Source organism: Triticum urartu, chromosome 2 (assembly GCF_003073215.2).
Source record: "Triticum urartu cultivar G1812 chromosome 2, Tu2.1, whole genome shotgun sequence".
Classification (NCBI taxonomy): domain Eukaryota; kingdom Viridiplantae; phylum Streptophyta; class Magnoliopsida; order Poales; family Poaceae; genus Triticum; species Triticum urartu.
In genome coordinates this window covers 90251923-90324011 of record NC_053023.1, presented here as the reverse complement: position 1 = coordinate 90324011, position 72089 = coordinate 90251923, and the positions used below count along the sequence as shown (strand labels likewise).

Sequence of the window (72089 nt, the reverse complement as noted above, 5' to 3'; positions counted from 1 at the left end):
CCATGGGTTCAGAAACCCATGCCTTTTCCTCCTAAACCATCCAAGAAAAAGGATGATGAGGATTTTGAGCGCTTTGCTGAAATGATTAGACCTATCTTTTTGCGTATGCGTTTTACCGATATGCTTAAAATGAATCCTTATGCTAAGTATATGAAGGATATTATTACAAATAAAAGAAAGATATCGGAAGCTAAAATTTCCACCATGCTTGCTAATTACACTTTTAAGGGTGGAATACCAAAGAAACTTGGAGATCCAGGAGTACCAACTATACCATGCTCCATTAAAAGAAACTATGTTAGAGTTGCTTTATGTGATCTTGGAGCCGGTGTTAGTGTTATGCCTCTCTCTCTTTATATCACAGACTTGATTTGAGTAAGTTGACACGTACTGAAATATCTTTGCAAATGGTCGATAAATCAACTGCTATACCTGCTGGTATTTGTGAGGATGTGCCTGTTGTGGTTGCAAACATTACTATTTTAATGGACTTTGTTATTCTTGATATTCCAGAGGACGATAGTATGTCTATTATTCTTGGTAGACCCTTTCTAAATACTGCAGGGGTTGTTATTGATTGCAACAAAGGCAATGTCACTTTTCATGTTAATGGTAATGAGCATACGGTACACTTTCCGAGGAATCAACCTCAAGTCCACAGTATCAACTCTATTGGAAAAATTCCATCGATTATTATTGGAGGTTTTGAATTTCCTCTTCCTACTATCAAAAAGAAATATGATATACTTATTATTGGGGATGTGCATATCCCCGTTGAGGTAACTTAGTGCTATTCAAAAATTCTCCGGTTTCATGCAATTCGGAATGAGTTTGTTAACAAGACTTGATCAACCTTGTTAGTGGATTCCTTTTGATGAGCATGAGATGGATGAAGTTAGAAAGCACACTCTATACCCTCCTTTTACTATGTGTTATTTAGATTAAATAAAGCAAGAATAGTATTTTCTGTTAGCTTTCTGAATTATCCGTGCAGTAAAAAATACCCCGCAAATAAAAGTTCTCCAAATGCCCTGAAATTGAAATATGATTCTTTTCTGGAATACTTAAGAATATTTGGCACTGAGAACACATCAGGGGGAGCAAGCACCTGGCCACGAGGGTCCAGGGCGCGCCCACCCCCTGGGCACGCCCCCCTGCCTCATGGGCCCTGGTGGCCCCCCTCCACTTATTCCTGCACCCACACACTTCTTCTTCCTCCCAAACAATCACCAACGAGCTCAAGCACGAGTTCTAGCTCATCTTGCTGCCATTTTCGATCTCCTTGCTCAAAGCTCCACTCACAAAACTGCTTTGGGGGATTGTTCTTCGGTATGTGACTCCTCCAATGGTCCAATTAGTTTTTGTTCTAGTGCTTTATTTATTGCAAATTTTTGCTTCTTAGGTGACCCTGTTCTTGAGCTTGCATGTCAAATTTATTTGGTCCCAAGTAGTTATAATGCATGATATAGTCTCTAGGCACTTGTGGGAGTAGTTGCTATCAATTTTGTTGAGTTTGGTTCACTTTTATTTGAAGTTACTAAAAATTTCAGAAATTTTTAGAAAATGATGAAGAGATTTTTGAGGGGCTCTTCGAGCCGAAGCTCGAAGGATAAACAAAGTGAAGAAGACAAGAGGCCCAAATATAATCTCCCTCGCACCACGGAGGTTCGGCCGTGTGAATGGCCTTATGATGATTTCTTGAGAGCAGCCGGGATTTATGATGATTTTTATGAGTTGGCTGAGAATGCAGGCCTCACCGACTTCCTCCACGACCAACGCGAATAGTATCTCCTACTCAAAAATATCTTTGTGCAAAATATTCATTTCCATGCTAGGAGGTCACCACCTTCGGTGGATTTTTATTTATATGATGAGTATAAGGAGATGCCCCTTCATGAATTTTGTAAGGCTTGCAAATTACCTTTGTGGGCAACATAGGGGAACCACATCGTAATGATGTGGAAGGGTTTATTGATACAATTGTTGTAGGGGAAACGAGGAAGGTTTCCAATGCAAGAATTACTAGCATACATTTTGCTATTCTACGTTATTTTGCAATATTTGCTAGTAGATGCTTAATTGGTCGCGGAAACTGTGGCAACCTTAGTGCCCCTGATATTATCATTTTGTGCCATGCCTTGTTCCGTGATAACACTTTTAGTATGGGCGCTATTGTTGCCAAGCGGTTAAATCTGAACCGTACTAAAGCTCCCATCCTGGGAGGTATCTTCGCCTCGCGCCTCGCTGCACACTTTAACATACCAATTAGGCATTTTGAGGAAGAAGAAAAGTTACTGCCTTTTGTTTTTCTAGACTATAAGAGTATGGTAGCACATGATTTTATTGTTAAGAATAAGAAAAAGGAGCTTAACTACAGACTATTATTTGATAAAAATCACCCTGAGACTATTACTTTGCCTGCTCCTTCTTTGTTTAACTAATCTTCAGGCAAGTATCTTGTTCAGCCGGAGGCATTACATGCCGACCAGAACCCCACACCAACTACAGTGCCAGAGCCGGAACCGCAATTTGATCCTTCACGACAGTCTGTTTACCAATGGGTCCGGAGGAGATTTCCAACCAGTGGCAACCCAAGGCTCCATCTCAGTACGACCCCAACTATAACTTTGGATATCCGCCAGGCTAGCCGTGGCCATAGACCAACTTAGGCCAAAAGCCTAAGCTTGGGGGAGCACGTATTTCTCACTGACATTACATTCATGTTCACACATTGATTCTAGTTGTCCGTGCTCATACTTATTCATTTCACTATCCATGCTAGTTTATTTTCCCTTTTTATGCTTTCTTCTTGTGTGTTTGAAAAACCTTAAGAAAAAACAAAAAAATTAGTTGTAGCTTTTAGCTAGTTTACTTTCCATGCTTATAGTATTAATAATTAAAAGATAACCCAAAAAGATTTCTTGTTCTTCTTTTGCTTGTTGGGAGCTTTCTCGTGTAAATAGTTTTATTTCATTTTCTTTTCTTTGGGGGTCTATAGGAGAAGACCATGATGAAATTGTTAAAGTGGCTCTTATATGCATTATTGTTGTTTTAACCAAGAGCCCATATTGCCTTGTCTTCTCCTGCTTATTGAATGCTTACAGATTCCAGCTTAGTCCAATGCACGTGCACTATTATTATTATCCATGCCATTCGGTCGTGCAAGTGAAAGGCAATTATGACGATATATGATGGACTGATTGGGATGAGAGAAGCTGGTATGAACTCGACCTCTCTTGTTTTTGTACATATGATTAGTTCATCATTCCTGATTCAGCCTATTATGAATGAACATGTTTGCAATGAAAATTCGAGATTATAGTTGCTTATGCCATGCTTAATTAGCTAGGAGTTTATAATGGTTTACCTTGCGTGCCAACATGCTATTAAAATGATTGTGATGTGGTATGATAGGGTGCTATCCTCCTTTGAATGATTGAGTGGCTTGACTTGGCACATGTTCATGCATGTAGTTGAAACAAAATCAACATAGCCTCCACGATATTTATGTTTATGGTGGATTATATCCTACTCATGCTTGAACTCAATGTTTATTAATTTTAATGCATGTTCATGACTGTTGTCGCTCTCTAGTTGGTCGCTTCCCAGTCTTTTTCTAGCTTTCACTTGTACTAAGCGGGAATACTGCTTGTGCATCCAGTCCCATAAACCCCAAAGTTATTCCATATGAGTCCACCATACCTTCCTATATGTGGTATCTACCCGCCGTTCCAAGTAAATTTGTATGTGCCAAACTCTAAACCTTCAAATGAAATCCTGTTTTGTATGCTCAAATAGCTCATGTATCAACTAGGGTTGTCTGTATCTTCCACGTTAGGCGGGTTATTCTCAAGAGGAGTGGACTCCGCTCCTCACTCACGAGAAAATGGCTGGTCACCGGGATGCCCAGTCCCATGCTTTAAGCAAATCAAATCGAAATAATTGCAAACAAAACTCCCCCAGGGCTGTTGCTAGTTGGAGGCACTCGTTGTTTCGAGCAAGCCATGGATTGATGCTTGTTGGTGGAGGGGGTATAAACTTTAATATTCTGCTTGGGAACCGCCTATAATGTGTGTAGCATGGAAGATATCGAGATCTCTCAGTTGTTATGTTGACAATGAAAGTATGCTGCTCAAAATATTATTTATCTCTATTTCAAAAACCAAGCTCTGGCACCTCTACAAATCCCTACTTCCCTCTGCGAAGGGCCTATTGTTGGTGTCAAAATCGGCAGATCTCGGGTAGGGGGTCCCGAACTGTGCGTCTAGGCGGATGGTAACAGGAGACAAGGGACACAATGTTTTACCCAGGTTCGGGCCCTCTTGATGGAGGTAAAACCCTACATCCTTCTTGATTAATATTGATGATATGGGTAGTACAAGAGTAGATCTACCACGAGATCAAGGAGGCTAAACCCTAGAAGCTAGCCTATGGCATGATTGTTGTATGTTGGAGTTGTTGTCCTACGGACTAAAACCCTCCGGTTTATATAGACACCGGATAGGGTTAGGGTTACACAAAGTCGGTTACAATGGTAGGAGATCTAGATATCCGCATCGCCAAGCTTGCCTTCCACGCCAAGGAAAGTCCCATCCGGACACGGGACGAAGTCTTCAATCTTGTATCTTCATAGTCCTGGAGTCCGGCTGAAGGTATAGTTCGGATGGCCGGACACCCCCTAATCCCGGACTCCCTCAGTAGCCCCCGAAACAGGCTTCAGTGACGACGAGTCTGGCGCGCAGATTGTCTTCGGCATTGCAAGGCGGGTTCTTCTCCAAATTCTGTGTACCTGTTGAATAATGTCCGGTTTTTGTAATGTAGCGCTCCTCGGCTCCTTCGCCCAATAATGGCGGCCTTCCACGTGTCGAACGAATACGAAAAGTCTGGGTGTTTTTACATTCACACCCCTGGTCGCGTAAATGAGCCTCCTATTTAAAGAGATGGGGATTTAGATCCAAACCACACCTTCTCCCTCTCGCGAGTAATCATCAGAGCGCATCTAGCAAAGGTCCATTCCAACATGGCCAACCATCGCAACTCCTCCTCTCGCCCTTCCAGCCCTAGGCCTGGAGACTGGGAGAGGTGCTCCATCCCGCATAGCGAGCTAGTGTCGCTTCAGACCAAGGGATTCCTCCCTCCGGCCTATATGGTTCCGGTTCGAGCCGGACTCGCCACCTATAATGGCGGAGAGCAAGCGGAGAGCGCCCCCAATCCCTCCAAAGGAGAGCGGGTATGCCTCGTCCCTTATTTAATAAGAGGACTTGGATTTCCAATTCATCTGTTTCTCCGGGGGCTTCTGAAGTTCTACAGCCTCCAGCTGCACAATCTCACGCCCGCCTCTATACTGCATATCGCGGGCTTCGTTGCCCTTTGCGAGCTGTTCTTGGGAGTTGAGGCTCATTTCGCGCTGTGGAAGAGGCTATTCTGCCTGGTGCCCCGTTCTTAGGAGGGGGCAATATATCAAGTGGGCGGAGCCGAAGTATGGCGCATCGCCGGGACCGGATACCTATCCGGAACCCCGAAGAAGGCGTCCGAGGACTGGCCTTCAGAATGGTTTTATATGGAGGATTTCCCACTGCCGGATCTTATCTGGATCGGCCTCCTCGAATTCAACAATGCTCCCTTAAAGAAATGCCTAAGCTGGCGTCCGCGGAGCCCTCAGCAGGAAAGTGATAGGGACGTCCTTTACCTGATGGGACGGATAAGACTATTGGCTCATTCCGGACTAACCATGATTGGAGTCATGGCCGCATGCATTATGCGGGGGGTGCAGCCACTTCAGTATAGAGGCCACCCCATGTGGGACTTTAACGGGGAAGATGACGCCACCTATTACGGTCGTAAGGGGCTGAACTCGGCTGCCGCTCTGATAAAGATCCTGTCCTCTTTGTACAAGGGAGAAGAGGAGGAATTCCTCTGCGTCAACCCCCAGGGTGGATTTACTATGTACAACCCTCCGAGTTGGGTAAGCGGACAATTTTGCTCACCCATCCGTTTCATATTCCCATGATTAAACATGTAGTCTAACGACTTCAACGCAGGAACTGCGTCAGGAAGTAAAGGATATAACCAGCCGTCCTCCACAGCCCGAGGATCCAGAGTGGTCCCTTAATCCAGACTCCGAAGAAGATCCGGACATAGCTGTGGAGCTAATTGACGGGGTATTTCATCAGCTAAGCAAGGATGATACCTTGGTGGCCATTATGGCCGATTACCCAGGGTTAATCCCGGCCTCCCAGGTAACAGAGACTGGAGTCTCATCACTTTGGGAAGGAATCCATCCTCACACGTTTCAGTTTCCCTGACAACAACCGTGTTTTGCAGGGGAGGTTTCCGAGGCGGGAGGCCGAGCCTGCGGCTAGCCAACGAGGGGCTGCAGGACCCCGTGGGGTAAAAAGGAATGTAGTCCGGACTGAGACGCCGACGCAAAGGTATAGCGCACCATCTTCTTCCCTGGTGTTATTCCTTCAGGGCATATTAACGCTCGTGTTCTCTTCAGGATGAAGAGACCTCGCCGGACTATATCTGGAGAGGTTGCCAATCGCGCCTCCACCAGCCAGGCTCCAAAGCCTGGTCCGGAAGCGGAGGTGAACACAAGACGCGCACCGGACGCTCCTCTGACAGAGGATGCGGACAGGCTGTCTGCTACCAATTCCGAGGTGGAGAGTGCCATGAACCACAGGCGTCGCCGGACAGTTCTTCGCGACGCTTGTTTCTCCCAAGAGGCCTTGGATGCCTTTAATTCGGGAGATGCGTACCTCCATGCCGCTCAAAATGGTTTAGCCAGAGCCACGGAGCAATATGTAAAAGACATACGGGTAAGAAATTTTTTGGTAAATATATATATACCAGTAGCCCCCGAGACTTGAAACAGTTAGAATAACTGATTTAAGGATCATTTGTTTATGCAGGCTCTTACAGAAAAGAATACCCTACTGTCCCAGGAGCTAGAAGAGTGCAAAGCCCAACTAGAGGCCGCACTAGCCGCGGCAGGGGAGCCCAAGGAGACCCCCACTGGTAATATACGCTTTGAAAGATAAATATTTTGCGAAGTGCGGCGTGGGTGCAAATCTGACAAATCGTATTGCAGATGGCGCCGGACTGGATCCGGAAAAGCAACAACTTCTGCGCTAGTTAGAGACTGGGGAGAGCGTGCTGACAAAGATGAGGCAAGAGAAGAATGATCTTCAGGATGCCAACACCAAGATGGGCGTTGAACTAAAAGATGTTCGTGCCCAGCTGTCGGACTCCACTAAGGAGAATCAACGGCTTCGACGCGGCATATATAGTAAGTGCTTAGACGAACTTCTGAAAAAAGAGGGGTTCGGTGAGGAAGTCAAATAACAGAGTTATGTCTGTAGGTATGCTAACAGGTCGTCCTGCAGAGGAGATGCCCGGTTCAACGGGCGACCTTCTTCCCGAGCTCTCGCAGCTGCACGAGCGAGTTCGGCAGGCGATGCAAGGAGTTGCCCAAGCCTTATGGCCATCCCTCCCCAGGCTCGAGGGCCTTGGAGAGCTTGCAGAGAAGCTAAAGGGAGCGCAGTGGCGCTTCCGGTTGTGGAAGATATCGGCCTGCCGCCAAGGCGCGAGGGAGGCCTGGGCCATGGTAAAGACGCGGTACACAAAGGCTGACCCCAACCACATGGCCGAGGTCGGACCTGTAGGACCTGATGGGAAGGAGATCCCTGTTAGCTTAGTATACGGCCAAGTAGAATTGGCCGCAAAGTATTCCCAGCAGGACTGTAAATTAGACAGCCTGTTAGATAGTATTGAAGAGGAATACAATCAGTCAGAGTGACTGTGTAATTTTTAATTGACATGTGTAATGCCTTCTAGCCGGATTGTAGAACGTTTGTCGTTGCCGACCTTTTCGCTTCAACCTCGGGACCTGATGGTCTGGAGTGTGTTCGAATACCCTATCGGTTATGTAAGAACCGGGGTATGCATGGAGACCAGGCGTAGGGGTCATTAGTGCTTTATCAGACAAGTGCCCAACTAGTTATGTTATATTACATGGTTAGTAAGAAACATCTTCCAGAGAGAATAGTTCCGTTAGGGGTTCCTTTCTCTGGGAGGCATGCCCTAAAGTGCATGTCCGGACTGCAAACGCAGGAAAAGCATCTGGGGGCATATATATAAATAAGTAAAAAAGGTCATCTTTAGTTCACCGACCGAATATTCCCTTAAGAACGCTAGCTTTCGGCTTCACCCAGTCTGAGGTACACATCCGGCTGACCCGGCAGTAACAATCGCAGAGGTGCTCCCTTTACCGCCTAGCCGAACAATCGGGAACGTAGGGGTAAGCACAGGAGCCAGGCAACCCAGCTTGGCCAAAACTTAAGTCATATCGATGCATATAATGGTGAAGAAAAGGTACATGCGGAAGTTTGACACATGTTTTGGGCGTGAAGCCCGTATAAATAAGCTTCTGCTTAAAGAAGCCCCCAGGTATAGTGAGCGCGAGTAGCCCGTCACTTTGTTGAGCCTTTAATGGCTATAAGAGAGAAGAAATAGAAGAAAGGGTGGAAGGAGAGAAATGTAAGACAGAAAATGTAAAAAATGGACAGAGGAATGAGACGAACACAGAGTCCGGCGCTAGGCGTAGAATCTTCGGAGACGGGCTGCGTTCCATGGGTTCGGCTCGAGTCGGTTATCCGAGGCATCTCGCAGGCGGTACGCTCCACCGGTCAGGACTTGGTCAATTATGAAGGGACCTTCCCACTTGGGCTTGAGTTTGTCCTTTTTCTTGTCCGGCGGCCGTAGAACTAATTCGCCAACGTTGTAATTTTTGGCCCGCACTTCTCTGCTTTGATATCTTCGAGCTTGTTGTTGATAGAATGCAGAACGGGCTTTTGCCACGTCGCGCTCCTCCTCCAAGGCGTCCAGACTGTCCTGCCGATCGAGCTCGGCTTCTCTTTCTTCGTACATGCGCACTTGAGGTGAGTCATGAATTATGTCGCAAGGCAGAACTGCCTCTGCGCCGTACACCATAAAGAATGGTGTGTATCCGGTGGTGCGATTCAGCGTGGTCCGCAACCCCCAGAGTACGGAGTCAAGCTCCTTTACCCAGTGCGTGTTAGATTCCTTTAGGGACCGCACTAATCTGGGTTTGATGTCGCTCATGATAAGACCATTTGCATGCTTGACCTGGCCGTTAGTTTGTGGGTGATAGACGGAGGCATAGTCGAGCTTGATGCCCATGTTTTTGCACCAGAGTTTTACCTCGTCGGCCGTAAAGTTCGTGCCATTATCAGTGATGATGCAGTGGGGGACGTCGTAACGGTGTACGACCCCGGATATAAAGTCTATCACCGGTCCGGATTCGGCCGTCTTAACAGGCTTGGCTTCTATCCATTTGGTGAACTTATCCACCATGACCAGTAAGTATTTTTTCTTGTTAGTTCCCCCTTTAAGGGGTCCAACCATGTCAAGCCCCCAGACCGCGAAGGGCCAAGTGATGGGGATAGTTTGGAGGGCGGTAGGTGGCATATGGCTTTGGTTTGCAAAGAGCTGGCAACCGACGCATCGTTGGACCAAGTCATGAGCGTCTGCCTGGGCCGTCGGCCAATAAAAGCCTGTACGGAAAGCTTTGCTTACAAGGGACCGAGCTGCGGCGTGATGACCACCGAGTCCGGCATGAATTTCAGCCAGCAAGTTCCGCCCTTCCTCTTCGGAGATGCACCTTTGAAGTACTCCGGTAGTGCTTTTCTTATAAAGCTATCCCTCATGGACTTTATAGGCCTTGGATCGCCGCACTATGCAGCGTGCCTCATTTTGGTCCTCCGGGAGCTCCTGCCTATTAAGGTAGGCTAGGAATGGTTCTGTCCACGGGGCGATGACGGCCATTATGACATGGGCGGAAGTTGTAATTTCTTTGGCAGGGCCACCGATTATGTCAGATTGTTCGGTGCCGGACAGTGCGGATTGGTCCGGGCTGTCATTACCAGGCTCCCCTTCCCATACTACGGATGGCTTGAACAGCCTTTCCAGGAAGACGTTGGGAGGGACTGCATCGCGTTTTGCGCCGATGCGTGCCAGGATGTCTGCCGCCTGATTGTTTTCCCGGGCTATGTGGTGAAATTCGAGCCCCTCGAACCGGGCTGACATTTTTAAGAAGGCGTTGCGGTAAGCTGCCATTTTTGGATCCTTGGCATCGAAGTCTCCATTTATTTGGGATATCGCGAGGTTCGAATCCCCGCGCACTTCCAGGCATTGAATGCCCATGGATACTGCCATCCGGAGACCATGTAAAAGGGCCTCATATTCGGCAGCATTGTTGGAGTCCGTGTACATAATCTGGAGTACATATTGAACTGTATCTCCTGTGGGGGATGTCAAAACGACACCAACCCCTAGTCCGGCCAACATTTTGGAGCCGTCGAAATGCATGATCCAGTTTGAGTATGTGCCGTACTCTTTAGGGAGTTCGGCCTCCGTCCATTCTGCGACGAAGTCAGCCAAAACTTGCGACTTGATAGCTCGTCGTGGCTTATAAGTTATGTCGAACGGGAGGAGCTCGATGGCCCATTTTGCAATCCGGCCCGTTGCATCGCGGTTGTTTATAATATCGTTGAGTGGTACTTCCGATGCTACTGTGATTGAACACTCTTGAAAGTAGTGTCGTAGCTTCCGGGATGCCATGAATACCGCGTATGCAATCTTTTGATAATGTGGGTACCGTGATTTGCATGGAGTGAGGACAGTGGACACGTAGTAAACCGGCTTTTGAAGGGGGAATTTGTGTCCGTCCGTTTCCCGCTCGACGACGAGTAGTGCGCTAACAACTTGATGGGTTGCTGCAATGTACAATATCATTGGTTCGCTGATGTTTGGTGCGGCCAGGACTGGGTTTGTTGACAATATGGATTTTATTTCGTCGAGTCCGGCCGTGGCGGTATCCGTCCACTCGAAGTGTTTGGTGCGCTGAAGGAGGCGATAGAGGGGTAGTGCCTTTTCTCCCGAGCGGGAGATGAAGCGGCTTAGAGCCGCCATGCATCCGGTTAATTTTTGTATTTGTTTGAGGTCCTTTGGGATATCCAATTGTGAAAAAGCTCGGATCTTGGCTGGATTTGCTTCGATTCCTCTACCGGATACAATGAAGCCCAAGAGCTTTCCGACTGGAACGCCGAAAACGCATTTTTCCGGGTTTAGCTTGATGTCATATGTTCGGAGATTATCGAATGTAAGCCTCAAGTCGTCTACTAGAGATTCGACATGTTTTGTTTTTACGACCACATCATCCACGTATGCCTCCACTATTTTGCCGATCTGGTTTGCCAGACATGTCTGAATCATGCGCTGATATGTTGCGCCGGCGTTTTTGAGCCCAAAAGGCATTGTGTTAAAGCAGAATGGGCCGTATGGGGTGATGAATGCCGTTGCGGCATGGTCTGACTCGGCCATCTTGATTTGACGGTAGCCGGAGTATGCGTCGAGGAAACACAACGAATCGTGTCCTGCTGTGGCGTCGATAATTTGATGGATGCGGGGGAGGGGGAAGGGATCCTTTGGGCAAGCCTTGTTAAGGTCTTTAAAATCAACGCACAGGCGCCAGGATTTGTCCTTCTTTGGTACCATCACCAAGTTTGCTAGCCAGTCCGGATGTTTTATATCTCTGATGAATCCAGCCTCCAGTAGCTTGGCTAGCTCCTCTCCCATAGCCTGTCTCTTGGGTTCAGAGAAACGCCGAAGTGCTTGTTTGACAGGTTTGAATCCTTTTAGGATATTTAAGCTGTGTTCGGCCAGCCTGCATGGGATTCCTGGCATGTCTGAAGGGTGCCAGGCGAAAATGTCCCAGTCCTCGCGTAGGAACTCTCGCAGTGCGGCGTCTACATCAGGGTTTAATCGTGCCCTGATGGAAGTTGTTTTATTGGGGTCCGTCAGATGGACCTGGAATTTGACTATTTCATCCGCTGGTTTAAAGGAGGTGGACTTGGATCTTTTGTCGAGTATCACATCATCCCTGTTTACCGTGGAGCGCAGCGCAGTCAGTTCCTCAGCCGCTAGGGCTTCGTACAGTGCCTCGAGGGCCAGTGCGGCTGTCTTGTTTTCGGCGCGGAGGGCTATGTCTGGATCACTGGCGAGAGTGATGATTCCGTTTGGCCCGGGCATCTTGAGCTTCATGTACCCGTAATGGGGTGTTGCTTGGAAGATTGTAAACGCTTCCCGCCCTAGCAGAGCATGGTATCCGCTACTGAAGGGGGCCACCTGGAATGTGACTTCTTCGGACCTGTAATTATCCGGCATGCCGAACACCACGTCTAGTGTGATTTTTCCTGTACAGCGCACTTCCTGACTAGGGATTATTCCTCTAAAGGTTGTGCTGCTTCGCTCAATGCGGTTCCAGTCTATTTCCATTTTTTGCAGGGTTTCCTCATAAATGAGGTTCAATCCGCTGCCTCCGTCCATGAGTACCTTGGTGAGGCGAAAGCCGTCCACTATTGGACTGAGGACCAATGCGGCTGGTGCTCGAGCTGTTCAGAATTTAGGTTCATCACTGGCATTAAAAGTAATAGTCGTGTCACTCCAAGGGTTTATTGTTGCTACTTGATAGACTTCAGCGAGGCTGCGGAGTGTTCTTTTTCGCATATTATTTGATGCGAAAGTCTCGAAGACTGTTAAGACTGTACTGGAGTCCCTGAGGTGGCTTTCTGCGGACTCCGGAATTAGGAGATCTTCGCCCCTTTTGGCCACCTGCCAGAGTATCCAACATGCTCTAAGGCTGTGAGTTGGTGTGGTGTCCTCTGTACTGTGAATTTTACAGGGTCCATTAAGCCATCCCTCCAGTACGGTTCCATGCCCTGTAGAGGGTTTTCGTTTTTTGGTTTTTAACCCGGGTGTCTGATGATGGTGCACCCTTTTATTTCGGACGAGGTTTCTATTCAGGGCCGGATTATCCCAAAATTTAATTTTGGTTTTCCAGGCGCTTTCCATCACACAGTACTTTTGTACTATGGACGCCAAGTCAGCGAAGCGTGTAATATCACGATGACCTGTGGCGTTGAGGATTCCCTTGTTCGTGCAATTATTGCAGAAGATTGAGATTGCATCTTCCTCGCGGCAGTCCTTTATCCTGTTCATAACCAGGAGGAACCTTGCCCAGTAATGATGTACTGTTTCTTCGGGCTTTTGCCTGATTTGGGATAGATCTCTTATGTTTGGGTGGGTGGGTGGAATTAAATCCGCAACCTCACCCAATCTGAGACTCGGAGGCCAAGGAGTTTCCGAACTCTGAAGTTTGGATTCTTGGATGTTGTCCAGTGAATCTGACCCGTTGCCTGATTCTAAGTTCAGGTCTTGAATTACATCCTCCCCTCCGCGGATATCCGGCTTGGAGGGATCAGGAATCCGGACGTAGCTAGTCCTTAAGATAGATGAAGGGTCGCCGCACTGTGCCTCTACTACGGCAACGTGATGGGTGACTTGGGGAGAATTAATCTCTCTTAGATCGGGTTTAAGCCCAACCTGGTCATAATCCGTAGTGACCCCCAAGGCGGCGATGCGATCCAAGAGCTTGCTTACGGAAGAGAGCTCCATTGGATCCAACTGCTCGGCGAGTTCCGAGCTGATATGAAGATTGCTTTTGATGACCCGAGAGGTCACCGTCGGCGCAACGGCCGAACAGGCGGTCATGAGGAAACCACCTAGCCGGAGAGTTTGGCCAACAGCCAAGGCTCCCTTAGTAACGGCGCCGTCTTTAAAGACAGGAAGAGGCATCCTTCCTGATTGCGACGGCACAGACGAACTCTCAATGAAAGCACCAATGTCGGTGTAAAAACCGGTGGATCTCGGGTAGGGGGTCCCGAACTGTGCGTCTAGGCGGATGGTAACAGGAGACAAGGGACACAATGTTTTACCCAGGTTCGGGCCCTCTTGATGGAGGTAAAACCCTACGTCCTGCTTGATTAATATTGATGATATGGGTAGTACAAGAGTAGATCTACCACGAGATCAAGGAGGCTAAACCCTAGAAGCTAGCCTATGGCATGATTGTTGTATGTTGGAGTTGTTGTCCTACGGACTAAAACCCTCCAGTTTATATAGACATCGGATAGGGTTAGGGTTACACAAAGTCGGTTACAATGGTAGGAGATCTAAATATCCGCATCGCCAAGCTTGCCTTCCACGCCAAGGAAAGTCCCATCCGGACACGGGACGAAGTCTTCAATCTTGTATCTTCATAGTCCTGGAGGCCGGCTGAAGGTATAGTTCGGATGGCCGGACACCCCCTAATCCCGGACTCCCTCACCTATCTATTTAGTTTTATGTTGAGTCATCACCCTCTTAACAAAAAGCACCAGTTGGAGAGCACCGCTGTCATTTGCATCCATTACTATTAATCTATATTTAGTATGACTATGAGTGGATCAATCTCTTTTACCATGAATTACAATGTCAAGTCGGTCCTTGATCTTCAAAGGTGCTCTGCATTTATGTTTTGCGGTCTCAGAAAGGGCTAGCGAGATACCATCTTGTTATATCATATTATGATTGTTTAGAGAAAGTGTTGTCATCCGGGATTTATTATTATTGCTCGCTAGTTGATTATGCCATTGATATGAGTAAACATGAGACCTAAGTGTTATTGTGAATATGGTTAGTTCATAATCTTTGCTGAAAACTTGAATGCTGGCTTTACATATTTACAACAACAAGAGCAAACAGAGTTTGTAAAAGTTTTTCTTTATCACTTTTAGTTTATCAACTGAATTTCTTGAGGACAAGCAAAGGTTTAAGCTTGGGGGATTTGATACGTCTCCGTCGTATCTACTTTTCCAAACACTTTTGCCCTTGTTTTGGACTCTAACTTGCATGATTTGAATGGAACTAACCCGGACTGACGCTGTTTTCAGCAGAATTGCCATGCGTTATTTTTGTGCCGAAACAAAAGTTCTCGGAATAACCTGAAACTCCACGGAGATTATTTTTGGAATTAATAAAAAATACCGACGAAATAATCAAGGCCAGGGGGTCCACACCCTAACCACGAGGGTGGGAGGCGCACTGCCCCCCTGGGCGCGCCCCCCTGCCTCATGGGCCCCCTGGTGCTCCACCGACCTGAATTCCAACTCCACATATTCGTGTTCGGGGAGAAAAAAATCAGAGAGAAGGATTCATCATGTTTTACGATACGGAGCCGCCACCAAGCCCTAATCTCTCTCGGGAGGGCTGATCTGGAGTCCGTTCGGGGCTCCGGAGAGGGGAATCTATCGCCGTCGTCATCATCAACCATCCTCCATCACCAATTTCATGATGCTCACCGTCGTGCGTGAGTAATTCCATCGTAGGCTTGCTGGACGGTGATGGGTTGGATGAGATTTATCATGTAATTGAGTTAGTTTTGTTAGGGTTTGATCCCTAGTATCCATTATGTTCTGAGATTGATGTTGCTATGACTATGCTATGCTTAATGCTTGTCACTAGAGCCCGAGTGCCATGATTTCAGATCTGAACCTATTATGTTTTCATGAATATATGTGAGTTCTTGATCCTATCTTGAAAGTCAATAGTCACCTACTATGTGCTATGATCCGGCAATCCCGAAGTGACAATAATCGGGACCACTCCCGGTGATGACCATTGTCTGAGGAGTTCATGTATTCACTATGTGTTAATGCTTTGGTTCGGTACTCTATTAAAAGGAGGCCTTAATATCCCTTAGTTTCCACTAGGACCCCGCTGCCACGGGAGGGTAGGACAAAAGATGTCATGCAAGGTCTTTTCCATAAGCACGTATGACTATATTCGGAATACATGCCTACATTACATTGATGAATTGGAGCTAGTTCTGTGTCACCCTATGTTATGACTGTTACATGATGAACCACATCCGGCATAATTCTCCATCACCGATCCAATGCCTACGAGCTTTTCACATATTGTTCTTTGCTTAGTTACTTTATCGTTGCTGCTGTTGCAATCACTACAATACTGCTACTGTTATCTTTGCCACTGTTACCATTACTTCCATACTACTTTGCTACTAAATACTTTGCTGCAGATATTAAGTTATCCAGGTGTGGTTGAACTGACAACTCAGCTGCTAATAGTTGAGAATATTCTTTGGCTCGCCTTGTGTCGAATCAATAAATTTGGGTTGAATACTCTACCCTCGAAAACAGTTGCGATCCCCTAAACTTGTGGGTTATCAACATGGCACAGGGGAGAGGCGAGGCAGAACGCTACTGGCGAGGGCCCGGCCGTCTCAGGCCATCTTCGGCCGAGGCGCTGGCACCGTCGGCCTTCGCGCGTAGCAACGCACCCATCCAGCACCGCAGCAGCATCAGGGAAGGGCCGAGGGCGACGGCGACTCGTGACAGCAGCGAAGCAGAGAGGCGGTGATCAGACTAGGGGTGGCGGCTTCAGGCACTCCGGCGACGAGATGAAGGGCTGGGGAGGATCACTTGGGTGTGGGGAAGGAGATGGTGGTGGCTAGAGGTGGAGGAGGGCTCGGCTTCGGGCTAATTTAGCCGGAGAGAGCAACGGCCATTTTGGCAAATAGAGGCGAAGAGGGCGGCTCGACCTCTGGGGAGTGGTCGGGGAGGTTGCTAGTGATGTTCTGGAGAGGATGGGATGCTCGGGAGCTGGGAGAGGCACACGGGCTCGGGTGCCGCCGCTCGCGCTCGGCCAAGGCTCTGGCGACGCGCATCGATCACGGGGAGGCGCGGGAAGGCGACGAGGGAGGGAACAGACGAGCCACAGAGGTCATGGGGACGAGCAGAGCTCTGGGACAAGAAGAGGAAGAGGACACCGAGGAGGAAACGACGGTCGGCTACACTGCGTCCATGGGCGTGCGGCGACGAGCATCGACAGAGAGGCTTCCGAAGAGGGAGAGGAGCCCAGGGGGATGGCGACGACCCAGTGAGACTGTTGGACATGCTGACGCACACGAAGACACGAGAGGGAGAGGTGCAGGAGCTAGAAGACACCCTGGACGCGGCCTATGACAGCAGAGCGCGCGCATTGCATGCCAAAGCCCATGATCACCGCGTGCACTAGTGCACACCGTGCCACACGGTCGGCCAAATGATGTCTGGAGTGGATTTCTTCCAGGGGAGGTTTCAACTGCGGTGGTAGCTCTAAGAAAGGCGTTGTGGTTAAATGGTAAGCGAGCTCTGAAGTTTGATGTATCAAACCTGATCATACCACTGTGATCAACAGATAAAGGCTAAGGGCCAAATGAGTAGTCTGGGGTGTTTGGGTTAGGAAGGACTCCAGTCCTGTGAATTTTGGTGGGATTTGGACAAGTATTTAATGCACTTGCTTTGCAACTACATAAATAGGTCTAGAATCAAAATGATGAAATATCACTCACTAGGAGTAACCACTTGAGCTGAAACTCTGCATGGCTTGATGACTTGGACATATAATCATGCTGTAAAAATTTCATACCAATTGGATTTACCAAAATGGTACTTGCTTCACAGAGCTTCAATTTGGACAGAAACTTAGGAAAAATGCCCAGGGAAAATGGCTAGATGGATTGAGCCAAAACTTGGTGGAGATAGGTTATATGAGTAGGAGAAGGCCCTGGAAAATTTTCAGCAATAATGGAGAAATATAAAATATACTTGCTTCACTAACTGAAAAATTGGACAGAAACAAAGATTTGAAGCTGTGCTCACATGGATGCTTTGCATGAGCTCAAATCTTGTGGGGAGATTTTATTTGATGATATGAAGGGCCATGCAAAATTTCAACTCATTTGGACCATCCTAGCTACACTACTGCAGGATGCTGCTAACGCGACACTATGATCAGAGACCCTTCGAGAAACTGTGTGCGATGCCATAATCACAAACGGTGCTGTATGAAAACCGTCAGAAATGTGTAAAACGTTTGCGATGACAGATGCATCAAACACGGTTCAGATTTTAATTGCGTGTGCAATGAAGGGCATACGGTTCAGTTCAATGAACTATTTGCGATGAGGAGGAACAAAAGAAACGGGCAGCCAGATGGAGGCTTGTGCGATACACAGCATACGGTTCACTCAGATGAAGTGTTTGTGATTAGGCAACACAAAAGAAACGGTCAGCCATATCAAAGGTGTGTGCGATATACGGCATGCGGTTCACTCGGATGAACTGTTTGCGTTGAGACATGAGAACAAAAACGGTTCAACTTAACAAGATGTGTGTGATACTCGGAAACAGGTCTGTAATCAGAAATGTGTCCGAAGACCGATAAGAACACAGACGGTTGCTGCTAATAAGACGTGTGTGTTGTGCGATGGGATTGCATACAGAAAAAGCATATATATATACACACACACACACACACACACTTATAAGGACATGCTTGCATAACCAAATTAAACATCCACTTACATAGGTGGCTACTACAACCATGGCATTTGCACACACCAAAGTAAACTATTGCATGCATAATTACATAGGTGGCTACTACACACTGACACACATGACATTTCCACACACACCAATAAAGTAAACTATATATTACATGCATGATTAACTAGCATAAACGATCATCTGATCATCATCTACTTCTTGTGAAGCTTGCTCTTCTTGTGGCTCGATCCGGGCACGTCGATTTGGGTAACGAGGGACTTCCTCATGTCAACGATCCACCTGTGCATCTCGTAGCATGTGTACACGCTCTTGGCCGCGAACCTGAGGTGAGGTTCATCCAGTTGCCGCATCCAGGCCTTGTGCCAGGATACAGGACTTGTTCTCTAGGCATCCTGCTTCATCTTTTCGTAGTAGGGGTCGATGATGGCCGAGGCGAGTTCGACTAGGGAGTCCTGCTTCGTGCTACCCCAGACCCTGTAGTGGTCACGTATTTCGACAAGGTTCTTGCAGGCCAAGCCCATAACACTGAGTGCTTTTACATCGTCCATGGTTTCCACCGTCGCGAACTTGTAGTCAGTGCTGTTGACAAACTTGTTGAAACGGTCGCAAGGCTCTATGGCCATGCAGTAGTGGTAGACAAGGACATGATGGCACACGGACAATAGGCAACGGCAACCTTCTGATCTATGTCGGGACGACCGGCGGTGTACTGGAGGTCGATGCCGACTACCTTGTACTTGTCTCGAGCAAGCAACTGCTCAACGCTGTTGATGTAGTCGTCCACCACGGCCGGGTCGATGGTGTACACCATAGAGAGATCTGTTTCCCTCACGTGGGTCTCCACTCTATGCTCGCAGAACTCCATTGGAGCGCCGCCGTACATCCCCTCTCTCTGTGTGCTTGTTGTGTTGTGGGGCACGATCGAAAGATTGAAGAGACTAAGGTTATAATAGCCGCGGGAATTAAAGGGGAAGCCGGACGGCCAGGAATATCGGCAGGCCCCTAATGGCAGTTCTAATTTGCAGTGCATAACTCCATTGTGCCGCATGTAACTGCATCGCGTGGCAACGCACGCGGCATAACCGCATGCATATGGGGCCCCCGGCGTGACCATGCGCACGCCCAACCGCTAGCAGAGCGTGCGCGAAGGGACGCGGGCAGAGTGCTGCGTGGTTGCCTCAAGGAAAAGTTTTCCACAAGCCGAGCGCGCCGACAGACACGAGCAGAGCGTGCCAACGGAGGCGACAGAGCGCGTCGCGGCGCCTAACGGTGAGCATAGCACGCTGCGGCACCTAACGGCGAGCAGAGCTTGCCGAGGGACGCGAACAGAGGACGGCACAGTGATACGTGGCAAATAAGACGAACTATGCGAGCGATGTCGGAGACATCAAGCACGAATCATATTAGAGTTGCGTGTGCGCTACGTGGCAGACAGTTGATCCATCAGAGTTGTTTGTGATGGAATAAGCCGTGTGTGTTGCAAGCAAACGCTTGCTGGTATATAACCTTAAATTTAACCAAAAAAGTGTTAATGCATGTTATAAAAATTGTATAGCTGGAAACTATGTTCAAATATGACTCCAACGATATAATCTATGGCGACATGCATTCGTATTTTATTAGTTAAATCCTACTTATAAACCAGGACGTGGTATACTGGGTAATTAAAATGCAAAAGTTTTTTTATTAACTGTATGTGTATCTGTCCTCTCGTCCTCCTCTCGCACGTCTTGTCACCCCGCTACCGCAGACGGCTTACATCGCAAGCTTGCGCAGCGCGCGGGGGCGTTCTTTTGGCCAAACGATGGCGCCAATGAATCGTCGGTGAGCCCGTTCCCAAGCAACCTCATAGGTTCCCGTGCAAGCTTCCCGCCCGACTCGGTGAAATCCCCCAAAATCCCAATGCTTACCGGCCTGCTATAAAAACCCTCACGGCCGGCGAGTCCTACGTCGCATTTTCCCCTCCCTCCCTGTAGCTTATCTCGTCTGCTTCTCCCACAATCGCTGATGGCACCGGTCATTCGTCGTTGCTCAGCCACTCCGCTGTCATCAGAGGACAGCTCCAGCTGGGAGGCTACACCACGGTGGCGGCGCAGTCCCCGGCGTAGTGTAGTGTGCGTGGCGTCCCTGTTGGGTGTGCATGGAACACCCACCACACGCTCCGCCGCCGCTGCTCGTCGGCGGCTGTTGCCGGCCGCCGTTGCCACCACACCACCGTCAAAACCAAGGCCATCTCCCGCTCCGCCGCCGCGGCCCGAAGGCGGGAGGTGGCCGTCGTGGCCGCCACCCCACTGTGGCCATCACCCGCTCCGCCACCGCGGCCCGAAGGCAGGAGGTTGTGGTCGTGGCCACCACCCCATCATCGACCGTTGTGGCCGCCAGCCCACCGTCGACCGCCGGGATCATCACCCGCTCTGCCACCGCCGCCCGAAGGAGGGAGGCGGAGGTGGAGGCCCGCACGTGCGTCAGCAACCTTGCGCGCTACATCAAGTTCCTGCGGGAGGAGGAGGAGCGCCTCGTAGAGCATGCAAAGAGCCTTACCATAGTCGTGGCCGTAGCACACGCCAACACTGAGGCGAGGAATCAGGAGATCTACGAGCAGTCCGGCCGCTTCGAGAGGGATCGTCTGGAGCGGCAGTGGGCGTTCGAGCTGGCGAGCATCGCTGAACGTTCAGCAGCGGCACGCACCGTATTGCATTTGTCCAGCTCGTCGGCAGGCTCCTCCTCCTCCTCTGCCTATTACTGAGCGTGCTCGGCAGAGGAGAGGCTGCCGGAAGTAGCACAAAGCCCCTCCGTGGTAGTAGTAGTATTTAGGGGCTATTTTGTTCAGTTCATCTGACTATAGATGTGTGGTCGAACTATACAATGTACTTAAAATTAGCTAGTATATATAGTTGAACTAGCTATTTCAGTACGTGGTTGGCAACAATTGGGGAGAAGTTTGGTCGGTTCAGCTGTCGAGTTGAACTGTTTGTATAAATTAAGAATGACTGCTTAATCTATGAATGAAATCTATGCATAATTACTGAATTTTAGTTGCAAAAATTACATAGTGCTAATGATTTCTAGCTGCATATTTTGACAAATCGCAGTGTTACAAGGATTGGCAAATGGCAACGTTACTAGATCAACAAATGTAAATCTTTCCAGTTTGACAAATGGCAACATACCCAATATGACAGATGCAAATCTTACCAAATTGTTTGTACGTGGTTGCACACGGGTCATTTAGAACAACCGTTTGCGTTGAAGGGATGCACAAATCCTGCGCTGCTCTCACTTTGCATACGGGTGTTCTATCTAAATCGTTTGCGATCAAGAGCTGCAGGAATCCTGCTCGGCACATTTTCTCTTGGCTTCCTAGGGAAGCTGTCGGTTTGCATACGGGTGTTCTAACTAAAACATTTGCGATGAGTGTTTTATATTTAAAAAGCGAATTAAACTGCAGCTTGGGCGCCATTAATGGAGAGGATGCGAGCAAGGCGGGCGGCCATGGAAGTCAAAGGGCTCGCTTTCCAGTGAGCCTGCGCAGCGTACAGCTCACACGCTTCCCGGTGAGCCTGCGCACTCCAGGAAACCTTGCACGCCTCTTGGTCAACCTGTGCACCGGATGGCGCTCGCACGCCTCCGTTCAGTCAAGGTCAAGCAGCTGCCCGCACGGCACCTCCTACATCCATTAAAACCAAGACACGTGGCGTCACGTGAATGGTTAATAGAATTTTGGATTTACTAGAATTTAAAAACCAGGCATCTCAATGTTTCGACGACAATCAACAGTACACTAGTGTTTGAAATTCATGCCCATTTCTTGCATGGGACCTAAGCATGCACCCAAGGACACAGATTTGAGTTTTCAACCAATTTATATGGACTGGAGCATGTGCATAGTTCAAATTTGAATTATGCACATAAATGCACTGAAAACTCATTTAATGCATAAAAATGTCCAAACGAACCACGAAAAATCACAAAAATTCACACAACACTCTTGTTGTTCTATGTTGACACGAGAAAAAAATTTGAAAGCAATAAGAGGCAATGGATATTGTTTTGTCCCTAAAGGTGGGGTGTTCCCTACCAAAAACCATCATGCTTGTTGTGAGAAGCTCCGGTTTGTCAGAAGCATATAACCAAACCTGCCCCAAATGGGACAAAATTTGTACCACGGCATGTTGATGCCGCTCCATGATAGCATGCCAAGTTTGATGAATTTCAGACGAGTTTTGGATTTACTAGAATTTAAAGACCAGGCATCTCAATGTTTTGCCGGCAATCAACGGTGCCCTGGTGTTTCAAATTCATGCCCATTTCTTGCATGGGACATAAGCATGCACCCAAGGACACAAATTTGATTTTTCAACCAATTTATATGGACTAGAGCATGTGCATGTAGTTCAAATTTGAATTATGCACATAAATGCATTGAAAACTCAGTTAATGCATAAAAATGTCCAAACAAACCCTGAAAAATGACAAAAATTCAAACAACACACCTGTTGTTCTATGTTGACACGAGAAAAAAAATTGAAAGCAATAAGAGGCAATGGATATCGTTTCGTCCCCAAAGGTGGGACGTTCCCTACCTAAATCCATCATGCTTGTTGTGAGAAGCTCTGGTTTGTGAGAAGCATATACCCAAACCTGCCCCAAATGGGACAAAATTTGTACCATGGCATGTTGATGCCGCTCCATGATAGCATGCCAAGTTTGATGAATTTCAGACGAGTTTTGGATCTACTAGAATTTAAAAACCAGACATCTCAATGTTTTGCCGGCAATCAACGACGCCCTGGTGTTTGAAATTCATGCCCATTTCTTGCATGGGACATAAGCATGCACTCAAGGACACAGATTTGATTTTTCAACCAATTTATATGGACTGGAGCATGTGCATGTAGATTCTAATTATGCACATAAATGCATTGAAAACTCAGTTAATGCATAAAAATGTCCAAACAAACCCCGAAAAATCACAAAAATTCAAACAACACTCCTGTTGTTCTATGTTGACACGAGAAAAATATTTGAAAATAATAAGAGGCAATGGATATCGTTTTGTCCCCAAAGGTGGGATGTTCCCTACCGAAAACCATCATGCTTGTTGTGAGAAGCTCTGGTTTGTGAGAAGCATATAACCAAACCAGCCCCAAATGGGACAAAATTTGTACCACGGCATGTTGATGCTGCTCCATGATAGCATGCCAAGTTTGATGAATTTCAGACGAGTTCTGGATTTACTAGAATTTAAAAACCAGGCATCTCAATGTTTTGCCGGCAATCAACGGCGCCCTGGTGTTTGAAATTCATGCCCATTTCTTGCATGGGACCTAAACATGCACCGAAGGACACAGATTTGGTTTTTCAAACAATTTATATGGACTGGAGCATGTGCATGTAGTTCAAATTTTAATTATGCACATAAATGCATTGCAAACTCAGTTAATGCATAAAAATGTCCAAACGAACCCCGAAAAATCACAAAAATTCACACAACACTCCTGTTGTTCTATGTTGACACAAGAAAAAAGATTGAAAGTAATAAGAGGCAATGGATATCGTTTCGTCCCCAAAGGTGGGACGTTCCCTACCGAAAACCATCATGCTTGTTGTGAGAAGCTCCAGTTTGTGAGAAGCATATACCCATACCTGCCCCAAATGGGAAAAAATTTGTACCACTGCATGTTGATGCCACTCCATGATAGCATGCCAAGTTTCATGAATTTCAAACGAGTTTTGGATTTACTAGAAATTAAAAACCATGCATCTCAATGTTTTGCTGGTAATCAACGGCGCACCAGTGTTTGAAATTCATTCACATTTCTTGCATGGGACCTAAGCATGCACCCAAAGACGCATATTTGATTTTTCAACCAATTTATATGCACTAGAGCATGTGCATGTAGTTCAAATTTGAATTGTGCGCGTAAATGCATTGAAAACTCAGTTAATGCATAAAAATGTCCAAACGAACCCCGAAAAATCACAAAAATTCACACAACACTCCTGTTGTTCTATGTTGACACGAGAAAAAAAATTGAAAGCAATAAGAGGCAATGGATATCGTTTCATCCCCAAAGGTGGGATGTTCCCTACTGAAAACCATCATGCTTGTTTTGAGAAGCTCCGGCTTGTGAGAAGCATATACCCAAACCTGCCCCAAATGGGACAAAATTTGTACCATAGCATGTTGATGCCGCTCCATGATAGCATGCCAAGTTTCATGAATTTCACACGAGTTTTGGATTTACTAGAATTTAAAAACCAGGCATCTCAATGTTTTGCCGGCAATCAACGGTGCCGTGGTGTTTGAAATTCATTCCCATTTCTTGCATGGGACCTAAGCATGCACCCAAGGACACTCATTTGATTTTTCAACCAATTTATATGGACTGGAGCATGTGCACGTAGTTCAAATTTGAATTATGCACATAAATGCGTTGAAAACTCAGTTAATGCATAAAAATGTCCAAATGAACCCCGAAAAATCACAAAAATTCACACAACACTCTTGTATCTATGTTGACACGAGAAAAAAAATTGAAAGCAATAAGAGGCAATGGATATTGTTTCGTCCCCAAAGGTGAGACATTCCCTACCGAGAACCATCATGCTTGTTGTGAGAAACCCCGGTTTGTGAGAAGCATATACCCAAACCTGCCCCAAATGGGACAAAAAAATTACCACGACATGTTGATGCCGCTACATGATATCATGCCAATTTTCATGAATTTCAGACGAGTTTTGGATTTACTAGAATTTAAAAACCGGGTATCTCAATGTTTGCGACCGAGTGACGATGGCAGGGTGTTTGAAATTCATTCCCGTTTCTTACATGGGACCTAAGCGTGCAACCAAGGACACATATTTGATTTTTCAATAAGTTTATATGCACTGGAGCATGTGCATGTAGTTCAAATTTGAATTATGCACATAAAATGCCTGGAAAACCCAGTTAATGTATAAAAATATACAAACGAACACTGAATAATTCCAATTTTTTTGACGACACACCTATAGTTGCATGTTCAGTGCAGATAAAAGTTCTAACAATTCAAATACCATCCTTTGTAGCTGTGACCAATGTAACCAGGGAAATTCGAACCAAATTTTTTGACGTTCAAACTCAACACACACGGGTTAAGTTATCTAAATCAATTGTGATGTTCACATATCGTACACAGTTCTGAATAAGGGACAATGTCTGATGACACTTTGCACACCAGTTTTTTAGCTGAAGCGATTCCAAATTTTCGGCTTTCGTGGAAATATCTACCTCCCCGCCCCCTCCCCCTTACCAAAAGCCACATTTCCCCTCTTTCCGCCTTCCTTTCCAAGTTGAAACCTTCACTCCTTGCTTGCAGCGCCGCCGCCTCCTCGTCGGCGATCCTCCTTCACGCTCCTCGGCCTCGCCTATCCAGGCAGGTAATCCATACCCAACCCCCATCCTCCTCCTCCTTCCACATCCCACATGCCCTTACCGCCGACGCGAGCGTAACACCTTCCACCCAAATCACCAACCCCTCCACCAAATAAGCGCCGGCTTAAGCCATGGTGCACGCATTATAGCCAGGACCTCAAGGAGCATTTGGCAGCGGAGAAGAAAATCGCGGCCGCATGCGCGGATGAGGTCGCGATGGCTGCCATTTGTGTCGACTCCCAGATCTTGAAGGAGCACCTTGCCATTTGCTAGCTACGCCGGTTAAGCATGCTCGGTTTACCCATTGCGTGTGCTGCTCCTGCCTTTCCTTCACAAATTCTAGTGAATTGTGCTATCTAATTTTACCATGCAATCTGTTACTCTAGTGTATATGTTCTATATGTCGTGCAGTGTGGTGCTCACTTATTAACTGTTTTGTTAATTAGTTGTTGTCTTCAGTTAACTGTTTGGTTCAATTCTGCAAATGTGATGTTCAATTCTTCAGGCCACAATTTTGTATTGTCTTCCATGTGAGAAATAAATCGAATTTATCTTTACAAAATTGTGGGTGCATTCTGTTATTGTATACCATGTGAGGAATAAATTGAATTTGGCTGTAGTAAATACATGAGAAACAAATACAATTACTACAATTGGCTGTAGTTAACTATTTGGTTAATTGTCTGATCTTCTATTAGGAGTATGTTATATTATGCAATGTGGTGCTCAGTTAATGTTTGGTTCATTTGTTGTGGTGTTTAGTTAACTGCTTGGTTCAATGTTATATTGTGCAATGTGGTGCTCAGTTAATGTTTGGTCAATTTGTTGTGGTGTTTAGTTAACTGCTGGGTTCAATTCTGCAATGCGATGTCCAATTGTCATTGGTAGAATTTTGTATTGTTGTGCATGTGAGGAATAAATCGAATTTGGTTGCACTTAATACATGAGAAACATATACGAGTGCTATATTTCCTAGTTCTTAATCATGCTTGGTTTGGGTAAATGGGTTTTCCCTGTGGCTTGAATTAATCTGATGAATCTGCAATGCGATTATTTTTCATCAACATATTTTACTGATAGCATGCGAACCCTTACTTAACCTGATGACTAACTACCTTATATGTGTTGCAGGGAAACAATGGGAAGCACTGAGGTTTACAATCGAGGTTAGCACGTGCATGGTCCGTTGTCTAATAGCACATTATTGTGCAATTGCAGGAACCATTCTAATATTTAGGTTTTTAACAATTTGGTCTTGCACATATAGGTCCTGCCGTCAGAGGTTTTGACCCACTGTTCGACCCTTTTTGCATATGGGGAAATGAGTTGTCCATGAATATCAGTCAAGTCAAGAAACTCAGAAAGATTGTTAGGATAAACAAATTAGCGACAAAAAACAACAAGATCTTTGTCTACACAATGAAGAAGACAACAGTTCACTATAGGATGGTACTAACTATTATACCTTGCCTTTTTAATTCCTTTGCCCCATTTCCAATATAGAGAAGATATTTATGCACATCCTTGTTTTCAAGCCTTTCCAAAGCAGTTCACTGATGATTACCTCTCAAACCACCTGTATGGTCAGGAGGCGAGGAAGGTATTCATACAACACCCACGGTTCAATATTGAAGTGTTCCTGAAGAGGACGAAGGATGGACGGTCAATCATCCACAGGCACTGGCTAAAGTTACAAAGACCTTCAACATCAATGAAGGCTCAATACTCGCCTTCTGCTTTAGCAGTTTTCCAGATGAGATACATTTGTCTATGTACCATCTATGATGCTAATTTCGAAAGGTTATAGATGTTGCATGTGAAACTTGGTCCTGGTGTAGTTGTGTAATGGGGTAGCTAAGTGCTGAAGCTATATGATGATGTACTCTGATGTATTTCAATTATGAAAATGAAATATATTGTGTGCTTAATATGAACTATCAATTAGATTAATAAATTGATTATGAATAATCAGATAATTAGCCTGCTAGTGGCAAATTAGCCTGCTAATTGGGTTTTGTTATTGCGAATGGTTCTTAAAAAGATACCATGGGCGATGACCGCAGGCAACGCACACAGCTTCTAGGAATAAACCATGTTGGATCAATGAACAATCACACACGACTTTCTCTTGAAAACTGTTTGCATTAGGCAACCTTGCGCAAACGTTTACCACATGAAAACTGTGTGTGATGGACAGCCTTTGCCACACAGTTTCTTCCATGGACCGTGTGTGATATATTCAATAACGCAAGCGATTTAACGGGAAAAATTGTGTGTGATGTACCTGTGAACAGAAACGTTTTCCTTCGAGCGACTGTGTGGGATGTACATACGAATGGAAATGCTTAGCGGGGACTGATTGTGTGGGATGTACTTGCGACCAGAAACAATTTCGTCGTATAATTGTATTTTTTTTAGCTCTACCATACGTATTTCCGTATTTGAGTGCTCGTCAGTCGCACACGACCTCATTTTGCCGAACGTGTGTGCCAGGAGGGCATATCCCCAATGGTTTCTGGGTCGTGTGGGAAGGACCCCCCTATCGCCCACACTCACTTGGCAACGGTTCCAAATGCCGTCGCGGAAAGGGGTAAAAAACCGTTTGTTTAGGACCGATGCGTACCAGTGCTAGTACTTCCTTCACAAACAATTCCCTTAGAGAGGAACTTTGAAAAATTGTTGAGGAAGATTCACTAGGCAAATGAAGTTGAAATTTGGCACAAGGCAATTATATGGATAGGAAAAGAGGTCCAAAAGGTTTGGGGTCAAATGATAAAATATAAATAGCACTTGCTTCACAAAGTGCTATTTATGGCAGAATAGGAAAATAATTATTGGGGAATTAGTTTTGAACATGGCAATGAAAAGTTTTGCCATATTTGATGAAGATATGACCCCAAAAAATTATGAGAATTATTTGGGAATTTTAGGAGTGATGGAAATATAGGTTGCTTCACAACCTAAGGCGGACAGGGTTATTCCTTTAACAGAAAAAGGAATATTCCCTAGCAAAAGAATATTGGGGTTGGGCTAGGATGAAAATGGCAAGGTCTTGAGAAGGGTTTGAGGATTGACAAGCCACTCTGGAAAGAAAGAAGAGGGCATCTTCTTCAGTTTCCAGACCACATAGCCACGGAAAAATAAAACGCAAGCAAAAATCTCAGAGAAACAAAAGAAAAACAAAGGGCCAAAAATCAGGCTGTGACAGGAGGGGTGGCTTATATAGAGTGTGCCTGACCCCTCGCTACCCTCGGTTTCATAGGGGTTCAATGATAATTATGTCTTGAACGTTACTGGTAACGCTTGTAATGAATGGTCTTGATGACGACAGAGTGAATGCCCGACCGTTGCCATTCTGGGGTGACTTTAGGACTTCTGTACTCCGAGTGGATTCTTGTATGGTCGAGTGAAGTTGGATATCCGAGTGGAATCTTCCATTGAGTGGATTGCACTTCAGGGTGATTTCAGTCGGCATCTTCTGTTAAACTTTGTAGGCCTTTGACTCTAGGACAGTGTCCTTGGGTAGGGTGTCTAGGCCAGGCCTAAGACCCTACCCTAGATGCATGTCATCGTCATGTAGTCAGTATGAGTACGTAAAAAATACAAACAAAAGCAAATCCAACCTCACAAAAAAATGTAGACACAAACCCAGCAATTGTGTGCATGTAGATTCGGAGAAGCAAAAAATGGCATGCACGGCGAGAACCAACCAATTTGATGGGTAAAGGAGTGTGTCCTTCCTTATTAATTCTTCTTTCTTTAATCTATCTATAGTTAATCTAGCTAATCTAATCATAATGCTCCCGTGTCCAGCCCACTTGTGTGTTCGTTGCAATTTATCCGGGTGTAGACAATGATTCCGCCAGCCGCGCGACATGTGTCGTCTGACCCGCCGCCCTCGATCCCTCCAATCTTATGTTCTCAGCAGCTCTCCTCATCATCTCTCCCCAGCCCCACGCCTTCTCCTCCCCATACTATCGATTCCCTTCCTCTCTTCTCTCCACTTCTCTCTGTCCAGCGGGGGAACTACCATGCAACAACACTCCAGTCCCTCAATGGTCGTCACTACTTCAAGCCTCCCCCCCTCCCTGTAGAGAGCCACCACTGAGCGCCTTCCTCCTTCCTCCACGCGCTCAGCACCATCCACCTTTCGCGACCTCGCACGTGCCGCCACACTAGAGCTCAAGTGGCTCCGGCAACACCTCCTTCTCCCTCCTTTCTCCTTCTTCCTCTCTTCCTTCCCCTACCTATCAGTTCTTTATTTTTCCCATGGCCATCATGAGCAGGAGCACGCAGTGAGCCTCGCCGTTGCCGCCACCACAACCACCACGGGTGTCGTCGCTCCGCTGCCGCCTCCGAGTTCGCCTCGGCTGCGACCGGCGCCACCACCCTCTGCCTCGCCTCCATCCTGTGTGAGGAAAATGAAGACAGCGCCGCCAACGACCGTCTCGGGGCCGGCACTCGCCTCACTCGCGTGGGGCACACTACGCGTGGACCACCATGCAGACAAGCCGCCCCTCGCCGGCGGGAGGGCTGGTACCGCGATGCTGCTCGCCGGAAGCATCTGATACTATGACGGCAGCCAAGATGTTCCTAGAACAGGCAGGCGCGGTGACGGCGGGTGCTGTGACGATGACCAACTTGTCACGCCGGTCTCCTCCCAGTCCCCACTGCCACCGTGACTCCGCTCTGGCACTGCTCCTCGCCCCAACCAGATTCGGCCGCCGCGTTGGTCGGCCGGTTTGGTATGGAGCTCTAGCGGCCGGCCTGTGTGCGCGGGGGCAGCCTACGAGGCACGCATGTGGCGGAGACGGCCTGACGGAGCAACAGTAGCCTCCTCAGGGTCATCCTCGGCAACTACCCCCAGGCCCTAATAGATCGCGTGAAACGTTATTTCAGCCACTTATTATCTATTGGGTTTGGGAGTATAACTTTTTCCCTCTGGTTTTCTTCTCGCGCTGGCGATCTGCCGCTACCATCGAGTAGTTTTGGCTGTCCCTGACATCAATCCTTCCTCGCTAGTCGTGCGTGGCTGGCGGGCTGAGCGACGGACTTGGGTTCCTATCTGAATACTCGATACGATCTCCGTCGGCAGGGGCGAATCTAGAGGGTGGACAAGGTGGGCCACGGCCCACCCTAGAATTTTAGGTCAGCCCATATACTATAGGAGACATAGAATGATAAAAAAGTAAAAAGCCCATCAGTAGCTATAGTACTAGTTCAGCACCTGCACTGTGGCCCAATACATTTATTTATCCGACACTACTCGTTCTGTTGATTCCTTCAGACTCGTTACCCAAACTAGCCCAATACAAGCAGCTTGCTCCTTGTTGCTGATTTTGGTACAACACCAATTGTCACATTGACGCCCTATTACCATTGCTACATGAAAACTGGTTTTTGTTTCACTTTCCACATGAGAATATTTCTACAAGTAAAGGATATTGATGTGATGCTTTTTCCTAACCATGACAAATTATTTGATTGTGTAGTAAATTACCTTTGTTTTTTTATATTTCTTTAAGCTATTCGAGTTATTGTCACAATGATCCAAATTTTTTTGCTACTTAGACCTTTTAGATATTACATGGAGGAACTTTGTTTGTTGTTTACTTTGAACACCCAAGTTTTAAATCCTAGAACCGCCAGTGACATATCGTATTTGTGGTCAATTGTTTTTCAAGGTGGACCACCCTATTTCAAAATCCTAGATCCGCCACTGTCCGTCGGGTAATGAAATCCCCATGGCTTGAACTGAGACCTCGGACCAAGCAGGGGTCATGTCACGCCTGCAGATCAGCCTGCAGCGGACTAACCAGTGCAAGTGCAGCTAGCCACTTGCAACGACCAGGTCATCGTGGGGCCCGGCGGCCAAGTGTATGCGTGTGTGTTAAGCCAAGTGTTGGCGTGCGTGTGAAGCTAGCGGTGGCTTACTTGTAACCGAACAACTGGATGAAGACGGCATCGAAACAGTGAATGAATCACTTTCCCCTCATCTCATCTCTCTCGCTCTCACCTACCCCTCTCGTTCTTCCTCACCCCGATCCCCTTCTCCTCTCTTCCCAAATTCTCTGGATTGGGGCATGAAAATATGGTATTCAGAGCCAATTTTTCCCCCACCGCCGTTGGCTGCCGATCGATCAATAACATCCACCGGGTCAGGTGTGCGCCGCTCCGGCGAGCCCGCACGATATCCTGCCCGGGGTTCGATCTGATCCTGCGAAACCACGGCACCACCATCCAAACCCTCAGCGCAGACCCGCCGTGTGCTCGACGCCATGTCGGAGACCACAAACAAGTTGCAGAACTTGCTCGAGTCCGTCATCCGCCGCCTTGACGCAAATCAGAAGACCGCCGACGAACGCCACCAGGCGCAGGTCGCCTACAACGACCAAGTCTCCGCCGAGCTCAAGCTCCTATCCAAGCAGATCAACCTCACGCAAGCCGATGTGGACGAGGCCCGCAAGGCTGCGCCGACCGTGGATCCCGCGGCGACTGTCTCTGGCACCGCATCTCCATCGAGCGTCAGGCCACCGCGGACTCCTCCGCGCACCGTCCACCACCCCCACCACCACCACCACCGAGTCACCCTCCGCCGCTGCCCCTCTACACCGACGGTGCAGCACAGCTTCCGTTCGCCGCCTTGTCAACCACGGTCCGCCGCTGCTCACCGCGCGGTCACCGTCGTCCTCGAAGCTCGACCGCCACGGCGACCACTACATCAAGCCACCCAAGCACGATTTCCCGCGGTTCGACGGCGACGCCCCGCGCATCTGGCTGGACCGCTGCACCACCTACTTCGAGCTGTACCGCGTGCCACAACACAACTGGGTCACCACCGCGGTGCTGTTCATGGACGGCCTGGCCGCAATGTGGCTCCAGGCCTATCAACAGACGCACCCTGGGGTCAATTGGCAACAATTCAGAGTTGCAGTGCAAGAGGAATTTGGTCCAGAAGAGTTCGAGGTTCAGATGCACAACTTCATTCAGTTAAGGCAGACAGGAAGTGTTCAGGATTATCGCCATCAGTTCGAGATAGCCATGTACCATTTGCTCGCTCTAGATCCGACCTTGAGCACCAAATTCTTCGTCTCACAGTTTCTGATCGGCCTCAAGGACGAGCTGCACCTCGGTGTGCGATTACAAGAACCTACCAGCATCACTCGGGCCGCAGTGTTCGCTCGTATTCAGGAAGAAGAGTTGGAGAAGCAGCGCACAGCGTCCGCGCATCACACCAGTGGGGCGACCACCACCAGCTGCACCACCAGCAGCCGCTGCTCCAGCCCGCGCCGCACCTGCACCATGGCAAGGGGGCGATGATTATGCACAGGAGCGCCAACTACGCGAGTTCAAAAGAGCGAACGTCCTCTGTTTTCGCTGCGGGGACAAGTACTCCAGAGAGCATCAGTGCAAACGCACCGGCCAGATCCTGATGATCGAGGTCGGCGACTTCGGCGAGATCCTTTCAGACGACACAGTCCACGCCCTGCAACTGCTTGATGCACCGGCATTACAAGAACCCGACTGCTGCTCATTATCCCAGCGAGCGCTCTCTGGGGAGGAAACACCATCCACAATTCGTCTCCAAGCTCAAGTGAGTGATCAGATTATGTTTCTCTTGGTTGATTCTGGAAGCACGCACAGTTTCATCAGCGAAGCTTTCCTCTCTCGTCTGACAGTTCAGACAGAACAACTGCCTCCAGTTTCAGTTCGCGTGGCCAACGGGCAACGACTCCGGTGCACTCAAATCGTGCGAGGATTAGCTTGGGAGGTGCCTGGACACACATTTCACATGGATCTACGCGTCCTTCCACTCGATGCTTATGATGGAATGATGGGCATATACTAGTTGTCGTCTCACAGTCCCATGAACTGTCACTGGCAACACAAAACCATCGACTTCGACACCCAGGGCAAGAGCGTACACTTACAAGGAGTGCGTACCTCAGACTTGCCTCCAATATCCCAGCTCGATGCATATGAACTGCACCGAATGGAAGTGGCTAATAATATCTGGACTGCAACTTTAGTTACGGTGGAAACAGTGGAAAAACCTGAACCTGAACCAGTTCCGGCCAATATTCAGAAACTCTTATCTGAATATGAGGACGTGTTCTCTGAACCCAAAACCATTCCGCCCAAGAGGCAATACGATCATGCCATCAACTTGGAGCCCAGCACTGCTCCAATTAACACAAGGCCATACCGCTATTCACCAGCTCAGAAAGACGAGATTGAGAAGCAGGTTCAAGAGATGTTGCAGTCCGGGGTGATAGCACACAGCCTGAGCCCGTACGCAGCGTCGATGTTGTTGGTCAAGAAAAAGGACGGCAGCTAGCATTTTTGCGTGGATTTCCGGCGCCTGAACACAGCGACAGTCAAGAACAAGTTTCTGTTACCAGTGGTCGATGAACTGCTCGACGAACTGGGAGGAGCAGCCTATTTCTCCAAGATAGATCTCCGCGCTGGGTACCATCAGATTCCATGCGCGAGGAGGACGAAGAGAAAACGGCATTCAAAACACACTAGGGGCATTATCACTTCAAAGTGATGCCGTTCGGCCTCTGCAATGCGCCGACTACGTTTCAGTGCCTCATGAACTCGGTGTTCGGCCGCCATGTCCGTAAGTTTATCATCATATTCCTCAATGACATACTAGTCTTTAGCTTCGATCTCCAGGAAGACGAGGAACACTTGTGCATCATCCTCGACCTGCTCCGCGAACACCAGCTGTACGCGAAGGCCTCCAAGTGCTCGTTCGCGCAACAGAAGATCGAGTACCTGGGGCACGTCATCTCCAAGACCGGCGTGGCCACTGACGCGAGCAAGACCAGTGCCATGAGCGCCTGGCCCATGCCCACCACGCCCACCGAGCTGCGCGGCTTCCTCGGCCTGACCGGCTACTATCGCAAGTTCGTGCCACATTACGGCATCATCGCCAAGCCGCTCACGCGCCTCCTCACAAAAAAGGGATTTCTCTAGGACGACAAGGCGCAGGCCGCGTTCGAGATGCTCAAGCAGGCCATGGTGAGCATGCCCGTGCTCGCTCTTCCCGACTTCAAGCACCCGTTCGCCATCGAGACGGACGCGTGCGACACCGGTGTGGGAGCCGTGCTGGTCCAAGATGGGCACCCCGTCGCGTACCTGAGCAAGGCCCTGGGTGTGCGCAACCAGAAGCTGTCAGCCTACGATAAGGAGTTCCTGGCGGTCATGATGGCCATCGACAAGTGGTGACCGTACCTCCAGCGCGCCCCATTCGAGATCCTCAGCGACCACAAGAGCTTGTGTTTGCTTGGAGACCAACAGCTCGTCACTGATCTCCAGTGCAAAGCAATGTCCAAGATGGTGGGATTGCAGTTCACGTTTCGCTACAAGAAGGGCACAGACAACGGCGCGGCCGATGCGCTCTCCAGGGTGGGGCATCTTCTGTCGCTGGATGCTCTGTTCGTGTGCCAACCTCAATGGCTGCAAGAGGTGGCAAATTAGTATGAAACAGACGCCGACACGCAAGAACTGCTCGCCAAGCTCCCGCTCTGCGACACCGACGACCAAGGCCGCACCCTGCAGCAAGGTGTGATCAGGCAGCGGGGACGTCTGTGGATCGACGCCAACACCGCGCTTCAGACGAAGCTCATTGCTGCGCTGCACCACAGCGTCGTCGGGGGTCATTCCGGTGCCACCGCCACCTACCACCGGGTGCACAAGCTATTCGCCTGGACCGGCCTGAAACGCGTTGTCGAAGATTTCGTCAAGCAGTGCAGCATCTGCCAGCACACGAAGCACGAGCAGACGCATCCGGCCGGCAAGCTGCAACCGCTCCCAATTCCACAAGAGCCCTGGCAGGAGATCACCATGGACTTTGTCGAGGGGCTGCCCAAGTCCGATGGCTACGACGCGATCATGGTCGTCTTCGACCGGCTCACCAAGTACGCCCACTTCGTCCCTCTCCACCACCCCTTCAACGCCGCTCAGGTCGCCAAATCTTTCTGGGACAACGTCATTCGCCTCCACGGCGTGCCGCATTCCATCGTCTCCGACCGCGAAAAGGTGTTCACCAGCGTGATGTGGCGCGAGATCCTCAACGCCGTAGGCACCAAGCTCCTGTACTCCACGGCTTATCACCCCCAGACGGACGGCCAGACGGATTGCGTCAACCAGTGCTTGGAGATGTATTTGCGGTGCTCCGTCCACGACACACCCAAGCAATGGCGCCGGTGGCTCTCTGCAGCGGAGTTCTGGTACAACTCATCGCACCACGCTTCCCTCAACTGCTCCTCGTTCAAGGCGTTGTACGGCCGGGAGCCCAACCTCGGCGGCATGCCAGCGGTCAACTCCAACATGCCCACGGATGCGCCGCTAGATGAGATCGGCTGGGCAACGCACACGGAGCTGCTGCGCGCCCAGCTCACGCGCGCCCAGGCGCGTTTCAAGAAACAAGCAGATCGCCACCGCACCGAGCGCGCCTTCGACGTGGGCGAGCAAGTCCTCCTCAAGCTTCAACCGTACGCCCAGTCCTCCGTCGCCAACCGCCCTTGTCGCAAGCTGGCGTACAAGTTCTTTGGACCCTTCACGGTGACGGAGCGCGTCGGCACGTTGGCATATCGCCTGAACTTGCCGGCGGACAGCCGTATCCACCCCGTCTTCCACGTCTCGCAACTCAAGCCATTCGTCCCCGACTACACTCCGGTCTTCGTGGAGCTGCCCAAGATATCGGACCTCACGGCCGCGGACCGTGCTCCGATCGCCATTCTGGACCGCCGCATGATGAAGAAAGGAGACACCCCAGTCGTCCAAGTACAGGTGCAGTGGAGCACCATGTCGTCGTCATCTGTGACCTGGGAGGACTACTACGTGCTATGGCAATGTTACCCGGACGCGACCCTTTGGACAGAGGAAGATCAAGCTGCTCAAGAGGGGGCAAATGTCACGCCTGCAGATCAGCCTGCAGCGGACTAACCAGTGCAAGTGCAGCTAGCCACTTGCAACGACCAGGTCACTGTGGGGCCCGGCGGCCAAGTGTATGCGTGTGTGTTAAGCCAAGTGTTGGCGTGCATGTGAAGCTAGCGGTGGCTTACTTGTAACCGAACGACTGGATGGAGACGGCAACGAAACAGTGAATGAATCACTTTCCCCTCGTCTCATCTCTCTCGCTCTCACCTACCCCTCTCGTTCTTCCTCACCCCGATCCCCTTCTCCTCTCTTCCCAAATCCTCTGGATCGGGGCATGACAGGTCAGCGATGTGGAGAGGATGATGCAAGAGCTAGGTTTGAGAGAGGAGGACCTAGACGACGTGGTCTTCAACGAGAAGGATGCACCATCAGAGGATGCGCGCTGGATGGCTTTGGCTAGGGTTAATACTCCCAAAACCTATAGTCAAGCATGTTTTTATCGGAACATGAGATCGGCATGGGACTTGGCGCAGGAGGTAAAGTTCATACCGTTGGAAGACAATCTATACACAATACAGTTCTCGTGCCTCGGAGACTGGGAGAGAGTTATGAACGATGGCCCATGGCACTTCTCTGGAGATGCGATTATCATCAAACCCTATGACGGAGTGACCAAGCCCTCGACCATCAAGATGGATACAATTGAGATATGGGTGCAAATACACGACGTTCCATATCTGTATGCTCATTTAGTCCCATCCCTTGCTGCTAAGGTGGGGGAAGTTCTGTTTGCCAAACCCCCATCCCAAGACTTTGCGGGAAATTTCTACCGTGTCTGGGTCAGAATCGATGTAACTAAGCCTCTTAAGAACGCAGTGTCTATGGTCAGAAACTCGAAGCGTCAGATCTACCGAGTAAAATGTGAAAAGCTACCTGATTGGTGTGCGTTTTGTGGTATCCTAGGCCACTTGTTTAAGGAGCGCGGCACGAGAATTCACCCACTGTCTGCTCTTGCTGAGTGGTTTCTGAGATTTGGACGAGGCCCTGGTGGGAACCGAGGCCGCCGAGGAGGAAGGAGAGGAAGACGTAGTGGGGGACGCGGCCAATCAGAGCCACAGGAGGTGTTTGATGAGGATGTCGATCTAGGCGGTGTTGTGGGGAAGGCTACGATACTGCAGGATGATGGTGGAAAGTATTCTGCCTTAGATACTGTGATGGAGGAACAGTCATGGAAAAGGATGGAAATAGAGCGGGGTAGTAACCCTTCGGCTACTACTTCTGGGCATGGATCTAGTTCGGCTAATAATCAACTGGCGTTAGTGCCAGCAGCTACGACAATGGTGAGTCCACCTATCAAGAGAGACCCCAAAAAGGCAAGGACAGAACAGGAAGGCAATGACATTTTTAATAATGTTTCAAGAAATTTGGCGGGCTCCCTAGAGGGGCGCCGCCATGCCCAATGAATGTGTTCTGCTGGAACTGTCGCGGCGTGGGTAAACCTGCGATAGTTCGAGAAATTCGCGATTTCACGATGAAGTTTACCCCTACCGTGCTTTGTATTGTTGAGACTCAGATCAGTGGGGCACGAGTAGAAGCGCTAGCTAGCACGCTAGGTTATGACCAATCTTATGCTATTGATAGTCAGGGAAGAAGTAGTGGAATTGGCATGTTTTGGAATAATACAATTAAGCTTGATATATTAGGCGACTCGTGTTACCATATTGATGCGAAAATTGGGGAACCCGGTCAAGATCCTTAGCGGATAATGTGTGTATATGGAGAGGCCCAAACTCCTCTTAGGCACCAAACTTGGGATCTCATGAAGGGAATCAGTTTTACCAGCGACTTGTCGTGGCTTTGCTTCGATGACTTTAACGAAGTGCTGCAACCAGACGAGCACGAAGGAGCAGCTAACAGAAGCAATGCCCAGATACAGGGCTTTCGGGACACAGTTGATATCTGCATGTTAATGGACCTGGGTTATGAAGGACGTTTTTGGACTTCTAAGAAGAAGATAGCAGGGGGCTCATATGCACATGTGCGCTTGGATCGAGCCTTGGCCTCTACCAACTGGGTGACTCACTTTCCACAAGCATCAGTGACTCATCTAACTTCGGCTACATCGGATCATGGGCCCATATTAGTAAAGTTGGATGCTGCACAAAACAATACAAAGCCCAAGAATACTTTTAGGTATGAGGTGATGTGGGAATCACATGACTCTTGGAAGGAGACAATAACTAATAGTTGGAATGCAGCAAACGCTGGTTATGGGTTCGGTGACTTCCGAGATAAGTTGTTGTCTATAACTAATGATTTGTCTACATGGAGTAGGGAAACTTTCGGCAGTGTTCAGAAAGAGATAAAGCAGATAAAGACTCAACTTGAGTTGCTGCGCAACGATCCAGTGCATACGAGGCCATCCTATCCAGAGCTAAAGCTAAACGAGAGACTAGCGGAGCTATACCATAGAGAAGAGTTAATGTGGCATCAGAGATCCCAGCTGGAATGGCTCTCGGTTGGAGATAGGAATACAGAGTTCTTCCACATGAGAGCAAGCATTAGGCGAAAAAAGAATATGATCCGGGCACTTACAAATGCTCTCGGAATTCATGTTGAGGATCCATTGGAATTAAAGAACATGGTACTGGACTTCTACAAAACCTTGTATACTTCTGAGGGGGTGCAAGGGATGGACGAGGTTTTGAGGCATGTACTGAGGAAGGTTACACCGGAGATGAACGAGATTTTATGTGCGCCATACAAAAATGCTGAAATAAAAAATGCCTTGTTTCAGATGCTCCCAACCAAAGCTTGAGGTCCTGACAGCTTCCCTGCACAGTTTTACGAGCGGCACTGGGATATTTGTGGTGATGAGGTGTCTGCAGTAATCATGCTCATCATTAAAGGAGAGGAAAGCCCGGAGAGCATCAATGATACGGTCTTGGTCCTTATACCCAATGTAAAAAATCCTATTCATATGTCACAGTTTAGGCCTATCAGTCTCTGCAATGTCCTATACAAAATTGCCTCCAAGGTGGTTGCAAATAGATTAGAAGTCATTCTCCCAGATATTATCTCTGAGGAGCAATCAGCCTTTGTACCTGGTAGATTGATCACAGATAACATAATATGTGCATACGAGTGCTTGCATTTTATGAAGAGAAATAGATCCAAAACGAACAGTTTCTGTGCTCTGAAGTTGGATATGATGAAGGCCTGTGACAGAGTAGAGTGGGATTACTTACAGGAAATTATGGCCAGGTTGGGTTTCTCTTCGGCCTGGATTGATATTGTTATGGGCATGGTAAGATCAGTATCTTTCTCAGTACTTTTTAATGGAGAAAAGCTTAAGAGTTTCAAACCAACAAGAGGTATTCAACAGGGAGATCCTATTTCCCCTTACCTATTCTTACTTGCAGCAGAGGGCCTTTCATGCCTACTAAAATCCAGTTCCCAGTCATCAGTTGTAAGTGGTGTTAAGGTGGCTCCCATTGCTCATGAGGTGAACCACCTTTTATTTGCAGATGACAGCCTGTTGCTTTTTAAGTCTAGTGTTGAGGGTGGAAATTTGGTGTCAAACCTGCTGGATCTATATTGTAATGCTTCAGGACAGAGAGTTAACAATGATAAGTCCTCGATATTCTTTAGCAAGGGGTGTCCACAGGGCACTAGGCAGCAGGTCAAAGATATCCTTGCAGTGCAGAATGAGTCACTCAGTGAGAAATATTTGGTGACGCCCACGGAAGTGGGACAATCTAAGAATGGCACGTTCAAGTATCTTCGGGACAGAGTCTGGGAAAGGATAAGAGGATGGATGCAGAAGCTTTTATCTGTGGCAGGGAAAGAGGTTCTTATAAAATCCGTGACTCAGGCGGTTCTGGTCTTCTCCATGTCTTGTTTCAGACTCCCTAGGAGGCTTTGTGAAAGCATAACATCAACCATAAGTCAATTCTGGTGGGGAAGTAAGCAAGGAAGAAGGAAGCCATGTTGGGTGTCGTGGGATGTTATGACGAGGCCGAAGAACCTGGGAGGGCTAGGCTTCCACGACCTCGAGATTTTTAACTTGGCTCTTCTGTCAAGACAAGCTTGGAATGCCTAGAGGAGCTCAACTCTTTGAGTGCACGAATCCTAAAGGCTGCTTACCATCATGATTGCACTGTTCTCGAGGCAGGTCTAGGGTCGCACCCCTCTCAGATATGGCGAGCAATACTAGATGGGAGGGACATTGTCAAGCAAGGAATAATCAGAAGGATCGGCGATGGACGGACGACCGGCATATGGGAGCATAATTGGATTCCAAGATCTGGACTTATGAGACCAATCTCATCGCTGGTGCTTAATCCACCTTCTCATGTTGCTGATTTGATTGATGCTACGTCAGCCTCGTGGAAGGAGGAGCTGGTTCGGCAAATCTTCACTCCGGTGGATGCCAAGGCAATTTTAAGGATCCCCATATGCTCCAGGCAGATGGAGGACTTCTGGGCATGGACCGAGGACCTGCGGGGACGTTTCTCTGTCAGGACGGCCTACAAAATGATTTTTCAGAATAAAGATGGGTAGAGAGGCATGGTTGGAGGAATCTGGAAGTTTGTCAAGTTTAGAACTGGACAGGAAAGGTTGGACAAATCTCTGGAAAATGAAGGTGCCCTCGAAACTGAAGGTATTTGCGTGGAGGCTTGCACAACATTCTCTGCCTACCGGGGATGTACTCCAGCACCGGAACATGGCCACAACGGATGTGTGTGCTATTTGCGGAGCCCAGGATAGTTGGCGCCATGCACTACTTGACTGTGTCATCTCCAGATGTACGTGGGCTCTGTCCAATGAGGACTTGGTGCAGCATTTGTCTTTCAGTCACGACCTTAATGCAAAACGTTGGCTACATTCCATGGTAGAGGCCCTGAAGGAAGATGAGCTCACCGTCCTGATTGTGACCTTGTGGGCGATCTGGTCTGCGCGTCGCAAGGTGATTCATGAAGGCATTTTCCAATCTCCTCATGTTATCAACGGTTTTATAGCTACCTATCTATCAGACATTGACTTCCTGAAGCAGCCGGTATCAACAGTGAGGGCTGCACCGGGGCCAAGGCCGACAGCATGGATCCCTCCTCAGGATCAGCATATAAAAGTAAATGTTGATGCAGCGGTAGCAAGGCACGGTGGACTCGGGGCAGTAGCAGCGGTTTGCCGCGATGGCGCGGGGATCTTCCAGGGGGCGTCTGCTCTTATTTTTCAACAACAACATTGATGATCCTGATGTTTTGAAAACACTGGCAATACGTGAAGCTCTGGCTCTCTCCGAAGACTTGTACGTTCAGAAAATAGCAGTCGCTTCCGATTGCAAGAAGGTGGTAGAGGCAATCAAGACAGGCACGTCGGCTTCATATGGCGCAATTGTGCGTGAAATAAGGGATCGATCTAGATTTTTTCTTCTTCTTGTTTGATTAGCCATGAATTTAGAACCTCCAATGTCGAGGCTCACGAACTTGCAAAGCATGCTTTAACGCTGGGTACTGGCCGCCATGCTTGGTTAGGTCAGCCCGGAGATCTTGTTTTCGTCCCTGTAAACCTCATGATGGATGAATAAAAAGCTTTGTGGGTTTGCCTAAAAAAAACTTATTCGTGAAGTGCGGGTTGAATACGAATAAGCATAAGGACTCTTTTGTAATATTGCCACGACGGTGAACCCGACAGAGTCAATCCGTGCTTTATTATTAGGAAAAGACTAGTAAACATGCCCGTGCATTGCAACGGGAGAAAAATAATAACATCACAACTCATCACCGCACACACAATGTGCTTCATCCACTTGAACACGGTAACTAATCCGTCTCGTAGTTATCCTTCTTCCTGCCGTTGTTGACATAGGCCGTTCACCAAGTCGTAACGTGGTCAATCTCAAGGCGATAAACTCACCCACCACACTGTCATTGAACCACACCGGCATAAGAGAACATTTTTTACAACATTAAAACCTAATCTTGTCAAGCTAGATCGTGAGGGCTGCCTTCCACGAATTGCTTCCTAATGTTTGTGATTGTTACATACTGAAAATTTTCTCACAACCAATACTTGTTAATTTGGTAAAATTTGTATAATATCAACCTTCAAATTTGGAGTATAGTAAATGAAAAAAAGATGAAACATAATTGTTTGCAACAGAAATCTAAATTGTTAACAAATCACCTAATGATATACACATTCCATCTATAAATTTTCAATACATATTACTACAAAAAAGATCATCTGCCCATTACGAACGAACTGAGATTTATCAAGAAACCACTCAGCAGTGTAGTACAATTTATTCACATTGACAACGTATTCTCCCATTTGCTCTTGAGAATTAAGAACAACACTAATACAAAACTTAGTTTTTACATCCACATTATACATCTATGCACGCAGATGAAGCCAATGGTAGTGATACAAATAAAAAAGCGGCTAATCAATCGGCGTGACTACCGCTCGCCAAAGTACGGCTCACACACGAAGCAGACTCACCTTTTTTGGATATGGCATCAAGTTCATAATCGATTCCTACGAACTTCACGACAAACCCAAAAACTGCATAGATGTTTCTTTCGTGAAATAAACGATAGATGCGATCATGAGAAGATGCGCTACTAAACTGAACCAATAAATAAAGACGATTTAAGCCCGTGCATTGCAATTGAACATATAAATCCCGCTATGCTACCCGCCCATCTGAGGCCATTGAACTCTGTTTTGAATCTGGTCCGATCGTTCTACCCTGTTTTGTACCTGCTTGCTGGTTTTTACCCTGCTGTCAAACATATGAGCGTTCATTTTTCTGTACGTTCGCCACTCGGGCTAGAGCATATGACAGCTGGGCCACCCTTGTGCGCGGGGCCACCGTCTCAGCGGCTACTACAACTGGTGTCACGCGTGTGCGTGTCGATCATCCAAAAGGGGGCCGCAGTGGCGAAGGTGGGTGGCAGGGCGTACAGCGTGGAGTGGGAGCGCGTGATTGGGGTGGACTGCAGCGATCAGGATTGGGCAGCCATTCTCTCTTCCGTGAAAATATCTCCCTTCTCTCCCTCATCCCGCTCCTCTTCTCCGTGTCGCCGCCGCCGCCGCTCCCCCTCCCTCTCGGCCGCCTCGTCTCCTCCGCCTCCACCACCTCCTCCTCCCGTGTCTCCTCGTCCCATCTTGCTGCCGCCGGCTCCCCTCCTCTCCCCCTGATTCTCCCCTTCAGCTCGGCCATCTCATCTCCTTTGCTGCTGCGCCGCCTCTTCCTCTGCCTCCGTGCTCAACAGGAGGAGCCGGGGTCGCAGCTGCACCACACGACTGTGGGCGAGGGCGAGCTCCAGCGCGAGCATGCGGAGAGCTATCCACTGGATCCGGCCGGCCCAGATCCACACGGCTCCGTCAACGACACGCCCGGGGACCCTGCCGGTGTGGGTGTGCCAACGTCGTCTCTATGGTATTCTCTCTTCTCCAATCCCTTCTTCCAGATTTCTCTCCTTCTCTTTCTTATGTATTCTCTTTTTGATGAACAGAGGGGGACGAATCAGGACGGATCCACGCTGTCGACGCCTCTTCTTTGCTGCCATGGACGAGCCCTCGCCCAGCGACCACCTCCATTCAGCTGGTGGAAGATGACGATGGCCAACTCCCAGGTGCAGCCGGTGGGGAGGCGAAAATGGCAAGGGCAGCAGGAGAAATCCCTCCTCCTTGTGTTGCTGCATCACTGCATCCCCCGATATTCCAGCAGTAGCTCGCCTGCCTGCTTTGAGAAGAAGAGATGGAAGGTGGAGGTGGGAACATGACGCTAGGAGGATAAGGCGTGGGCGTCACAAGAAGTGGGTTGGAGCAAGAAGTAGAGCAGGCAATGCCCCTCTCTACATTGGCATCTACACAGCCAAATCAAGGACTTAAACTCCTGGTAAGATCCTCTTTTATTTGTTTTCTTTTTCTTCCATGTCTGCATATCTCTAACTTTTATTAATTTACCCTTCTAATTTGTGTGATTAGTTTGTTGGTTATATTGTTGTTACTGGCTCCTAATTTGGGTGATGGATAAATGGTTTAGATTTTGTGTGTAAATCTGCAACGCTACATTGGTTTGGAAGTTAATTTAGAACCTTTGTTTAATTTAATGGCATGCTAAAGCTGATGCAGATGTCCATGTATTTGCTAATGCTGTCCATAGGAACGGCTCCTCCTATCCCCTGCTCCTCTCGGATTGGCGCAAGTCCGCCTCCTCCCCCGCCTCCCTCTCCACGCGTGCAGCAGCGACCTAGGAGGAGCTCGAGCCGCAGTGGTGGTCCATGGCACCTTCGTCGTCGTCCCCGGCTGGAGAAGCATGGGCCGCAGAGACGGCCGGATCTGTCCGGCCCTCGCGCTATCGTTCGTTCACTCTCAAGGTCCGCCCCGGCGTCCTCGCCTCCATCCTCTCTCATTGTCACGTACGCCCTCGTGGCCGGACGAGGCGACGTGCAAGCTGCGGCGGCGCAACGACATCTTTGCTTGTTTTTGTACTTGCTGAAACAATCAATGACGTCTTTTTCCCTGCAGGATAATGTGTTTGTTCAGCTGATTTGTATAGTTCCAATACCGGGTTGTTAAGGAAAATCCAGATGATGCATTCTACGAGTTGGAGACCCCCCAACAGCAAATTCAGTCAGACGTCTTTGATGGTAAATATTAATATTTTGCTGTGTCGTTATACTGTTTTTTCAAAGCCTAAGCTGGTATTCTTTTTCCAAAATAGTGGTTTGAGCCATAGTTCCAAGAATGGAGCTGGACAGTCTTTTTGAGGAAAAAAAATGATGTCGCAGAGGCCAGGAATAAAATCAATACATTAGTATATGTGCGTGCGGTAGACCCCTTTCTTTGTTTGCCAAATTAATACATTAGGCTTTTTGTTCCTTAATAGATCTCACTCTTTTTCTTTGTTTGCCAAATTAGTATATATGTGTGCAGTAGACCCCTTTCTTGTGTTACATGGCCTTTTGGATTGTCGCCATCTGTTACCTTTATACTCCTGAGGTGGCTGAATTTTTTGAATGAACTGCCCTACTGGCAGTATGTTCTTCAGAACCGCTGCCTAATTTTATTTCGAGAACTAATCAACTAATTGAGTTGGAGATGTTCCTTACTGTCACACCATACATGGCTATGCCTCCGATAGATTCTTGTGGATATTTGAAACTAAACGTGTTCTTCATGAAGATATTTTGGCGAAACTGTAGTTACCATGTTAAATCCTTTTGGTTGGGCTTCACACTCTGACTGTGCTTACCCCTTGCAATTGGGAAGTGCTTATGCAGTGTTTGTTTACCTAGGCAGTACCGCAGAAACTTAAGAAACCATTTCTTAAGCAAAAACAGATAGCCTTTTGCTAGCAGTTCTTATTTTTTTGGAAATATTTTCCAAGGTGTGTATTCTCATATAGGCATATATTTGCGAGGTGAAAAACTAATTGTGATGCACACATTATTAAGCCCTGTACATAGGGAAATATGTCCAACTCCAGTAATTCATCATATCTGTGTGAACACGTGAATCATGAAGAGCTACTTGAATACACGTGAAATGTCATTTCAGGACTTAAGATAAGATGTTGATATTATGAGGTGAAATGCTCGTTTACTTAATCTTCTAATTACCTGATATTATGAGGTGAAATGTCATTTCAGGACTTAAGAGAGATGCTGATACTATGAGGTGAAATGCTCATTTACTTAAGAGAAACGTTCACAAGGATGACTGACCGTGTGCGGCACTGACCTCGATGGCGTGCCGCATCATTTCTGCCCGACCTCAATGTTTACCTCGTCACCCACGGCCAGATGGTAAGTACCCGCAAATCTCACACTGCCACTGGGGTGCTCTGCCTCCACCTATTTGCATTGATGCATGCTCAATTGCTTATTGTGGTGCGCCCTGTAGGTCGAAGACATCCCGACGAAGCAGCACATGCTTGTCCCTTCTTTCGTTGGCGGCGGGAGAAAGAGGATCCACCCGCTCCCTTATGCTGATTCGAGCCTTCCTTGTGAGTTGGCTCCAATTTTTTGCTCTTTTGTATGTGGGTGTACATACCCGAGGTGAGAAAATAAGTTCAGATTACACTAAGGTGGATCTCTCGATTAATATGCAACTTTTTTATGAATAAAAGTTCTGATATTGTAGTAAGCTTATGTGTGATTTAGTATAGAATTATGCTTTCAAGGTTGTACTAATAGATGACCTTCGCCATTCTCTAATTTTCCCTAGCATGGATTGCCTACTCTACAAGATAAAGTGTCGGTTTATGAGGATATTTTCCAAAAAGAGTTGTTAGGGTATGATGTACTCGATTGATCTATGAGATGACCTGCTTGGTGGTGAAGGTTTTTTACATCTGCTGAGGTAACCATCTACTGACTATATCTTCTAATTTTTGCTTTTTGAGTCCTATGAAATGGTGTAAGTGAATTCATTATAAGTGGAAATTGTGGTTGGATCATGTTAAGGACTTATGTCTTCTGTAACTGATTTTGGCGAAGAAGAACAACTGCATTTTTTTTCTCTAGCTTTTGAACGTTGAATACTTTGGTCCTCCTATAGGTGCTTCTTTCTCATGTGTGTACGTGTTATATTTATGAGGTTGCTATGGGTTTGAAGTGGTTGTGATCTATACTTGAAGATCCATTAACTGGACTAGGCTTTCTGAATTCTGATAGAATGAGAAGCCTGCAGTAAATATCCAAATGTTCCTCTACCATCACAGCTTGAGTTAATATAATAGTTAATATATAAGGATTTACAATGTTTTAACCCTGACCAATATGTGGTAAAGATAATAATACCAGCACTTTTAGTTGAGCGAAATCTAAGACCACAATTACATCGAGGTGTTGCATGTATGATGTATCTCAGTTCATGTTCTTCAACATTTAAGTGTTTTGGATGATCATGCCTTGTTTCTATGGATTGCCATTTTATCCAACGAGAATAGTGAAACATCAAATTTAGTTAACCATCTCATATTTGCATTTGCTTTGTGATGTTTCCATTCTACCTATAATATTTGAAATAAGATCTTTTATTGCTCACTGGGAACAAGCATCACTTTCTTGTAATATCTTTATCTTCCTTGAGTTTTTCCGTGAGTTTGTGCTACTCTGCCAAGGAGCTCCAGCAAGCATGTGTGCCTGCTCTCCTTGCTCCTGAGCTCTTGTACCAGCAACAAAGGCTCGTGTGTGGTATCAGCAAGAGATTAGTGTCGATTTTTTCGAGTTATTGGGACACCTGAGAACTAGCAGTACCACATAAAAAAGTCTGAAGTTAGGCATTTTTAAATCTAGACAGGTCGTGCTTCATTTTGACTAACTACTACCATCTCCGAGTCTATATCTAAGTGTTATTCTTTATTAGATGCCACTAATTCCTTTTGCACTGCATGATATGTAGTTTAGTTTCCTCAAATCTTAAGGCTTTAATATTGATGCTGCCATCAAATTGACTTTCCGAGTATACTAAAATTTGGAATTATTACTTGCAATTATTATACAAAGAAATTATCAAAGGAAAATTTATTTATTTAAAAATTTCTTTAATTCCAAATGGCATTGTACTTACTATGTATTTTTGAACTGAAAAGGGAGTTTCCATGTTGCTGAGGATGGTCCACTTCTTTGCTTAGAATTCCAAATTCAAATCTCGCCGGCGCCGGCTAGATGGATCGTGCTGGTATATTATAATATGGTCATTAGCGCATTGTTGTCTTCAAGTTAAGCTAAATGACAGCCAGAGCAACTTCCTTTATTTCTTGAGAATTCTACTGATCATGCTGTATCTTGTCAACTTTTTCCTCTGGACGTTGGATCAATTGTACATATTAAACGACTGGTTCCGTTCGTAGTTCTTGAGCCCACTCTTCTCATACCATCGGACATCAACTGCCGCCACTCGCACTTGTCGTGCTGCCTCTTGATGAGGTATATCCGCTGCTGATTCCCGCTTTGAAATTCCCTTTCAGTCGTTTAATTCCTGGACTGTTTGTTTGGCAGATGAACACTCCTATATCTGCATTCAAAGGAAAAGGGCACACCCAGGTATCAACCTTGCCATTGTCCTGTCGTGCATTCTGAAAAATTATTTTTCTTTGCTTAGAACTGATTTTTTCCCCTTTTAAAACAGCAAATCACCATGCCCAAAATGTGCTCGCCGCAAACTTTTTACTGAGCCCTCAAAGCCTAAGGACACTGAACTCTCTGCCTCTGCTGCCAAGGTGGCTAGCCAGGCTGAACAAGGTGCTCCTGGTGGAAATGTTGTTGAAGCTACATCTGTGCCAAATGTTCGTGCCTTTGTTTTATACCTGAATACCTTTCCTCTTCTGTACAAACCATGCTTCATATGCAGTAATATTTGATGGCACCAAATTAAACAGGTCAGTCAAGAAACTGAGCTTATAGCTACTGAAGATCCAAAGAACAACCTTCCTGACCACACTAATTTCAAGAGGTAAAGACTCATGGCCAGTTACATTCAGCTGCCTCAGCATGCGATGTGGTGTCATGCCTGTTGTTTTTTCTTTACCATGCCTTCTTTAAAATCAAAAGCATCCTTCTCTATAGATCTCAGTAATGTTTTCTTCACTGATGCATGCAATGCCATTTGACCAGACTTTCTTTTCTATCACTGCTGTTTTCAAACTTATCCGAGGCTCAATAAAACATCCTTCTACCTTCAAGATGTAATATGTGTTCTTATTTCTTGTTCCATGTACAGACAATCCTTGCTGCTGCATGCAAAATAATTTGCTTCATACATGCACACTAATTAGCCACATGATTGAACTTGCTCTGCGATAAGATTCAGCTGGTCTTCTGCTTGTTTATGTTGTCTTCTATATGATGTGCCTAATGCTTATGTCCTTGTTTTTTTATTACACTCTATAATTCTTCTTTTTACTAATGAACGACATTCAGGACAAACACTGCTGTCAAGCCAGCTGGCGCTCCAAAGAAAGCGAAGCAGTAGTTCTTCCATGGACTAGGCTAGATATGTACATACGGTGCAACTGGCGCTTCTTGAGTTCCATTTTTCCTACAGGCATGCCAGATGATATGTCGCAATATGATGATAACTCTGAATCCTCTTCTTTCTCAGGATATCTTCTATGTTCTGCTTGCTTATCAAGCGAAATTCACCGTTAGAAGGGTGTTTTGCCGAAAAGAGCTTCTCAGCTCTGCTGCGTCACAGCAACGGTCTGGCCATCGGGTCTGAAGATCGTCAACTCAGCACACTTTTGGGCGTGCACCAGGTTTATTTTGTGCAACTTTGTAAGACAAGGCTTTGACACTCGCATAACTATGTCGAGCCACTGTCATGATAATTCCTCTATTTAGGTCCTCGAACAAATCAAGTACTATGCGTTGTAAATATCACCATCGGCCCTTTCTGACTTATCTCCCTCCTTATGACAATTTCAACCTTCTGTAAATGCCGCTGGGCCATGCTGCTTAATCTAAGTCTTTTCGTTCTTGTTATACTGTGTGCGCTTTCTTATGTCTTGTGTTTGCTGCTAGGCTTGCTAATCTAAAACTAAAAGTCCTTCTTTACTGATTCACCTTGCAAGATAAGCATGATGTCTCTGCCTGTCGGTTCACTCTTCCAGCAGATCGTTCGAGGTTCTTTTTGGCCTTCTTTAAATATCTGTTCAGCGCACGGAAACTTGATTTGTTTTTGTAAAAGGCCTGCTAACATCACACTTTCCTTTTTACCCCTCCTGATCTTGCCTAGCTCCCTGGTACCATTTAAACAGCCACACATATATGCTTATCTTTGTGGTCTTCTAACAGTTTTATTTTTACTACAGCCGTCAGTTGAGCACCTGGATGATAACAAAGAAGTGCTTGTTCACTGACCTTTCTTCTTCACAAGGTTTTATAAGCAGAGTTGAGCACAAGACAAGAGAAATTTTGGTGCTGTACAAAACTCTTGTGTTATATAGGCAGGAGCATAGCACAAATTGTATTACATAAGGACAATCACACATACACTCAATCTATGCATGAATATTTTGATACACACTCTAACACTACCTCCCTTGCTCTCGCCCCTTGCGCCATTGGCGCAACGGGTCATCTAGTGAGATAAAATGATGGAATGCAGAACCAGCTCTATCATAGGGTTGAGTGTTTGGGGCGCAGAAGCAGCTCCGCCTAGGGTTGAATGCTCTTAGGGGAGGGCGGTAGCAGCAGAGTATTCAAGCTAGTTGAGACCAGTGCGTGTGTGTTTTTACATTTTCCTGATAGTATATTTGTATTTTCAATAGTACTCCCTCTGTCCCGAAATATAAAAACGTTTTTCACACTACACTAGTGTCAAAAACATTCTTATATTATGGGATGGAGGGAGTAACTTATTGGTATTTCTGGTGCAAGCAATAAATAAGCAGTTGCAAGCACACCAAATACATACATTAATCCACTACTCAATACATACTGGATCACAGTGCTAAAGTCTGTTTCTACAATTCTACTTATAGGGTTTACATCTTTTTTAGATGATACAAAGCACAACACGTGCTCTCAGGCGAGAGGATAGAGCATTAGTATTGGGGTGCATATGACACAATTACACGGCAAGGCAACGGACTTAAGCATTAGTAGTGGTGTGAATACTACACAATCACAAAATGTAGTACTGCAAGCCAGCGCACGTGTATGTTTACTGATAGAATGCCAAACATATGCATCTCCCTCGGGCATTTGTGCTAGTAAAGAGAGAAAAAGGGAAACTGAATTAGCTTACTCTTGACATTTAAACACTGAAAATAAGAGGGAAAATAGAGGCGTGTGTAAAAAAAAGAGGGAAAACTGAGACAGCAGTAACCACCTCATTGATGACGTTACCTGAGAAACCATTTATCCATCACATCTCCAGAATCTGCAGAGGACCCTCGTGCAGGAGCAAGGGAATCAAGCTCATCGAAGAAAATTACTCATGGACGTGCTGATTTAGCCTCAAATGGACAGTAAAAACTGAAAACCCGAGTATATGTTCATATTTCATGGCAATTACAAACATGGCTTGTGCAGATGGATATACCTTCTCAAAGATGTCCTTGATATTCCTCTCTGACTCTCCAACATACATGTTTATAAGTTCCGGACCTTTTACGCTAAGAAAGTTTAATGAGCACTCAGTTGCTACTGCTTTCGCAAGTAATGTCTAAAAATTCAAAAGAAAACATCCTAGTTAGCATGTATTATCTTGTTGTTGGATACAACTAACTTTTGAAAAATGGGAATGAAAACTCAACTAAGACAAAGTATAAAACTCAGTACACCTACCTTCCCAGTGCCTGGAGGTCCATATAACAGGACACCTGACCGTTCAAGCAATTTAGAGCAGTACACCTGATACAGACATAAGGTTGCACTTGTAGAACTTATTTCTTTGGACCTGGGAGTCAAAAAGTCAGTAATAGATGACAAAATAGATTTATTTAGGTAGTTGTGAAATATATTTTTCAGCTCCAGTAGTAACAATGGAGATGTCATATTTCAAATAAATAATGGACATGATATTCTACAGTAACAATGAAGTTTCAAATAAATAATTGCATGATATTCTATAGTAACAATGGAGATATCATATTTCAAATAAATAATGGATACGATATTCTACAACTGCCAAATATCAGAACATAACCCAAGAGAATTCATGATTATCCTCACCAAAAGATCATTCTAGACTGAATACCTGTGCTACATGCTTCGTTTGACTATATAATTTTGTCGACAATAGAATACATCAGAGTAACAAATTAAAAATTGATAGCAAATTTCCCCATGATCTTCCACTTTTATTTGTCCATGAACTTATATTCACCAATAATAACATGCAATATTTTCAATCGCTGAACCTATCTACCCAAATATGTATCTTTCAGAAAAGACCAGAGAATTGTTCAAATTCTTGTTGAAATTGAGCTAGCTTTAGCAAAATTCCTACGCCCCAAAGAATCGTGCATGGAAAAACCAACACAAGTAAAGAAGGTAACTGTGTAGCTTACATTGAGCTTCCAACTTCGATCACTGGTAGCTACAGAGTAAGTACAAAACAAGCTAACGCATTGTCCAGTTAGCATGCAACTGACTCCAACGTACAAGTAGAATTCATTGCCCCAGCGCCTGCCGCCGAAGGCGCTGCCCCTGTGAGCCGTAGCATCCCATCCCGCTGACCATCGTATCCAGCCCCCATTGCGCATGGCAGCCGCAACAACTTCTGTCTCCTCCTTGTCCGAGCATGCCCACAACCCGTACAAGCAGCTATTCCCCAGCCTCCTTGCATATTCCCCGTCGAAATCAATGACCGCCGGAGAGGAGTAAGGCAAGACGGGGAGGCCTAGAACAAAGGAAGGCGAGGGGTGCGCGCGCAGGTTCCTCATTGATGCATGGCATCAGCAAAATGTCCAGGCTGCGTCCTGCGACACCACATCACACTGTAGTATGCCCTTTATTCCTTTGGTTAAGTTTGACAGTGTTGTTTCCATCCTTCGTACACCAGTGTGTGAACCATACTACCGATACTATGACATATATCAAGTGCCTTATCAGAAGAAAAGAAAAACTACTATAGCTTACACGCTTGATCAAGGCAAGAACATTTGTTTGGGGTTTAATTAGGATGTGATGGATTGGATACTATGTATTTTCTTTTACTGTGGATGGGTTCTCTTGTTGTAGATCAGTTATGTCACCGTGATGATGCACTTGATTCCCAACTGCCTTGCATGCTGTTGTGCAATGCACAGGCCCGATCCAACGGACAACCAAAAGATCTAGACAGAACAGAGTTCTGCTATTTGTGATAAAGGGTTATTCCATGGGCTCAAGGTTCACTGGTCACTAACTATTCCATTGTTCGTCTTCTGATTTCTAGCAATTCTATCAGCTTCATCGCATAGCCTAGTACAACAGAACAGAAGATGCAGGTCATCTGTTATAAAGTACTTAAATGTGTGCTTACAGCTATTGCATGATCTGAAGGAATAAACCAAATCAACAGCGACTCTATGGTCTAATTATCAGCTTTGCACTATTAATAATAGTGCAAATAGAACTCTGGTACTAATTCTACAGAAAAGATACACCAAATACACCATCAGGTTCAGTACCAACACCGGTTTAGACATCAAAACATATTTATAGTATAGTGGTACAGCTGCAAGTGTAAAGTCATGCAAATTCTCGATGGTACAAACTGTAAGCTGGCAAATTGTCGATGCAATGTAGGTGCCAAATAAGTGTTGGTGTCATACCACAGTGCACTGACACAAAGCATAAAAGGAGAATGGCATATTAACATTTCATTGCTGTACCAAAGAACAGACCATAGCTTCACTGCTAAGATTAATGCGGTAGTAGCACTACAATGACTTGTCAATAGTGACCTCGCTCTAGAATGAGAGCAATTACAATAGGTTAAAGCTGTTGACCAAAAAAGAGTATCAAATAGACAGAAGCTAGTTTTGCTGAAATAGATCGGGACTTTGAGAGATTAAGGAGAGACAGGTAGTGCATGTAACCTTAGGGCAGGATGGCACCCACGATCTGGTTGCTGGGTCGGCGACCGGAGCAGAGGGCGTCGGTCAAGACCAGGAGTTCCCGAACTTCATCCACGATTTTGCATCATCCTCGCGGATCAGACCGCCACAACCGCCGCTGGGGGACACCCCTGATCCACTGCACGAGGAGCAGAAGCGCCACCATCCCCGAAGCACAGGACGTCGAGGTGGACGTGGATGCTGTCGCCGAAGCCTTAGAAAAGGACGGGGTGCCGCCGCCGTTGAAGCGAGGGGATCGAAGGTCGGGGAGGCCCGCCGTCTAGGATCCAGGACCAGCGAGGAGACAGCAGCGGCGCGCCCAAGCTCGGCCGCACCACTGCGGGGCGGAAGGCCGGCGAGAGCCAAGCGGCGGGAGGAACGGCGGCGGGGGTGGACACGGAGAATAATTTTATGAGACCAGATCTCACGGGTTAGCAAGCGAGACCCATCCTGATGGATGACACGTGACATTTATAAATCACAAAGCATCTATCCCACCTCTACCTAAAATCAGAGGGGGAGAGATTTGTGAATGCCACGTGTCATCCATTAGTGTGGGCCTTACCTGTTAACTATGAGACCTGATCTCATATAATTGTTTTCCCGCACGAGACGGGCATCTAGATAAGATAGAAAAAAGGGTCACAGATTGAATTTCTTACAAATGCGGGGTTCTTTTGCAAAGACGGAGCGTTTTCTCAAGTCCACTTAAAAGGTACTGCGGATTCAATAAACAAAAATATAAGTATTGTTTTGTAAAAACGCCGCGACGGTGAACCCAACGACATCAATATAAGTACTTCACTAGTAAATATGTCCGTGCGTTGCTATGGGTTGATTTATTTGGATGTTTTGGCCGGAGAATTTAATCGGAGTTCAATCTTCATTTTGGCGGTTGGCCCATTTAGGATTGCCATTGTCTGGACCATGGGCCATAGATGTGAAGAATTGTATTCATTCCCTCAAACGATGCCTCCTTCAAGAACCCCGCTACCCTAGGGTTGAATTTGAGTTGTGCGTGGAAGAGTTTTTGAATGGGAGAAACATATGGTGGAAGGGCTGAGGTTGGAGAGGAAGGGGAGAACTTCATGTCGGGTGCCTATTTTCTCAACTTCGAAGCATATTCTTCAAGAGTTTAATTACTAATTTAAAGGATTTTTAGATATTATTTGAATTATGAGCAATGGTACATACATGCTAATTTTTGGTCAGACTTCCAAGTACTTCAGGAACTTAAATACTACTCTCTCTGTTCACTTTTATAAGACGTTGTAGGTATTTCAGACAGAAGTTAAAATAGTTCAATGTATGTTATCTGAGACGTCTTTTAAAAATGAACAAAGGAAGTACTAGGGCTGGAAAAAAAGCTCAAAACTCGTGAGCTAAACGAATAACTCGTGACTCGGCTCGAATCGACTCGAACTCGAAGAATAACAAGTCGAGTCAAGCTTTAGTTTAAGATCGTTTATAGACCAAGTTAAACGAGCCAATCTCACAAGTACTAGTTTAACTCGTTAGGCTCGATATAAAAGATCAGCTACTCCAAATCCAGAAAAAAATCAGCCACTCAGTACCCTGCGTCCCAAGCGCATAACACAAGGCCCAACTGTTGAAGGCCCAGCCGCCCAGGAGACTCGTGCGTTACAAGGAAATTACAATTGTTTAGTGATATACATGTTTAATATGTACATAATCATTTTATCATATTTGAGGGTTTTATGTTCATATTTTTAACGAGCTTAACAAGCTAAACGAGCCGGCTCGCGAGTTATACGAGTCGAGCCAATCTTGGGTTTGAGATCGTTATAGTAACGAGTCGAGTCGAGCTAGCTCGTTAACGAAACGAGCTCTAGCAAGTTGAGCCGAGCTGGCTCGGCTCGGCTCGAATTCCAGCCCTAGGAAGTACTACTCTTTAATAGATGAAAATAAAAGGATTTCTAATTTCGATAGTAACATAATGTTGGATCCATTCCTTTTGAATTGTCACTTTTTCCATCATGATTCTTGGGAAGAGACGTTGGTAGTAATTCACCTCCGACAATTTATTTGTGAAAATATATGTCTCTTTAAGTCGCACATAAGAAAATCTGGTCAAATTTTCATTGAGAAGATAAAATGGTCCTACCTCATGTGCCGCGTCAATAATCATGGGTTGAAGCCATCATGGATTGGAGCATGCTAAGTCCGGAGGCGAATCAATTGTTGGAGTGGAGGGGATCGAAGAAACCTTGATGGAAGTTCAGGACGGATTCTTCCGTGCCTCGGTGGAGCAGGAAAGGCTGAACGAATGACTTTTAGGAGGAGATGTTTTTTTATTTAACGTGAAATTATGCATGTAGGACAGTGGGGGAGGACTCCCTAATGTATTTTTTATGGAATTGTTCATCTATAATAATTGTATAATTTCTCAAAAAGAAATCTAATTACTAAAGGAGAGATCAATTTCCAAAAAAGATATATCTAATGGACAATTTTGTTAGTTTTGGAGTGGGTTCTGATGTATTTTTCATCTAATGGCAGTAATAAATAAATAAATAAATAAAGGAGAGGTCGCATGGAGAATTTCGATAGTGATGTCCTCCTTCTATATAGACATAAATATTCTTTCCTTCTCTCTTCCCTCCTATGCACCTCGTATAGCTCCTTCCCTAATTTTATTTACGTCGCCTCTAATTAGCCTATCTTTCCTTCTTTATTTAATATATGCACATGTTTCCCTCTTTCCCTATTAGTGGAGGGGATCGCATGAAGATTAGCCTCTTTGCCTCTGAATTAATATATGCACCTTGTATAGCCTCTCTTTTCTTCCTTATTTCTGTCCACGTCGCCCCTCTTTCCTTCTTTTCCCTCTCATGTAATAATTAGCCTCTCTTTCCTTCTTTATTTCTCACTAGCACATATGCCCGTGCGTTGCAACGGGTGATAAAATATTATGCATTTAAAGTTAGTGAGAATTATATGTGCAAGCAAAACCCTATGTGCATCCGAAAAAAGAAACGATTAGCTTTTCGGTTTCGCTGCGTGTGGAGGAATCAATCCGCTATTTTTTCATTCATTGATCGATGACGTTTAAGAGTTTTGTTATGTCATCGTACGTCGGCGAAGACCCATGAGTTATTCAATCTACTTTTCCTTTCAATCCTTCCAATCGAGGGGACTTTAAGGTATGAAGTGTCTCAATATTCTAGGAAACATGAACAATATTTTAAATCTGGAATAGTTTTTTGAAAATAATGTACACTTTAAAACACGAACAAAATATGAAAGGAAACATCTTTTTCAATTCACAAATATTTTCTGAAAACACCAATTTTTTTATAAAAACATTAACATTATTTGATTTTGTGAACATTTTTTTAAAAGGGAACATATGTTTAAAATTCGTAAGATTTTTAAAAAGTGTGTATCTTTTATACAAAACATTATTTTAATTATGAAAATTTCAGTAAAACAGAATATTTTTCGAATTTGGAGCATTTTTGAAATGCTATTTTCTTTTTAGACATCTCAAATTATTTTGAAAAACAATAATTGTTTTTAAAAAAATGAGAACCTTTTTGCAAGTTCCGAATATTTTTTTAAGATAGCAAAAAATTTGGAATTCTTAACATTTTCAAAAAAAAACAATTCTTAAGTCGGAATTTTTTTTGAGAATTTTTAATTTGAAAATAAATTCTAAAAGAAAAATAAACTTGGAAGGAAAAAAGAGATAGGAAAGGAGACTAAAAATAGAAGTAAAACATAGAAAGAAAGAAAAATTCGGCCATCCCATTATTGGTTGTCCTGTGAGAAACTCCAACTAAAAACATGAAAATTATTTAAATATGTGAACATTTTTTTGAAACAGGAACATCTGTTGAAAATTCAAAAATAAAAATAGAAAATGTGTATCTTTTTTAAACGAACATTATTTTTATTGTGAAAATTTCACTAAAACAAGAATATTTTCTGAATTTGGAGCATTTTTAAATGCTATTTGATTTTTAGACATCTCAAAAAATTTTGAAAAGCAATATTTTTTGAAAAAATGGGAAACTCTTTGCAAGTTCAGAATATTTTTCGAAATAGCAACAAATTTTTGGAATTTTGAACATTTTCCAAAAATAATAATTCTGAACGTGTTTTGAGGATTTTAAATTTAAGAAATAAATTCTAAAATAAAAATAAACTTGGAAGGGAAAAAAGAGATACGAAAATAAGAATAAAAATAGAAGTAAAACACAGAAAAAAAGAAAAATTGGCCAGCCCAATATTTGTTGCCCTGTGGGAAACTCCACTATTTCTCGCCCTGGACGGAAAATAGAATTTTCCCAAGTGCGTGGGCAGAAAAATAAGTCGGCTCGCTTTGCTGGGCCATAGCATGCGGCCCACGTACGAAAATTCTTTTTCTAGCAGACAAACGTATATAAATTTAGTACCACCTTGGATAGGAATTTTTTTTATTTTCGGCGGTGAACGGATGAAAAAATTGGTGAAACGCACCTTGCTTTATTAATAGGTATAGATATAGATGTAATCAGCCTCTTTGTTTGTTCTCGACTTGCTGATATTTCATGTAATTTGCAAAGTATATAAACATGTAAGAATAACTCCAAGGTAGCGAGGTGGTACTATTCAACATTTGTACAGTAGCCTAGTTGGTTGACCATCTCAAAAAATAGGTGAGGTCTTGAGTTCGATCTCATGCGCAATAAATATTTTTTGTCTGCTCCATAGTTGTCTTAGAATAAGGGGTGTTGCAGGCTTATGTTGGGGGCAGACGAAGTGTCTTGGCGTGGTGGCATTCCTTCGGTTGTGCATATTGGAGGTCGTGGGTTCGACTCTGTCGGACACACTTTTTTGAACTCCACTTATTCGGCTCATTGCCATGTATCGAAGAACAATGCACGGACAATTTTTTTTGACCAGGAACAGTAGGAAAGGCTTCTACTGTGTTAATATATTAATATAGTAGTGAAACTGTACAATGGGTATTTACATGGGGGGGGGGGAGGTGAAGGTACAACTTGCCAACTTTGTGACAAGTGAGCTAAGAAGCAGAGGGGAACCACTAAAGGGAGTGCACAAAGTTCAGCACAAAGAGCCTATGCTCCTCTTTGACTCTATGTTGAAGAAGCCCGAAGTCTTTCTTGAATCTGTCCAGCCAAGAGTTGAGGGAAGGTGTTACTGCTCTAAAATGTTTATTATGCCTCTCCTTCCAAATGCTCCAGGGTGCCACAATGAATTTCTCTAGGAGCATTGGGGTGGGATGAAAGTTTTTTTGAGTTACAACAGCTTGCATTCGGCCATGGAAAGGTTCCCAGTTAATCCCAAGCTTGGTCCATCAAAGCTTACTAAAAGAGCATGTGAAGATCATGTGCTCCACTGTTTCCTCAATATTCATTCCACATAAGAGGCATTTGTGGTCATCTCCTATGTTATAGTGCCTCCTTTTCAACATGTTCCTCGTATTGAGCCTGTCATGGAAGAGCAACCAGGCGAAGACCTTCAACTTCATCATGCATTTTGATTTCCAAATCCAGCAGAATATCTGTTGCACTTGGACGTCCTTGAAGAAAAATTTATAGTAATCCGTTGATTTGTATATGGTCTTGCCCCACGTGTAGTGCCAAATGTCCGTAGGTGACGTGGATGGCTGTAGCCGAGCCGCAATTGTTTGCATGTCTCTGACCTCCGCAAGCGCTTGAGGGGTCAAGGGCAGGTGGAACGTTTCTCCCAGCGATGTGATCCCTAAGAAGTCTTTGACCAAGATATCTTCGTCCAGAGAGTGAGAGAAAGCCCGAGGATGGGAGTCTTGAATTATTTGCCCCGACCACATATCTTACCAAAACAAAGCCGTGGTGCCACACACAATTTTGACTTGAGAAACCCCTCGAAACTTAGGAGTGAGCTTGAATATGTCCTTCCACCAGAATGAGCCAACTGGTTCAGAGGCATGTGGAATTTTTTGGGTATAATAGGAATCCCATGTGAGTTGCACCCAAGGTATATCCAACTTATTGTAGAATTTATGCAGGAATTTCAAAAGCAATGCTTCATTCTGTACTCGAAGATTGAGCACACCAAGTCCTCCTTATTTTTAGGTTTACAGACCATGTCCCGGGCCGCCAGAGAGTTACATTTATCACCTTGTTCAGTCTTTTTGATCCATAGGCATCTACGCCTAATTTTGTCCAGAAGTTCAATGAGCTTGGGTGGGAAATGTAACGTGCACATTGCGTAGATGAGAAGAGAGGTAACTGTGGAGTTGAGTAGAGTCAACTTGCCAGCATGGGACATGAGGGACAGTCTTGAGGACAAGCTTATTTCAACCGTGCTGACTAGGGGCATAAAGTCATGAATAGTAGGCCGAGACGTGCCCAGAGGCAGACCTAGGTAGGTGAACGGTGTAACACCCTCGATGCGACTATATCTCCCACGTGTCGAGGCACGACTTAGAGACATAATCGCATTGAAGGCATATGTCGCAAGTTAGGCAATCTTCACAACATCCCATGTAATATGATAATAAAAGGGGAGATAACATAGTTGGCTTACACTCGCCACGTCAATCAAGTACATAAATAACATTACATCATCCAAACACTCATGCCCGACTACGACGCCAAAATAAAAGATAACCCAACATGCGACACGGTCCCAATCACCCCCAACTGGGCACCACTACTGATCATCGGGAAAGGAAACATAGTAACGTTGAGAGTCTTCGTCGAACTCCCACTTGAGCTCATACGCGTCTCCTGGAGCGGAATCATCAGGCCCTACATCTGGTGTAATAGTAATCTGTGAGCCACAGGGACTCAGCAATCTCGCACCCTCGTGATCAAGACTATTTAAGCTTATAGGTATGGCAAGGTAAATACAAGAGGAGCTGCAGCAAGCGACTAGCAAAATATGGTGGCTAACTTATTCGCAAAAGAGAGCGAGAAGAAGAGGCCAAGCGCGAGCGAGAAACTAGAGAGCAACCTGCGCAAACATTACTCCAACACCGTGTCCACTTCCCGGACTCCGCCGAGAAGAGGCCATCACGGTAACACACTCGGTTGATTCATTTTAATTAATTAAGGTTCAAGTTATCTACAACCGGACATTAACAAATTCACATCTGCCCATAACCGCGGGCACGGCTTTCGAAAATTCAATCCCTGCGGGGGAGTCCCAACTTAGCCCATGACAAGCTCTCACGGTCAACGAAGGAATAGACCTCCTCCCAAGACGTTCCGATCAGACTCGGTATCTCGGTAATTCAAGACACTTCGACAGGTTAAAACAAGACCAGCAACACCGCCCGAATGTGCCGACAAATCCCGATAGGAGCTGCACATATCTCTTTCTCAGGGCACACTCAGATTGTCTTAGGTACGGGTAGGCCAGCCCAGAGTTGCCCTTGGTGGCCACCGGCAGCTGACAGGTGGACCAACACTCAGAGGAGCACTGGCCCGGGGGGGTTAAAATAAGATGACCCTTGAGTCTGCAGAACCCAAGGGAAAGAAAAGGCTAGGTGGCAAATGGTAAAACCAAGGTTGGGCATTGCTGGAAAAGCTTTAATCAAGGCGAAATATCAAGGGGTTCCCATTATAACCCAACCGTGTAAAGAACGCAAAATCCGGGAACATAACACCGGTATGACAGAAACTAGGGCGGCAAGAGTGGAACAAAACACTTGGCGAGAGGCCGAGCCTTCCACCCTTTACCAAGTATATAGATGCATTAAGGTAACATGGCAATATAATGATATCCCAACAAGTAAATAAAAGATGTTCCAATAGGGAACGGCCTCCAATCTTCACCTGCAACTAGCAACGCTATAAGAGGGGGCTGAGCAAAGCGGTAACATAGCCAATCAACGGTTTGCTAGGACAAGGTGGGTTAGAGGTTTGACATGGCAATTTGGGAGGCTTGAAAGCAAGTGGTAGGCATCGTAGCATTGGCATAGCAAAAGAGCGAGCAAACTAGCATAGCAAAGATAGTAGTGATTTCGAGGGTATGATCATCTTGCCTGCACAGTTGTCAGAGTTGACTGGATCCTCGAAAGCAAACTCAACGGGCTCCTCGTTAGCGAACTCGTCTCCCGGATCTACCCAAACAAGACAAACAAGCAACAAGGATACAATCAACCACGTGCAAACTCAAACAACACGATGCAAAGATGATATGCTATGCGGGATGCAAAATGCAAGATATGACAGGAAATGCATGAACCTGGCCTCAACTTGGAAAACCAAGTGTGCCACTGGAAAGATGAGATGAAATCGCTTGAAAACGATATAAAGAACGCCAGAATCAGAGTTACGGTTTGGAAACGGCAAGCGATTCAAAAATGACACCGGTCTGCGATTTACAGCAAGTAGGCATCTAAATGCAATGAAATGAACATGCTACAGCACCCAAACATGACAGCAAAATACATGGCAGGGATGCACACAAGATTCTTAACAAAAGTCTAGCACTGAGCTACGGCCAAATCATCCATTAACAGGTTCAAACAAGCATGGCAAAAATGCAAATGGCAAACAGATCTCAGACTTAATGAAATCAACACTTGTCTGGAATTTCAGATCAGGTAGCACTCTTCGGAGCAACAAAACTACATGCTACAGGACCTGAACATGGCAAAGTAAGGCATGGCATGGAGCTACTCAAAGAGCTTAACAAAAGTCCCTTAGTGACCTTGAGCCAAAAGGGATCAGAAAATACAATTGCAAGCACGTGAATATAGCAAAAACATAATCAGTTTCAGACTTAGTGAAAAACTGACACATGCTGAAATATAACTCAAGTAGGCATGTTTACGAGCTCGATGCACTCACTACGGTGCAAGTCATGGCAAGTAAAGCATACACCCATCAAGAAGGAACGAAATACAAGCTAGACATGGCAATAACAATAGCATAGCATGCACGGACCAACTACAACATCACCGGCAAAATTGCAAACAAGTTGACAATCTGCCCAGATTCACAAAGTAGCAAAAGTAGAGCTCGATTGACTCAAACTAGGGTGCTCCATAATTGCAAACAAAGACATGGATGGATAGAGCACTACAAGATTAACAAAACTCCCTTACTGATCATCCTCAAAAGAGGCACGGATCACTAGGAAACAACAAGAACATATGGCATCATGAGATAAACAGCTCCAGGACTTTGTGAAATCACTAAGTCCCTGAAAACAGAATTAGCAAGTGCACCTCTTTGCAAGCTTGCACAAGTCACCACACACATCCTAAAAATACATGGGTTGCACCTATGGAGAGATGACAAAACCCTTAACAAAACATATGTAGAACTCACGGGCATATCATGCACACAATAATCATGGCGAAAATGAAAAAGTGCTAAACGGAGTAGCAGATCTGACAATTAACTCAAGTAGTCCTCTTCTAACAGCATTTCGAGCATCAAGATGAACTCAAATGAAAATGATGCAATGTAATGAAATGATGTACTCTCTGAGATGAACATTTTGATATGCTATATGCATGAATCGGAGTTACGGATGCAAAGTTACGGGGCCTCGAACAGGAGCATATGGATCAAGAATTTCAGGACTTAGACGAAATTTACCCCTAGGGTTTACTGTTCACCGAAACCGGATCTGGCGAAAACACTGTTCACGGCGGCGGATCCAGCGCTCGCCGGCGACGAGGACTCGCCGGAGAGGAGGGAGGGCCGGCCGGAGCGGTCGCCGGCGCGGGCTACGGGCGCGGCCGGTGGCGGAGGCGGGCGGCGCGGGCGAGCTCGGCCTGGGGCGGCGCGGCGAGCTCGGCCGGCGAGGAGGCGGTGGCCGGCGCGGGCTCCGGCTCGCCGACGAGGAGGAGAAAGGCGGCGGGGTCGGGCTTCTGGGGCGGCGGGGCGGAGGCGATGCCCCGGGCGGCGGCGGCGGAGGACTGGGCCTCGGGGGCCGGCCTTGGGCCTCCCGGGCCCGGCGCGGGAGTGGCGGCGGCGGGCGAAGTGGGGTGGCGGCGCGGGCCAATGGTGGAGTGCCACGTGGCGGCGGCGACGGATTCGGACGTGTCCGGCCGGACAGAGAAATGTCCGCCGGCGCGAGAGGTGGGTGGATCTAGGGTTTCGTCCGTGATTCGAATGGGGGGAGATATATATAGGCATAGATGGAGCTAGGAGAGTCCAAATGAGGTGCGGTTTTCGGCCACCCGATCGTGATCGAACGCTCTAGATGATGGAGCAGAGTTAGGTGGGCTTTGGGCCAACTTGGAGGGGTGTTGGGCTGCAACACACACGAGGCCTTTTCGGTCCCTCGGTTAACCGTTGGAGTATCAAGCGAAGTCCAAATGATAAGAAACTTGACAGGCGGTCTACCGGTAGTAAACCAAGGCCGCTTGGCAAGTCTCGGTCCAATCCGCAAATGTTTAATCCCCACACACGAAAGAAAGCTAGAAATGACCACCGGAGGAGAACGAAGCGCCGGAATGCAAAACGGACAACGGGGAAAATGCTCGAATGCATGAGATGAACACGTATGCAAATGTAATGCACATGATGACATGATATGATATGCATGACAACGACAACAACACACGGAGACAAAAACCCAAACCCGAGGAAATAAATATAACTTAACGCCGGAAACGTCAAGAGTTGGAGTACAAATAGGGAAAGTTACATCCGGGGTGTTACAAACGGCATGGTACCAATTGTACACTCAAAGATGGCAGCAAGTTGTGCAGCCAGATCCGCGTCCAAGTTTATGGGAATTAATGTGGACTTGTGGAAATTGATTTTAAGGCCGATGGACTGTGCATATTTGGTTAGGATGTCTTTAATAATCGAGGCTTGCTGAGGGCAGGCAGGCATGAGCAGGATCGTATCATCGGCGTATTGGATAATAGGGTAGTCCATTTGTTCGGTGGATGGGAAGGGAAGCTAGATTCTGCCCTTCCTATAGGCTTCATTAATGGCTGATTGAAGGAGGTCGGCTGCTAGCACGAAAATGAGTGGAGACAACGGATCGCCCTGTCTGACCCCACGCTTGCAGTGGAATTGTCTGCCCGGAACACCGTTTAGGAGAACTGAGGATCTGCCCGAAGAAAATATTGCATGTATCCAGGACAGCCATTATTCATTAAAGCCCATATGTCTCATAATGTTGATCATGGGATCGTGCTCGATGGTGTCGAAAGCTTTGGCGAAATCCAACTTGAGAAGAACAATCGGTCTCTTGGAGGCTTGGCATTGGTGAATGTACTGAAATGTCCATGCAAGGCAATCTTGTATAGATCTCCCACGTATGAATCCATATTGGTTATGATGAATAATTTTCAAAATGACCTTCTGGAGGTGGTTGGCCAGGAGCTTACTAATGAGTTTAAGGCAGCAATTGAGTAATGTGATTGGCATGTAGTTATTAACTGTGGATGGGGACACATTCTTCGGGATTAGAGTAATCAGTCCATCATTAATGCTTTGGAGGTTAAGTGTTCTTGCATGGAATTGATCGCACAACGAATAGAAGTCATTTTTGATGATTGGCCAACATGCTTTAAGGAAGAGACCATTAAAACCATCCGAACCAGGTGCCCTATCGCCTGGCATTTCTTTAACTACCAAGTCAATTTCCTCATGCGTGAAGGGAAGGGTGAGGTGATCCAAGTTTGCATTGGGCCGGATTAGAGACGGAAGATCAAAATGCATCTGAGTGGGACTAGAGGTGCCTAGTCTGTCTGAATACGCGTGGAAAAGCAGAGCCTCTTTTCCATTGTGATCTTCCACCACTAGCCCATGAGGAGTTTGCAGATTAGCAATGTTGTTTTTGTGATATCTATCAATAGCCATTGCCTGGAAAAACTTTGTATTTTCGTCACCAAACTTAACCCATCGGACAGTGCATCATTTCTTCCAATACTGTTTCTGATAGTCCAATAGCCGAAGGAGATGATTTTTGATAATCTTGCAGAAATTGTTCTCTGGGAGTGTGAGAGGCCGCTGATTTTCCAGTTCATCCAAATCTGCCAAGGTTTTATTAGTGTTCTCAATAGCCACCGGGAGCCGTGAGATGCCTTTGCTCCAAGTTTTGAGCTCCTGTCGGAGACGTTTGAATTTACGATAGAGAACGGTGGCCGCATTGGTCACCGCAATAGGTTTATCCCAAACTCTTTTAGCCACGTCCATGAAGCCAGGGTGTAGAAGCCAATAGGATTCAAACCTGAATAACTTGGCACGAGGGATTTTTGTCTCAATGGTTACAACACATGGTGTGTGATCTGAAGTGGGCTTGCAAAGAGGTTTGACCATGGTATTGGGGTAAACACTTGTCCAGTGCATAGAGGTAAAAAACCAGTCGAGTTGCTCGAGGAGTGGATCGTGTTGCATGTTACTCCAAGTGTATAACCTACCTTTAATAGGTAATTCAACTAGGTTATGTATGTGGATAATGTCATTGAAAGTGGACATATCGTTGACATCACCCCCTGGCTTGCTGTGATTTTCTGGCCCTCTAATATAATTAAAATCCCCAAGAAATAAGCAATCCTCATTTGCCTGGATGTCCCTGTCATAGATCCATTGAGTAAAAGTGTCCCGAGCAGGCCCTGTACAAGGGCCATAGATGTTGAAAAGTGTCCACGCTTGGGCAGATATCGTGCTAGTGAGTTGAATTCCCAGAGCAAAATCTTCCTGGAGAACTACCGAACCAGAGAACATGGAGCAGTTCCACACTGTGAGTAAACCGCCCGAAGCCCCGTGAGAGGGAATGTAAGCAAATTTATCGAAACGTTTAGGACAGCAAGTTTTAATAAACGGTAGATCGATAACAGGTTTTTTAGTCTCCTGCAAACAACGATGGCACAGCCACTAACAGAAATCGCGTTTGACAGCGCTAGTAACTTTTTCTCTGAATTTAACCCGCGCACATTCCAACATAGCACGTTCCAGCTACGCAAAAGTGGCATAAGGGACCGCGAACTTAAGCTGAAGACGAAGAGGAGCCATCCGTTGGGCTATTGTGGATGGTAGCCGGATCTTCAATAGCAAGCAGAGCAGCTTCAGTGAGTTCCCGGGGCGGGACAATGCAACGGTTGATGCCAATGTCCTGCATGGTGCGGAGAGGTGTTGGTGGAGGAGCCTGATCCAAGATCACAGTGCTGGAGCTCGGAGCAGCAGAAGGTATCACCCAGGGCTTCACTTTGGAGACAGTAGGGCGCACATCAGAAATTTGTGGCACTCTGAAGCCATCAAAGCACGTCGATCTTGTGCTGCGTCTAACTTCAGTGGTGACCATAGGAGCCTTGTACTTCGAGCAGCGAGGGCGGGCTGCAGAAGGTCCCGGCACATCAGACAGGACTTGGGCAAGGCCCAAGTCAGAGTCGTCCTCCAACGGGCCATGAGAGACCAGAGGAGGCCCATCCCTGGAAACAGTAGATGGTGCCAAGCTGGGCAAATCATCAAAGGGAGCACTATCTGACGGCAGAAAGTTCAGAGCAGTATCATCTGCATCCAGAGGAGCAGTCTCATCTGACGACATAGGGATCATATCAGTTCCATCTGCAGTATCAGTTGGGAGAGCGCCAAGATGTTCAAAGGGCAGATCGGCAGGAAGCTCTTCTTCTAGTGCCAATTCACTGATCTGCACCGAACTAGAAGTTGGTGCGGCATGCAGGATATGCGGAGAGAAGCACATCACGTGAGTGGTCAACTGATCTGCCACCTGAAAGATAGAACGAGGAGGAACTGTCTGAAACTCCAGTGGAGGCAAACCATATCCAGAGCTCCAGGTCCCAAAAGCAGCAACCACAGACAGGATGGACCTGGAGAGATAAGCAGTGAAGACATTCCTCGGGATCAAGTCTGAGGTTAGCACTATAGCCAGCTCATTTTCCTCAACAGAGATACTGACATTCATAGTGGCAGCAGAAATAGCAACATCCACGTTGATGACATTGTGAATCTCAGGAGGAGCCACAAAAAGAGTGCTGATTTGACTATTGGAACCAAGAGAAGAGCCCTGAGTGCTTGCAGAAGAGGCAGTTTCATACCAGACCGAATTCAGACTGTCAGTGACATTATCTTCAGGTAGAATTCCATCTTGCACACGGAGACCCTGAGCAGCAAGCCACACTTGGAAGTTAACCAGAGTAGCTGGCATTTGAGGAATAGGAGGCTACGGCCATGGGTCCCATTGGGCATCTTGTGGTCCGTCTTGCTGAGGAGCCAGGTGAGGCGCTTGATCATTACCGATCCCATTCTGAAGCAGCCAATTCTGAAGTTGTTGCTGATAGAGCTGCTCCGCTGTGATTCCCTCCCCAAACATGGGATGCGGGACACCATTGGCCGGGGGTGGTTCTTCATCAGCTGTTGGAACCTCAGGATCATGGGCGTTCCAATCTGCACCACGGAGAATATAAACAGCAGCGGTCCAGCAAGCTCTATCTCCACCTAACTGACGGATGACAATGCTTTCAGGTATTAGGCGCATATGAATGACCTGGACCTTAATAAGCACCACAGAGCGATCAGTATTAGGGCTATTCTAAGTTACTAGTCTGCCATAATCCTCAACCGAATGCTGAAGATAGAAATCTGTCTGATAATCATCTGGAAAGTCGATGTAAAGAAGCCAAACTTCAGGGCCATAGGTGGTGTTGCGCATATTAAGAGCAGCATTGTGACGCACAAAAGAGATCACTAGATCTTCATCATCAAGCTGGAAAGTGGTGTTGACTGCAGTATCACGTATGAAAGAATTGGCGAAGGCAAACATACCCACTCCCAGCGGATGGTCAGAGGTCTCGGTGGTATGCAGTCCTGCCTCATGCAGCATGCCTTCGATCGTGTTGCGGAGATCTTCCCGGAGATGCACGGACAAATTTTTAGGAAACACCTTTTTTGAACTCCACTTATTCGGCTCATCGCCCTGTATCGACGAACAATGCATGGACAAATTTTTAGGAAACATCTCGATGGCTCACATAGGCTAACGACGAAGAAAAGCCCATATGTTGACTTATGGTTCGGCCTAGTCAGCGACGAATAAAAACGTCAACGTACAATAAATCTACCTTGAATTAGTACCACCTTGGATTTTGGAAAAAATATGGACTGAAAGCGTAAATTCACGGGAAGAAGCGTATTGTGACGGTGAACCCACGGAGTTAGTCCGTGCTTTATTATTAGGGAAAGAGCAACGAACAAAAACGTCAATGTACAATAAATCCACCTTGAATTAGTGCCACCTTGGATTTTGGAAAAAATATGGACTGAAAGCGTAAATTCACGGGAAGAAGCATATTGTGACGGTGAACCCACGAAGTCAGTCCGTGCTTTATTATTCGGGAAAAATTATTAGATTAGAAGAAAAAGATTATTATAGGGAAAGATAGGGAAAAGATTAAGGGAAACACTTATATTTAGTAGTCTGATGCAAAACTTTCCTCAGACGCGCCCTACGCCGTTGATGCTCTTGTAATCCAACGGCTTGTACTTCTAATCCGAGCCGAGTAGATCTCGCCCGCCCCATCCAAATAACCCCACCAGGTTACGTGCGAGTTAGAGCATCTCCAGCCGTTGAGCCCCCCAGGAGGCATTTTTTTCGCCTCCTGGGGGCTGCCGGCGAATTTTTTTGCCCGGGGGCGCAAATCTTTCCACTCGTTGCGCCCCCAGGAGCAGTGTTGAGGCTCAAGTAGGCAGCGACATTTCGCCGAGCAGGTCACAGGCGATGTCGTGGGCACGCTCCGGTGCATACAGGCCCTGCTCACGGCGCAGTCCCTCCATTTGGAGAGGTCAGGGGAGGAAGCGAGTCCGGCGAGGTCGTGCTCCATGTACTCGAAGACGGGGTAGATGCTGGCGGAGGAGCGGGAGGTGATGAGGCCGTGGATGGCGATCACGTCCGCGCTGCCCCACGACATGCTGCTGGAGGTCTTCAGGCGGCTGCCGGTGCGCGGCGGTGTGCCGCCGCTGGCGCCGCGTCATGTCCCGCGTGCCTGGCCTCCCTGCCCCACCACTTCGGCTTCTTCCGCAACCACGGCCCGTCCGCGCTGTTGCCGTTCGTCCTCACGGTGGGTGTCGCGCTCGCGCCCCATCAACGGCGTCGGGTGCGCGTCCACTGGCGACACAGGAGAAGGAGGAGGAGGGGGAGGAAGAGGTGACGGTCGCTTCACCGCTGATACTACCGGCGGCGAGGGGAGGGGTTTTTGTGGTGGATATGGTGGCTGCGGCGCTGCGGAGGTCGCTGCTGCTCTGTAGCAGCGTGCGCGCCGAGGATGGCGCCGGCACCGCGGCTGCGGGGATGCAGATAGGGCAGCCCACGGAGGTGCGCCACGTCTCGCACATCACCTTCGACCGCTTCGTCGGCTTCCTCCCCATCGTGTTCCTCCCCGCCGACCGCATCTCGCTGCAACAGCTCATCCTCGTCGACTGCCGCGGCCACCGCCTCCTCCTGCGCGAGCTCTGCGGGAGGAGCAAGAACCAACCAGGGGGAGGAGCAAGAAAGAGGGCGAGCACGGCGGCGGGGCTGAGGCTGCCGGGCAGCCGGGCGGCTAGGCGTGGGCGGCCAGGCAAGCATGGTGGCACGACGGTGTCCATCCTGGTGAGTACGCTGCTACACAGCAGCAGCGCCTAGGCGAGCACTGTGGCTAATAAAAAGGGAGGAAAAGGGAGGAGAGAGCAGAGAGACGATGGCAGGTGGGCTGCTACCTCTTGAGCACTGCGTTGGATTTCCCCGAAGAGGAGAGGATGATGCAGCAAAGTAGCGTAAGTATTTCCCTCAGTTTTTGAGAACCAAGGTATCAATCCAGTAGGAGGCCATGCGCGAGTCCCTCGTACCTACACAAAATGATAGCTCAACGCAGCCAACGCGATTAGGGGTTGTCAATCCCTTCACGATCACTTACTAGAGTGAGATCTGATAGAGATGATAGATAATATTTTTGGTATAAAGATGCAAGGTAAAATAAAAGGCCAAATTAAAAGCAAAGCAAAAAATAAAGTGATTGAAGATTGATATGACGAGAATAGACCCGGGGGCCATAGGTTTCACTAGTGGCTTCTCTCAAGAGCATAAGTATTTCTACGGTGGGTGAACAAATTACTGTTGAGCAATTGACAGAATTGAGCATAGTTATGAGAATATCTAGGCATGATCATGTATATATGCATCACGTCCGAGACAAGTAGACCGACTCCTGCCTACATCTACTACTATTACTCCACTCATCGACCGCTATCCAACATGCATCTAGAGTATTAAGTTAATGAAAACAGAGTAACGCCTTAAGCAAGATGACATGATGTAGAGGGATAAATCCATGCAATATGATATAAACCCCATCTTGTTATCCTTGATGGCAACAATACAATACGTGCCTTGCTACCCCTACTGTCACTGGGAAAGGACACCGCAAGATTGAACCCAAAGCTAAGCACTTATCCCATTGCAAGAAAAACCAATCTAGTAGGCCAAACCAAACTGATAATTCTAAGAGACTTGCAAAGATAACCAATCATACATAAAAGAATTCAGAGAAGATTCAAATATTGTTCATAGATAATCTTGATCATAAACCCACAATTCATCGGTCTCAACAAACACACCGCAAAAAGAAGATTACATCTAATAGATCTCCACGAGAGAGGGGGAGAACATTGTATTGAGATCCAAAAAGAGAGAAGAAGCCATCTAGCTACTAACTATAGACCCGAAGGTCTGAGGTAAACTACTCACACTTCATCGGAGAGGCTATGGTGATGATGTAGAAGCCCTCCGTGATCGATTCCCCTTCCGGCGGAGCTCCGAAACAGGCCCCAAGATGGGATCTCGTGGATACAGAAAGTTGCGGCGGTGGAATTAGGTTTTTGGCTCCGTATCTGATCGTTTGTGGATACGTAGGTATATATAGGAGGAAGGAGTACGTCAGTGGAGCTTCGAGGGGCCCACGAGGCAGGGGGCG

General features: G+C 46.6%; 2 long non-coding RNA genes across 7 annotated transcripts; one reads left to right on the top strand and one right to left on the bottom strand.

The window, feature by feature from the left end:
- Nucleotides 1–44376: 44376 nt before the first annotated feature.
- On the top strand, nucleotides 44377–50123 carry LOC125536043. Of its 6 annotated transcripts, none has more exons than XR_007294897.1 (12): nucleotides 44377–44530; nucleotides 44798–45011; nucleotides 45163–45284; nucleotides 46287–46442; nucleotides 46540–46998; nucleotides 48233–48321; nucleotides 48494–48569; nucleotides 48642–48686; nucleotides 48772–48928; nucleotides 49022–49095; nucleotides 49563–49639; nucleotides 49744–50123. It is a non-coding gene; the product is annotated as an uncharacterized LOC125536043 (long non-coding RNA). The 6 variants fall into 6 exon arrangements; XR_007294893.1 differs by having other exon boundaries at nucleotides 49563–49648; XR_007294896.1 differs by having other exon boundaries at nucleotides 44378–44530; nucleotides 46540–46642; nucleotides 46864–46998; nucleotides 49563–50123.
- Nucleotides 50124–51027: 904 nt separating this feature from the next.
- On the bottom strand, nucleotides 51028–54651 carry LOC125536044. Its single transcript, XR_007294898.1, has 4 exons — nucleotides 54173–54651; nucleotides 51933–52044; nucleotides 51492–51810; nucleotides 51028–51352 (listed from the first exon to the last, which is right to left on the bottom strand). It is a non-coding gene; the product is annotated as an uncharacterized LOC125536044 (long non-coding RNA).
- Nucleotides 54652–72089: the final 17438 nt, after the last annotated feature.